We start from the raw sequence: 72,089 nt of genomic DNA on the forward strand, positions 1-72,089 counted from the left end.
AGGCAATGTCAAAGCTACCGGTCCAGTTACAACATTCTCAGAAGCAAGATTCAGGAAGAATTCCTCCACTGGGTGAGAGGGAAAGGAATAATGTTGCCTCTATTGTAAAACAGGTCTATGGTGTGATATTATAAATCTAAGAATGATTATTTTATTGAAGCCACATTGTAACTGAGTAGTCTAGTGCCCATGACCAAACCTGGTCCCTTATTTGATATGTTCTGCAAAGCTCTTTTTAAGAAATGAGACTTTTTACAGCAAAGTCCTCAGATAGAGACTGAACTTCTTCAACCGAGGGCTTCAGCTCCTAATTGGCTAAGCATCTGTTTTAGTTCTCAGCACAGATTCATCTTTATCAAATACTGATTGGCTGCTGGCTCCTGCTGGCTGCTAGATTCTGGTGCAAGAGGAACAAAGCAGGGCAGCTGTGGGAAGTCGGGAAGTCCCAGGAGGAAAACAAGAAAGAGCCAGGAAAGCAGAGAGAGAGAGAGAGAGAGAGAGAGAGAGAGAGAGAGAGAGAGAGAGAGAGAGAGATATTCACAAGTTACTAGCAGGAAAAAGCAATATGAATTTATGGTTTTCATAGCTGGAAAAAAAATTTTTTTTCTGGAACAAAAAATAAACCATGAGAGATATCCTGGATTCTTCTCCTGTTCTTAGAAGTAGTTCGTGTGAGCAGCAATGACTCAGGAAATGGCACAGGAACACAGAGCCTGAATCAGAAACCAGGCCAAATAGCAGCTATCCACGGCTCGCACTCTGAGCCCATGTCTTCCCTCAGCTCCTCCAGGGACACTGCTTGGGCTCTCCATCATGCAGCTTCCTGCTATGGGTATCCGCTGCATTAAGGATGGAGAGAACCATTCTAGAAGGCAGTTTGAGAGAAGAAAACGATTGCTCACTCAGTTCGAGTTCTGAAAGGCATCTCCATATTATTGCCATTTTTCTCTGTTCATATTCTATGAACATATTAAATAGAAACTGTAATACAAATATCCAAGACCTGGACATCATTGGAGCGATTGCACAGCGGGTAGGCCATTTGCCTTGCACTCAGCCAACATGGCCAACCGAGTTTGATTCCTCCACCCCTCTCGGAGAGCCTGGCAAGCTACCGAGAGTATCTCAGCTGCACAGCAAAGCCTGGCAAGCTCCCCGTGACGTATTCGATATGCCAAACACAGTAACAAGTCTCACAATGTTACTGGGCCTGCTCGAGCAAATCAATGAACAATGGGAGGACAGTGACAGTTCATTTTATTTAGGGGGGCAGGATGAGAGACTGGTGGTGGTGAAGAATGCAACCGGCTATGCACAGGGCTTATTCCTGCCTCTGCACTCAGAGGATTATTCCTGGTGGGGGGAGCTGTGGGTGGGCATATGTGGTGCTAGGGATCAAACCTCAAATAGTGAATGCAAACCAAGTGCCTTAACTCATATTCTCTCTGGCTGGACCCCTGAATCCCTTTGGAAGAGCCAAGGACTCAGTCAGAGTTGGGTTCTGGTCCTTAATATGTCTCCTCTGGGGTCGTGTAGGTCTTCTCCCACCTCTCTATCTACCTATGAACTGCCTTCATTTCAGTAAGCATCAGAATTAAAATGGGGATGTACATAATCCCCAGGTCAGACTGACCTGGCAGCATTGGCTAGGAAAAGGAGGAACCTGGAAGGAGGAACCTCTTAACAGCGGGCAGGGCATTTGCCTTGCACGTGGCCAACCCGGGTTTGGTTCCTCCGTTCCTCTCAGATAGCCCAGCAAGCTACAGAGAGCATCCCGCCCACACGGCAAAACCTGGCAAGCTACCTGTGGCATATTCGATATGCCAAAAACAATAACAAAAAGTCTCGCAATGGAGACATTACTAGTGCCTGCTCGAGCAAATCAATGAACAATGGGAGGACAGTGCTACAGTGCTACAGTGCGAGAAGTCACCCAGGTCTTTCCAACACCTATTACGTCATAATAGTTGAGAGCTTAGACATTCTAATAGAGAAGGTGTAGTAATCAACGCTAACATGAAATGATTGGCATCAAGCTTCTGAGAAGCCAGGCAGTAGAGAGGTCTGCACTTAGCTACAAAGCCTCCACTCCAACATGGGAATGGTTGTCCTTTTTGTACGTTCCCTGCTACTCTATGTGGGGATTTTTCCCCATTTTTGACCTCTGACATTCCTGCATATTAGTGTAGAAATAAATTATAATATCTGTATATGACATAATCACCAACTTCTACAATGTAGTTTGATTTATCTCTTTATAAATTTGGGAGGGGGCATTACAAATTTAACCACCCAGCATTTAAACAAAAGACTATTATTTTTTCTATTATTTTTTACCATATATCCATATGAGTTATATATATATATATAAACATATATATCCACAGAAATACTACACATCTTAGCAAACTAATTATCTCCCAACTAATCTGGAGAGATTTATAGGAATCATGCACTTATTCACCAGTACTGCACAGTATTAATGGTCCAATCTACAGTACAGTTAAAACCAGGGATTCTGGTTTTAAGAGGCTGCTGCACAGAGGCAAGGTGACATATGATTATCCCTATTCCTTTGTTTTGGTCATTTTTCATTGTGTCTATAGCACTGAAGGGCTACCATTCTATAAATGCACTCAAGTCTGTGATACTCATGGGTGATTAGAGACATCATATCCAGGCAGCAGGAATAGTTTGAACAGGTGACAAGCTTTGGAAAACCAGAAGGGGTCTCAGATATTTGTGCATTGTTCTTTTCTTTCACTTTTTCCAAGACGTCTCTTTGATGTTGCTTTAGGTTAATGACCATTTTAATGTTTAGACTATTGGATACAAGAAGTGGCAGACAAAATAGTTTATACATTAGAAGCAAGTATGTGAGATATTTGGAAAAGACCTTATTGACAGTACAAGTCTAGCCAGTCTGCAGGACTGTGGATTTCAACCGTTCTTGGCTTCAGTGTATATTTGCAATAATTGGGCTAGGGTCAGAATAAGTCTCTTAACCAAGGAAATAAAGACAGACTTGAGTTATAGAGGTGCACTATTTAAAACTGCAGCTGTCCTCCACAGGCATTCCTATCTAGGATGCAGTTTCCATGGAGGATTTGCTCCCTTTCTTAATCACAAGACAAACCAAGCCTAAGAAAGTGGCAGGAGGAAGGAAGATGGAATAGAAAGATCTCTATGAAATGACCACTATCATTTTGCTTGTAGTGGCAAAATTAGAAGTAATAGCCTTCTTATCCACATTTGCATGCAATTTTCTGAGTTTGCGTAAATGGATATGACATTTCATTAATTCTGATTCATTGTATACTTGAGCCAAAACACACGCAGTTTGGTTCCATTTACTGACCAAAAAAAAAAAGGAAGCTGAAAAATTCTGAGAGAAATAATGGAAGGTGTGTAATTACTCATTATCCAATCAGCAACTAGGTTCCGGGGGCAAGAATAGTTTAGAGATAAATTGCAACTTTTGTGAGTGAATCTGACAGGCTGGGTTAGTAGGTGTGTTTCTTTTGATTAATGACACAAGGAAGAAAGGTTTAGAAACGATGTTTCCACTGCTTCTGCTTCTTACAGGCTGACCCTTAAGTGTTTCTACCAGTTACCAGAGAAAACATAAATTACAGTGAGCGAAGTGTGAATGTTGTAAAAACATACAAAAATATAACATCCATAACTTCTCTATTCTAATTAAAAAGGAACTCAAGATGATAAGTCCTAGTATATGCCAGAGTGGGTCATTTGGCTAAAAATTTCAAGTTCCCAGAAAATGCTTTCATTAAAATAAAGAAAAAACAGACACAGTTGGAACTATTTATCATGGTCAATTAACATGAAGTTTGAATATAGAATAGCTACTGCATGAGTTTTGACATCATTCAGTATTTCTCCAACAGATCATATTTCTAGGTGGGAATAGAAGAGCATTTTCCTAGTTGCTGACGAAATGAGTCTAAGAGAACTGTTCTTAGGTCTTTGATATCTATGAGATTCTTGCTAGAAACAACACACACATATACAGACACACAAACACGCATGAGTTCAACGCTGTTCACACAAGGAAAGGCACAGAGAGTGCTGAGGTATATGAAAATGTATTATTACTTTAATCTCAGTTTTAAATTGCTTGGAAGTATTTCATGAAGGGAATGAGGTTTGCCTAGGCATTCAAGATAAAATGGATTCTACTAATCTTAACTTGGGGGAGAAGAATTTTGTCTGTATGATAAAAAAATAAAAAAAGAAGTATTCTTATCCATGAAGATTAGTTAAGTTCCCATTGTGTGTGGAGGAGAGCCGTGAGGGAATTCTGAATGTGAAGATTATTTGTTTAATATTGAGATAAGGAATGTTGGCTCAAGGTAATTATACTCTCCCCAGTTCTTGAACAATATTGGCTCAAGTGCTCTCCACAGATTATTAGAGGAGAGGGAAATTAGATCTGAGGAGACAAGTGATATGCTTTAGATAGTTGGGAGATGAAAAGTTGAACTGGGAGAGTGGTACAGGTAAGATAAATGGAAGCAAAAAATAATAAAATAAAAGTTAGAAAGATTGTGCAATAGGTATGAAGAAGGGATATGATATTGATAACTGGGTATTTGGGTATAATAAAAGGTCAGGGAAAGAACCAGCTTTTGGACAAGGAGTTATTTGTGAGGAGATGATCGATGGAGAAGAGAAAGAATGTAGAATATTAGCAAGCATGAAAGAAATTCAAAAATCTGTAAATGTGAGACTGAAGTGGCAGAGAACAGCCAGTTCTAGTTCTGGGATATAGACAATTATTATCCCAGCCAGGTAAAAGTCAATTCCAACATTAAAACCATGTCCACAATACTACTGCTGAAAGGAACCTTGCATATATTTTATGTTAGAGAATGCTACCGATTCATGTCCTCAGAAAACATAGAACTGGTAATGAGGATGGAACATAATTATCTCTTCATAAAAGGTGAGAAGTGCTATCTGTAAAAATATGTCTAACTTCATTCTGGTTAGTGTAACAACAACAACAAAATAAGACCAATTCCATTATTCTTCACAATTCTGAAGGTTGAGATGTTGAGTTCGTAGTGTTGGCATATTCAATATTAAGTCAGGGCCCACTTTCTCACAGATAGCTGAGTTCTTTCATATCATCTTATGCACTGGGCAGAAGGAAAGAGGCAGCCTAGAATGGTGGTAATGCCTTATAATCAGGTCCCAAAGACGCCACCTCCTAACATTATCAACATTGGGAGCAGGTTCCATGTAAGAACCAGTGAGGAGGAATAGGGACACAAACATCCCCTCTGCGGCAAAAGTCCCAGAATGTTCTGTGGTGGATATCCAGCAGATTGTCTGGAAGAGCAGAAGAGAATTTTGGAGTCACCACAGTTGATTACAATGAAGATATTTAGTAAAAGTGGCAGTCAGAGGACCTCATAAGAGCATTCAGTAGGGTTTTTAACCTTTGGCGATGGATATCTCTAATACATAGACACTGGCACTGTAATTTATGTCAACTAAAGCCACATCCAAATGTGAGCGACTGGTGGTAAGCACTGGTATCAACATTAAACGAAAAATTTCATGGAAATGTTAACAGTTAAACTGAACCCAGTAGGATTAGCTTGGGATCTGTTGGGGCTACGAGACACTTTGAAGAAGTACTCTCTGCTCTAGTCAAGCTGCCTTACCTTGTATGTGAGAAAACTGAAGTTCATATTGAATATTCTAGAGAACATAGTTAAAGTGAAGCTGGACTCAGGAGACCACAATTCTCAGGCCAGAATTAATACACTACTTTATAGAAAGAGAACCCCCTACAACTGTACTCTACATTGTGCCATACAATATTAATATACACTGTTAAAGTTAAGTCTCCTTAAATCACATTAAGCATATCTACAAATAGTAAATGATAAAAATGATAGATAGATAGATAGATAGATAGATAGATAACTTATCCCAAAGGATTAGTCATAGGTAAGAAGAAGAGGGTGACAGATAAGGTCAGAGGTTCTCAAGTTCAAACCTACCTTCAGTGCATCATTAGAAAACAATCTCCAGGAAATCATCAGTTTCACCGGAGCAAATGCTAAGCATTTTCTTGTTTCCTTAACTCTACCAGCTTGTCCTCGGCCTACAGTTCCCAAAATGCCACAGCACATTTTATAATCAATTCTCCCCTTGCAAAAGCCCAGCTCCAGACTTCATCCCCACAAAATGCTCTGCAGAGCACATGCTAAACCTCTCTCGCTTAGGGGAGAGGTTGCCTGGGGCCCTCTTCCACTTGGAGGGGAAAGTAAGAGTCTAATTTGCTGCAAACTGTCATGAGCAATAAACCGTTCATTAACTTTAATTGTAAACACTTTAAGTCCCAATCATTGTAATGAAAGCATAAATGGAAAAATCAAGAGTTAAGCACCCTTTTACAATTTCATATCTTCTATCTTCACCTGGCCTCTTAAACGAAAGTCATATTAGACAATACACGGAGTGCCTGCGCCTGATTCTATCTGACAAAACCTTATCCATTTTTCTGTTAACTTCTCTGATCTCCATTCATTTGAAAGGAATCTGCCCACTTAATGGTAGCCCAAATCACCGCTCTTGTACTCCCGATAATGGGATTTATGTTTAATACATATTTATACTTATTTACTTGCCAATCAGTATCATGTCTTGAGTATCCCTGTCATTTAAGTCCTAGAAACAGTATCATCTGCCCAGAAATTTTTCTAAAATAAAAGTAAATGGATGATTGAATTCTTAGCCAATAAAATTCATATGGGAAACTCAAAGATTAATTTGTTTAACCTATATCTACAACTGGATTATATATCACACTGAAGAATTATAGTGCCATGTATGTTATTTTCCTAAACAATCTTACACCAAACACTACTTATATATATATTTGTTTGTTAACTGTGATATTTGTATGCTGCAGTGTATGGAGTATCTGGTCAAGATAATACATTTCTACATTAATTTAAATCTTTTGTTGTTGTTGTTGCTACCTAGGATAATTACTGTAGTTCTTTAAGAAGCAAACTTTGAAAGAGGTGGGGTTATAGTACAATGGGTAGGGCATTTGCCTAATATCTGTCAGCCAGAGTTCAATACATGGAACCCTATATGGTCCACCAAGCACTGCCAGCAGTGATTCCTGGGTGCAGAGTCAGGTGTAATCCCTGAGCACTGTCAGGTGTGGCACATACCAAAACCACATACACAAAAAGTAACTTTGTTTGAGAAAAGTCATAGTCTGTATCCCACAACTATCTAAACCAATACCCCGAAATAATCACATTAAAATAATAATAGATAGGTGGTAGATAAGTAGATAAATACATGGCAGGTAGATAGATAGATAATAGATTGGCAGATAATAGATTTCCCACTGGTAATACTGATTATACTTCTCTGAACGAGCCGTAGTTTAGACAGAAACTTGCCTCAGAATTTTCAGAACCCCTTGTTCGTGATGACCACCTGGAAATAAATTATTTCATACACAGGGCATCAATTTCTCTTTCTGTATAAGTTACAAATGAGACTTAATCAAAAAGATAGAAAAATATTTAACTCTACTTTTCTAGTTGGTATCTAAATTATACTTCCTGCAGACTTAGCTGCCAATTCCAGATTCAAGCTCTGATTCTGCAATTGTTTTAAATCCATTCCATTTAATTTTGAATGCTCTTTTTTCTCATCAGTAAAGTGGCCATAATAATTCCCTGCCTTGTAAAGCTAATAAACGAATAAAGGCCATGATGAATGCAAAATTCAAGCACACTGCTACAGAGAGAAGGAGCTCCCTGGCCATCTTTTCCCAGCTTTCAAGCCCCATCTATTTTCCATCTTCTATGTAAAGCCACTTCCAATAAACCCAGCCTTCAATAGCCTTCTTACCCCTTTCCTTCTATTAGACTACAGCACTGATGTTAACATCTTTATGCTAGGTATTCAATACACCCTGTTAGCTAGATTTTATTATTAGATCAAGAAACGAGTGTCATGCTTCTATGTTAATAAAAAAATAAATAACTGTGTTTGATTAGCAATTCTCCATGCACTCTGACATAGTGCTCTTTCTCATGGAATCCCACAGTGATCACAGTGAAAATTTGTAGATAAAAATAAAATAGCTACATTCTGAAATCAAGCTATATTTTCAGAAGTATTCATCTTATTTTATAGCTTGTAATGGAAAAAAATCATGTACAGGTTGGATAAGAAAGACAGGTATGTCAGTCAATTCCTGAATCCATCTAAAGGGAGGTAGAAAAACAACTAAAGGGTATGATGGAGTCCACTATGTGGAAGGATACTTTTGAATTATCATATGATCTGCCCCTGTTAGTGTGAAATTCTGGGGAGCTACAGATTGGACTGTTATCTCTCATTTTCTATATGATCAATATTCAGCCCACTTCCTGACCCAGAATTCATTACCGACTACTGAAGTCACCATTAGCTTTCAAATAAAGATAATATTGTCAGTCCTAGGCAGAGATGCCAACTTTACTGGAGATGAAGCAATATCATTATGCCAAACATGTAGATTTCATCTTGCATGTTAATATTAACCAATTCTGCATTCTAATTTCCCAAAACCCTATGAATCATACAATTTTTAAAACAATTCGCATTTAAGTAATCATCAATATTCATTTAAAAATCATAGTATGTGGCTATACAAGAGGTTTTTGTTTCTTTACCTATAGAAAATGCCAAAAGAACATATGGATTTATAGACGCCTTTATTTTACAAGCCTTTCTGGGACCCTCAGAACCTCCACTGGAAACCAGTGCTCCCAGGCAAATTACCCTGACCTGAGGTGACTAAAAGGGAATGATTGGAAATACATTTTTAAAGCCACTTATGAGTGTTCATAGCAAAGGCCACTGAAAATGGATTAACCCTGGATTTGAAAGAATTGTTTGTCAGGAATCAAGAATTGGTTTTAAGACTAAAACACAGAGAAGGGGCTAGATGGCCAATTCTTTCTTCATGAAGGTATAAAGAGCAACAGCACACAGAGATTTGCACGAGGTGAAAATCTTATTTAACATGATATGCATGCTAATAAAGGATCTTATATTATTCAGTAAGATCCTCCTGTTTCAACTGACTCTAAGTCTCCTGGTGTTAAAGTTAAATTGATAGGGATATTAGAAGGCTTCAATAGTAAACAGTATAGACAGTAGGAAAAAACATTATGTAATGTAGCTGGAAGAACTGTCCATATATGTCTTAATTGTAATGAACTCAGAAGCCTTAACTATGTCTTGTAACAAGAATCTAGGAACTTCCAGAAAATGTTGCCTAAAATCTGTCAGCTTCACAGACAGTTTTAGGGAATATGGCTGCTCTTTTTTTTGGTCATTGTCATACAAGAACCTAGAATAAAACAGAAAATTAACAGTGAGACATCTGAGCATTAACAATATAGTGTTGGTGATTACTGTTGCCAAAAATATTAGGTCAGGTCAGAGAATGGAATAGAAACGTTTCAAGTAAAAGAAGAATTCATATAACATACTCCTCTTCCTTCACTTAAAACATGCCATAACTTCATTATTATGCCAATAATAATGCATAATAATTCATACAAAGGAAACATTTGTCAGACAGCAGCTAAGATCTGAGATGAGAAAATTATTTTCATTTTCATTTTGCAATTTCAATTTAACATATATATATATATATATATATATGCACTCTTTTTTATTTCTTACCTTCCGAGAAGTCTAGACTTTTCACCAAACCTCAAACAAGAAAGGCAGTTCTCAATTCTTTTCCAGAAAAAAAATCTTACAGTGGGAAGATTATTTATAATTCCCCTAAGTCTTAACTTTCTTTGACAAATACCCTTCATCACAAACCATTGTTTGCATGGGAAGTACATTGTGTCTCCTGGCAGACAGAGAACAAGGCCTATTCATATATGGGAAACAATTTGCATTCAAATTTTCATTCAATATAATCAAGTGGACTTGTTTCATATTACAGAATGATGAATCTGAACCAACTCTAAGATTTCTAGAACTTCATCTTATGCCGATTTAAGTTTTATGTAATCTCAAGGGAGCTCATTAGATAACCTAAGTTAACCTTTCAACTTTCTCAGTGAGAACTAAAGCATAACTAAATATGAGATCTCTAGAGTAGTTGTGGTTCTTTGACCCAGATATTAATAGTAATGTAACACTGTGTACTACTGAAGCCTGGCCGTTAAACCTAGGATTAGCAAAATAAATAAATGAAAACATTAAATTATTAAAAAAAAACTTGGGAGGTGATGGGATTTATCCACCATTTGTATATTTAGGACTATTCCAGGGATTACAATTAGATAGAGGAAGTAGGATAAAGAAAGATAAACACAGAACTACTGCACATAAACTTGCTCTACACCATGAACAGGAATGTCCTCTAACTAAATCTTCTTCCCAGATTTAAGTAAATTCCAAGTTGTATTGTTTTATTTGCTTTTGAAGCACATTCAGCAGTTCTCAGGGCTCACTTGCTCCCGGCTCTATGATTAGGGATAATTCCTGGCAGGCTCACAGAATCATACAGGGTTCCAGAATTTGAACCTGGGTCAGCCTTGTACAAGGCAAGCACTCTATCAGCCATACTACTGCTCTGGCCCCAATTCCCCAGTATTGTCTAGGAATAAAGTTTTCTTTTTTATTTTTGCTTTTTTGGGTCACACCCAGCTGATACCCAGGGGTTTATCCTGGCTCTGCACTCAGGAATCACTCCTGGCGGTGCTTGGGGGACCATATGAGATGCTGGAAATCGAACCCAGGTCAACCACATGCAAGACAAACACCCTACCCGCTGTGCTATTGCTCCAGCCCCTAAAGTTTTCTATAGTTCTCTGAGCATATTTGCCAGTAGCATCTATTGGGCACTAGAATGCAAAACTCAGGATTCATTAGTAGAGGGACCTGCTATCTAACTCAATCTCAAAGAATGATGTAAAATCACCATGCAGCAAAGGTGGAACTTATGAAGATCTGGTGATAGAAATTTAAGAGGATGACTTTCAGAGTCTCCAGACCCCGCGCCTGGCTGTCCTTACCCCTTGGAGGGGGGAGGGTTGAGTTTCTCTCCCCCCATCCCCACCCTGAGCAGAGTCCCAGCAGCTGAGGACCTCCGGAGCCAGCCACAGCCATGCTGGGACCACTCTCCACACGTCCAGACAGGCCTCATGTATGAAAGAACTGGCAGAGGAACCCAGGCATGAGGGTCCCGGGGCTGAGGTCTCCAAGCCTTCTCAGATTAGCACTGGTCCTTCTCCACCCAGACACCCCATCTTCCAGTAGGTAGGCGTCACACCCACCAGCTGCCGCCAGCACCAGTTTGGTCCCATCAATGGCCAAGATGCAGAGACTATAAAACCCAGCTCCCGGAAGCACGGCCACATTTGTGGCTGCACGACATCTTATTATCTTATTTTTCCTTTGGAGAACCGGCAGGCTACCAAAAGTATCCTGCCCGCATGGCAGAGCCTGGCAAACTTCCCGTGTCGTACTCAATATGCCAAATACCAGTAACAATGATGGGTCTCATTCTCCTAATCCTGAAAGAGCATTGAATATGGCTCTTTTAAAATCTCAGGGCTGGGAAGTAGGAGACGTTACTGGTGCCTGCTCGAGACTATCAATGAACAACAGGATGATCGTGATTATGACTTTCAACAGCTTATTGGGTCTTTCAGAGGCCTTTGTTTTCTTTTGTAGAAATCATCTAAGATAAAATAAGGGTATGGATAATATATTAACAAGTACACTTGGCCTTTAAAGGTGATTTCAGAATAATGTGAAATTGAAGGCAGAAAGAGGTCAGTGAAATCTGACCAGAAATGGTGGAAAATGGGCAAGGGCTACAAGATTATCTTGCTAATGGTAGAAAGAACTATAAATTTGTATGATTCACTCTCTCTCTGGAAATACAAATTGAGTACTTAACAGAGTGATGAACTATAGAACCACCTGCCAGAATGCAGGCAGAAGATAGAGAAAAACCCACGGGACAGTGCAGTCCACTGAAGCTCATGAGAATGAGCCTCCCCATCTTAGAGCCTGAAGCTATAAGGGGGTAAGAGATTCTCTAATCTGGAAATAGGGAGGTAATGTGAAGGAAGTTGTTGATCATGTTCTGTGACCTTCCCTTCCAATACAATCAGCCCAAAGGGATAATACAGAAGAGCAATGATACCCACAATGCATGCTCTTTCTCCTAAAGAACTCCTTCAAAGCTAACACTGACTGAAACCAACCCAAATCAGAGGGCATGAGAAGCAAGTGGAGGAAGAATATATAGGCTAATCTCTAGAAGTATGCAGCAAGAAGGAAGAGAGAAGAGAATGAACCTGTGGAGTTGGAGATTAAAGAAGGAACACGTACACATGGACACATACAGACACACATACAGACACACAGACCTGCGCACACACCGCACACGCATACACACACACACACACACACACACACAAATCCCCCACATCTTATAATTATCATTGTTTTCACCTGGTTATGATAATGATAATTTGAGATTTGTGCTAAAATCATTTGCTTGCATTGTCTCATTTAATCAAGTCAACTTTTTAGTTTAACTGGCTCAGTTACCACCTTCTCCCTAGCTGACTGATTCCTTTCATGAAGGCACTCAGGGCCATTAAAGCAGGAGGCCACATATTTATCAGACAAAATAACTGCGCAACAAATCAGAGGCAAGCATCACATAGCCATAAATGCCTGCAGAAAATTATAGTTTTCTGCAGCTACCATGGACCGAAGCATTCGTTCCAATGCAGAGAGACAGCTTTAGAAGGTGCAGCCTTCAAAACCTCCAAACAAGAACAGCCACTGAGAGAACGTATTTGTTCACTTTAACATAAGAAAGTATGCTTTTTTTGTCTTTTGCATGGATTTATTATGTTTATGCCATTATGAAATTTAAGGGGAATAGTAAACACATACTCTGTATGTGTAACGGAATCGGTGCACCCACCATCAAAGTTTCAGAAACATCCTATCACCAAGATGATTCCTCTAGTGAATCCTGTCCCTCCCTTTCCTTCAGAAGTCACCATAATTTTAATCTCCGTGTCAGGTATTTTGTTATTTCATGGGTTTTTGGGGTGTGAGTCCTTTTTTTTTCCAAATTCACTCCTCAAATATTGCTCATAAAAGTGAAACCATTCCAAAATGCTCCTTTATTTCACTATGTATTTCTCTTAGCATAATCATCCTATGCTAAGTTTCTTCATGTTGTCCAAAATAGCACAATTTCATCTTTTTAAATGACACAGTATATATACCACTTCTTTATTCAACCAGCTGTCAATGGACATTTAGACTGATTCCATATTTGTCTGTTGTGTATAATGCTGCCATGAATGTAAAGTTACAAATAGTTGAAAGCAGTGGGGTTTTTTGTTTCATTTTTATTTATTTATACACTTTTACATTAAAATTTTTGCAATATGATGACACTATGAATTACATAGGTATTCAAGTTGCTTCAGACAAACAGAGTTCCAAACACCAATCCCACCCCCACTGTCAACTTCCCACCAGTGTCCTCATGTTCCATCTCCCCCACTTCCCAGTCTTCACCTTCACACATACAATTTTAAGTTTTGTTGTTGTAGTCTAGATCTCATGCTTACAGTTTTATTGGCTCTGTAATTTAGATATATGAATAAACTAAACCTGTACATCATCAACCAGCCCGAGACCTCTGAATTCTACCCCTCTTCCCTCCCATCCATCTCTTCTTACTCCCCATCTCGGTTTCTTTCCATCTCTTAACTTTTCAGTTCTATGATCTAGGGTCAAGTGTAGACTGAGTATCTCCCCTTGATATCCTGAATTTTCTCCTCTTGTTATTCTTCTATATACCACAGATAAGTAAGATCACTGATATTTGTCCTACTTATGGCTCACTTCATTTAATATGATATCCCCCAGTTCTATTCAAGTTGCAATGAACTGAATGGTTTAATCATTCCTTGCAGCTACATTGTATTTCACTATGTGCGTGTGTCTGTATATAATACTTTCATTATCCATTCATCCATTGTTGGGCACTGAGGTTGATTCTATATCCTAGTTATTGTGCTAAGAACTATATTAGAAATAATGTGCACAACTCCTTCTGAAAAATTCTTTTGCATCCTTAGGTTTTTATCAGCCTCTCCTTCCTCATCCTTTTTTTCTATGCTTGGAGTATCACGTTTCACTCAAATGAGAGAAAAAATCCAGAGTTCCGACCTCCCTTGAAGGTCAAGAATCAGAGATGCTGTCTCATTTGCCAAGGTGTCGAAAATCAGATGGATTGGACACGTAATGAGATTTGGAGACAACCACTGGACTAGAGCCGTTACTGACTGGGTACCACCGGATGTCAAAAGACCGTGTGGCCGCCCACCTACCAGATGGTCAGACTTCTTCGTCAAGACCCTGAATGATCGGTTTGAGGCTCTTCGTGTTCCTAGAATGAACAGATGCCATTGGGCTACACTAGCACGCGACATGGACAAATGGAGACATTACTGGTGCCCACTCGAGCAAATCGATAATTAACGGGAAGTCAAGTGATCAAGTGACCCTTAGGTTTGTACCAAGAAGTGGGATTACTGGGTAATATGGAAGCTCTGTTCTTACTTTACTAAGATACTTCCATATCATTTTTCATCAGGCAACATGTCACTGGTAGTAGATGAGATTTCCTTTTAACCAAAACCCTGCCAACATAGATTGCTCCCAGTTTTTTTTCTGATATGTGTAATTCTTACTGGTGTGAAGTGATATCTTATCATTGTACAGACTTTGATTTAACTTATAATTACATGATGATAAGCAAATTTTCCATGTGTCTACTGGCCATATACCTGTCTTTTTCAGAGAAGTGTCTATTAATTTCCTCAACCATTTTTGATAAAGTCTGTGGACTATATTTTGATAATCTTTGAGTGTAAAATAGTGGTTGTTCAATCATCAACCGGCTAACTAGTACTGGTATACTTGTGTAAAAAGATTGAAAATCACTGCTATGGAGTATAATCTGGGCTCCCAATTCCCAGAGAGCATAATAGCATGGTGTATCATGTGCATATCTTGGATTCATGGTAAAACACAATAGTTATGATTAGGTTCACCAGGTACACAACATTCTGGAGAAGTTAATCACAGAGATAACTGAAGATTCCTATCATAGATCCTGATTATTTAAAGTGAAGCATGGTATAAACTTCCTAATCCATTTTATTCCATGCTAGTAATACAATAACACAAGGGAAGCAATAATGATCACTAATGCTAACATCTGGAGTCTGGAGTATGATTAGAGATTCTTCCTGATTGAACTTTTTATACAATTTGAAAGGGAAGAATCTTTAATGGATTTAAGTGAGATCATACAAGAAGTTAATTAAATGGATCATATATATTAATAACACTTTGTTTATTCCCTTATTTTGTGATATACTTGGAGGTGACTACACTAGTCCAGAAATAGTACCTATTATTATGACTGTCCAAACACTGTCCTCCCGTTATTCATCGATTTGCTCGAGCGGGCCCAGTAACGTCTCCATTGTGAGACTTCTTGTTACTGTGTTTGGCATACTGAATACTCTTGGTAGCTTGCCAGGCTCTCTGAGAGGGACGGAGGAATCGAACCTGGCTCGGCCAGGCTGGCTGCATGCAAGGCAAACGCCCTGCCGCTTTGCTATGCCGCTAGGGCTGGAGCGATAGCACAGCGGTAGGGCGTTTGCCTTGCACGCAGCCAACATTATTATGACTAGAGACAAAATTCTATTCTGTATGTAGTGGAACCTGTGAAAATAACTAGGATACAATCTTTATTCTCTCAAAAAATTCTGAGACATAGTTTGGTCTAGGTTCACCATTTTGCCCATGTACTCATTAAGTTAAAGAATATTATAGATTTCTTTTCAAGTGAGAAGAATCATAATATTTCCCCAAAGTAAATATTCAGCTCTGAAATTAGACTTACTTGACAATTTAGATGGATTCTTTTCATTACTTTATACTTTCTGTTTCCATTAAAACTTTTAATCTCCAGAGATATCAAGTTTTCACTATATTGGCCCCCAATATTTAACATTTTAATCTTGCTTTAATTAACTCTTTCTCCAATGGGATGAAACTGACAGAATCAAAGTTTGCATTTCAGAAGTGGAAAATCTGGCAGCTCAAAACAACTGTGGATTAAGTGAAACCTTCAAGAAAATATAACCAGAGTGGAGAAGTATGTACACTGTCACTATCTTAACCAGAAGACTTCCCAAATTCTTGTCCTTTACCATAATATATTAGGATCTCCAGAATTTGACAGTAAGAGATTCTCATTGAACATGGAAGGGTATTATAATTCTGAAACTGAAAAATCTAAAATATTCTAAAAATATCATGATTAAATGAATTAATACTCTATCCTACTCCTAGCTTATAATACACCATATACATTTTTTTCCACCTCACCCATTTTTACTCTTAATAACACTTGCTGGGTTTTTTTTTGGGGGGAGGGGGTATTTATTTATGTTTTTTGGGAATTCTTTTTTTTTTTTTGCTGCTGTTTGAAATTCTTAAGACAGGTATTAAGACATGACTGCAATCTCCAAGCTCCATTGGAGTGGGACTGGGCCTCTTTCCCCCCAGCTCTCAAGTTTTCCAGTAGTTTGGCAGTCACACCCACAAACTGCCCCTGGCAGTATGTAATCTGATCCAGAGACTCTGAAATAAAGCTCCCAGAAGAGAGCAACATAGGAATTACCCATGAGTGAATCTGTTCTATAATCGTATCCGAAATTTCAGAATCCCGGGAGCACACAGCTGCATTCACAGGTGAAAGACCCCTTACACTCTACCCCACTGATGTACCAAAAGTAGCACACACTTGTTTGGGTTTAACATACATGCTTGCAATCTCTTATACAAGGGCTTAATTACCCCAGGATGAAATATAATAGTCTTCACTTTCCTCTTATGGTGGTGGGAAGGTACTTGGTAGTGGGATTGGTGTTTGAATATTAAATGTAATGAATTACTGTGAACAACTCTATAAAAATAAAATAAAGACAGTTATTAAGAGTTAAGAAGAGTTAAGACTCTTAATACTTGTGTGTTCTAGGTTAATTCCTTGCTTTTATCATCTCTCTCTGTGATTTTAATAGAATCTTTATATCAGTGACTCTGAAATTTTTTCCTTTAGCCTCGACCTTACTCCTAAACTTCAGGCTCATACATCAAACTATATTCTCAATAATTACATATATCTCAGAATCAAATGGCTAATAGACATTTAATTGCATATACTGGAAACCAAATTCTTGACCACCCCCTCACCCATTTGACTCCCTTGTGGCTTTCCCATCTAAGTTGGTCGTTCTGGCTGCAGAAGCCTGAAAATAATGGTGTCATACTTGATTTCTCAGTTTCCTTTGGAATACATTGTAAACTAGCTTTCACTGTAAAATGTCTCTAGTATCTGAGTATTTCCCTAATTTCACTGTTGCTAAGTGAACCAAGCCATCATCGGCTTTCGCTTGATTTTTATTCACTTCCTCAGGGTTTATCTTTTACCTATCTGCTTTTTATTCTACTATTCACAAACAGTAGCCAGGGTGATCCTTTAGAAAGTTCTCTTGCTCACGGCATTTTTTTCTGCTTAATATCCATTAATAGATTAATGTTTTACTCAGCATAAAATGGCTTCAATAGACTCCTGATCCATTACCCTTCTGACCTCCTTTTCTATCCTCTATCTCCCATTTATTTTATTCTAGCCACCTTCCTGCCTCAGATTTTGTGGACTGGCTGTTTTGTGCTCTATACCTGGAATACTTCCCTCCCAGATAGTTAGCTTCCTTTGTGATTTCTTGATTTCCTTGAAATTATTTTCTTCAAATGATATATTTTTATTGAAGCCTACTCTGACTACTTAATTTAAATTATTATATCCCAGCTTTCCTCCTGCCATCAGAAATAAAACTGTAATATCTAATCTCACTACTTTGAACCAACTTGAATTAGATGTTCTATCCAGAGAATAAAATAGTGCTAAATTTTAGTTGAAAAGAAATGAACAGTTTATATACTGAAAAGTCAAAACATTTATCGAAGAAAAATTAAATAAAACCTAAATAAACATAAACATAACCCATGTTTAGATATTATAAAACTTAATATTGTTAAGGTAGTCAATACACCTCATGCTTATGCAAAATTAGTCCAGCCTTATCAAAATATAAATATTTTTTTCTTTTTGTGTGCCACACTTTTTGGTAGTCAGGGACTACTTATTCCTAGACTTATGGTTGAGAATCTATTCCAGCAGTGTTTGGTGGATCATGCAGTGCCAGAGATGGAACCTGGGTCTCCTACATGCGAACAATGTACTCAGCCTGTTAAGATATCTCTGCTTTAACACTAAAATCAATACACAAATATATAAGGAATACATAACAAATAATACTGTGAAGAAAAAGGAGAAGAAAATAAGAAGAGGAAGAAGAGGAAGAAGAAAGAAGAAAGAAAAAGAAGGAAGGAAAAGTAGGAGGAGGCGGAGGAGGAGGAGGAGGAGGAGGAGGAGGAGAAGGAGAAGAAAAAGAAGAAGAAGAAGAAGAAGAAGAAGAAGAAGAGGAAGAAGAAGAAGAGGAAGAAGAAGAAGAAGAAGAGGAGGAGAGGAGGAGGAGAGGAGGAGAGGAGGAGGAGGAGGAAGAGGAGGAGGTAGAGGAGGAGGTAGAGGAAAGGGAGGAAGAGGAAGAAGAAAGAACAAAAGGAAGAAGAGGAGGAGGAGGAAGAAGAGAGGAAGAGGATGAAGAAAGAAGACTACTTCCCAGTTGAAAACCACATTATAAAGCTATAGTAATAAAACTACCATAATTTTACCATTATGATAAACATACAGATCAATGGAATAAAATTTAAAGTGCAAATATAGGTGCTGAAGAGATAGTACAGAGGGTGGGGTACTTGCCTTGCATGTGGCCCAGCAGTGTTCAGTCCCCAGCATCCTGTATGGTTCCCCAAGCACCACCAGGAATACTTTCTGAGTGTGGAGCCAGAAGTAGTCCCTGAACGTTGCCAGGTGTACCCCCTCCCCCAAAAGAAAGTGAAGAAATAAAGCCATATACCTATTGCGGGTATATTTCATCATCCAAGAAGGCTTCCCAGTGTCATCCTCTCACCCCATCACCTGGTGGCATCAGCGTGACTCACTGTACCTGACATCAGGGTATGCGTGAGGCCATAAGTCCCTGTTTTTCAATAGCATCCCAGTAACCAGCAGCAAGTGGCTGTGACTGAGACGGACAGGTGAAAAGGCATCTGAAGATGGTGATTTGTAAGTTTTCTGTTCAGACAATGTTGGAAATCAATTTTTTGACAGCAAAAGGAAAAAAAGAGGGATGAATCTTCATGGTCTGCATAAAAGTATGTCTATTACAGGTGGCCCAATTCCCAGTTACTTTGTTCTTGACACCAGAGACCCGTTTTTCAATCAAAATCGCAGCCACTGTGGCGCTGTAAGGCTGGGCTGGTACCAGGGTCAGAGGTTCCCCATTAGTGCTGGCAGATTTTTCATAATCAAGACACTTCTGAAACACTGAACCCTACCCAGTGCCAAAGGTTAACGATTCAGTGTGCAGGGACTGAAGCACACAGCCGAGCGGCAGACAGCTCAGAGATGCCACCAGTGGGCCTTTTCCGGCTGCTCTAGTCACTTCGTAAATCTATTGGGCATTTGCCTTCCCGCTGAGGAGTCCGTCGGAAGAGAACATTCATTAAGCAGACTGAATTAATCCTGTTTTTCTAACCTTAGTTCATGTTTACAAGTTTGACGTTTTTGAAGCTATCCCTCCATCCACCATGGAGTCTGGAGATACACAAGCAAAGGGAAATGGAGATTGAAGGGGTCAGCTTCTGAGATCAGTTTAGACAGGCAATCTGGATAACTCTGCATAACAATTACAAACTTGATTTCAGTTGCAAAATATCAGTGGTACATGAGAGACTGCTTTAGTTTCTTCTCCCCCCCCCCCTCGCGTGGGCTGTTTCAATTATTTTTAAGCAAAATAAACCAAAATGCAATCTGATTAAAATCTGCTGACATTCCTTAAGGAAACTGAGGAGAACCTCTGGTGTCAGAAGCAGAGGTAATTGTTTTAAACAACTAGACTATTTAAAATGTATTAGATTTCTATATTTTACTGTGTTTTGGTTGTCGGTGTTGTTGCTGTAATTCAAGAAAAAAAAATTATTCAGGGTCCACTCCCGAGCTCAACTAAGATATGGCATTTTTTTTTCAAACTCAACATATTTTTCAAAAAGGACTGGCCCATCTCCTCTTTCCTCTACCTCGTATTCTTCCTGAGTTTTCTATGTGTTCCCATATCTATCAAAGTTCTCTGCTTTAGCTTTAAAGCCTATGTTTCCTTTATCCGTCATATCAGCTCAGCCTTTTAAGTTTAATCAAAGTCTAAAAATTTTCCCTCTAGTGCATGTATCAGTCAGGGTTCTCTAGAGAGACAGAACCAATAGAATATGTGCACAGATTTAGCTGAACGTGAGAGACACAGTTAAGACCATCAGACTCAGAGACACAGAAACGGAGAGACACGGGGAGACTTAGATTAACTCTAAGTAACGGACTCATGCTGTTTTGGAGGCTGACAAGTTCAAATCTCTCTGTGGAGGTAACACTCCAGTTGGCACACAAAGGTCAAAAGCTACTATCAAAGTAGGAATAGTCACTGTCCTAGTTTGAGGGCAGGATAGTTAATAGAACTGAAATTAATTTTTTACATTATGGGAGGTGGTAATTTAACTTTGCTATTTCTTCTGATACAAAATCATTAGAATCAGCATGATTTTATTCTAATTGTTGAATAAGAAATTTTCCTCAAATATCTGAAATATTATAAATATCATAAGATTCATTTGCAGAGATTCATGAGTGTTTACTTTTTTATAAAATGCTTTTTCATTTTTGCTTTTGTATACTGACATCATTGTCTCATTTTCTTCCTGAAAGGCATCTCTGCATTTTTTCAGTTTTATACATTTTTGTGAATGACATGGAAAATCAAACAGATTTTTTTTTTTGCAAAGTTATTCACTCTCCTTACTTATGATACTAAGTAAACTTCAGGACAATATCCATTTTTGGAGACACAAATGAATCTCGAACAGAGCAGTTTGCTGCAGAGAGGTCTCTGGACATTGTGCAAGGCTGATTTCAATAGGGCGCCTCAGATGGGAGCAGGCGTTGTCTCTCAGCTGCTCCAAATAAACCCTGGCAGCCACAAACCTCCAGAACCCAAATGCCACCACCTTTATAGCTGATCTTCACAGGCTTGCCCTGAGCCTTTCATGCAAGAGAATGAATCTGCTGAAAACCCAGTGACTGAAAACTCCTGGCCTCAAGGAGCCAGGAACGAGTGCTCCTTCCCATCTTCCCTCCCTTCTAGAGTCCTAGTTGTCATACCAGGAACTGCCGCTGGGTGCCATTTAAGCGCATTAACAGCTCTGCTCCAGAGACTCACGAATGAATCTCTCAGTACCCATCAGCTCACTGAACAGATGTCTCCGGACCCCAATTATTTAAAATTTTAGAACTCCAGAAGCACACAGCCAAAAAAGCATCCATGAAAAATTGCATAATTTTTTTTTACTTTTTTATTGAATCACTGTGAGATTAGACCCTTACAAACATTTCATACTACTCATAACAAGCAATACAAAATAATAATGACGGTGGGAAGGTATAATGGTGGGGGGATTAATGTTGAAATATTGAAAGTAATTATTGTGAACAACTTTATGAAAATAAATTTTTTAAAAAATCTATTTTTAATTGCCCCCTTTTTAGAATGCTATGGCTTTATTTGAACATATATCAAAACAATAAGTCAAGGGCTAGAGAGATAGTATAGGGATAATACAGTTACCTTGCATGTGACTAGGCTTAGTTTGATTCAATGAACTGCACATGGGCCCCAAACATGCCAGGAGGGATCACTGAGCACAAATCCAGGAACAATCCTTGAGCACACCCAGTGTGTCTATCCGCCCCAGAAAACACTGTAAATTAATTTGAAGAAAATTGAGGTCACTACAAATCAGCCTTTGCTCTCTATGAGTAAGACCTCTTCTGAGAGGACTGCCCTCATTCCCCCAAATGTTGTCTCCCTAGATTATTTATGTCTGGGTTGATGTTCCCCTAGGTTGAGGGCCCCATAGCTGCAGTTCCCTCAGGTGGAATGTCTTCTTGGGTGGATAGTCTTCCTGCTTACAATGTGCCCTTGATGGGACTGTCTCCTGAGGTGAATTGTCTCCTTCAACAGATTCTTCTTATGAATAAACTTCCCACTGGGTGGACTGACACTCCACATGAATGTTAACCCTAATTGGATTGTCCACCTGGGGTGAATATCCACTTTTCTGGATTATTCCCTTCAGTGAACTGTCCCCTTGGATATATCATCACACTCACCAGATGTCTCCTGGTTGAATTCTTGTACTGGATCAATATTCCCATCACTAACCTGTCCCTTGGATTGACTATCCTTAAGAGTTGACTGTCTCCCCTAATAGCATGTCCCTTTGGTCTGACTTTCACACTCCATGCACTGCCTCTCATTGAGTGAGTGACAGTCAGCAAGGACACTCACCTTGTTTTAGCTGCCCTGTGTAGTAGAATGTCCCCTTAGGTGGATTATCTATTTTGGTAGATTATACTATTTAATGAACTGTCTTCATCAGTAGACTCTCTTCTAAGTAGGTCATTGCTCTTGGTATACTGCACATCCTAAAGACTATCCTCTCGGTGGACTTTTCTCCTGGTTGAGCTATACCTTTGGGTGAGTGGTTTCCTGGTAGACTCTCCAGATAAAGGTCAACTATGGATTGTCACCCTATGCTGATTCTCCCTTTGGGTGGCTGAGTAGACTATTTCCTGAATGGGCTTTCCCGCAGTATAGGCGACTCTATTCAGTGGATTATCCAAATTAGTAGAATGTACTCCTGATGGACTCCCTCCTGTGAGGACTAGCTTCCTAGAATGTGAAAGGGCTATCCCCTGAGTGAGCTGGACTCCTGGCTGGACTGTCTCAATGTAGATATTCCCAGAATGAAGAGTTTCTGGCTAAACTGGTACCCTTATGGACTGTTCCACTAGGTATTATCACCTTAGATGGAATATTCTCTCATGTAGACCATCTAAGTGCAAACGATAACATAATAGTCACCCATGAGATTATTGTCCTAAAGGATAAATTTTTTTCTGGGTACACTGTCCTCTGAGGTAGCTCTGTTTTGGGTTGACTTTTATTGTTCCTTTTTTAAAGAAAAGAAGCTAGTATTTAATCTTTGTGAATGCTAATAAGAGCAAGTTTGTCATGATTTACTTCATAATCTCAGAACTGAAAATTTAATGAATAAGCAAGACGGATGGAGGGATATTTTTTACGCAGCTACTTTAGGGAGTTTCCTCTTACAGTTTAAGTTTACAAAACTATTAATATACACTGCCTCTAGTTCTGTAGTTCTTAATCCAAAAATGCCTTCAATTCATTTGAGGAATGTTTTAAATTGCTGATCCCTAGGGCTTTTTTGCCTGACCCATTAAATGAAAATCTCTAAGAAGAAAGGTTCAGACACAAGATTTTTCTTTAAAGTCTCCAGGTGATTTTTACATGTAACAAGGGTTGCAACACCCCTACATTCATTTTCATTCTCTGCATCACAAAAGGCACCTGGGAAATCTGTTAAAAATTTAGATACCCAAGACCCAACCCTAATTCCAAATATTCTTATTTTGGAATATTTTGGATAATAGTTCATTATCTATATTGTTGACAAATACTGCTTTGATTATCATCTTTCCAAGGTAGACAGTGCGTTTTAAAATGATTTGACTCTATCTCTCATCTAAAGGAAAAATGTATTCCTTGATAACCTGAAACAGTAGACTGAACTCTAGTTACCTATTAGACATACCTGGGGAGCTTCAGAAACCCTCCCACAGGAGCCAGTTTTTCCAGGCTTTTAATAGAAGAACAAAAACTCTAAGACATGGATATTTGAGCAGGATGCTCTGATGTGGAATCACTAACATATGTCCAGCACTACCTAAGGGCAAATCCTAATTTGTTATGATAACAAACATATATTCAGGTCTTTTCTATGCCAGATATAGTGTTGTATCAAATTTAATGCTATTCATGAGCAAAAAGTACTTTATTTTTGCTGACAGGTAAACCAGAAAGCCAAGATTCAGGCCAAGATCGTTCTAGGAGTATAATTGTCACATGCCTCTGTGACTTAGGGCACAGTGTATGAAAGGCCAGGGTCCTGCATCCTGTGATTCAATGGCACATGGGAAATCTTACCTACCTGCTGTGCTAAATGGAGCGAGGAGGAAACCTATATGAGCAATTCAGACAAAGTGGAATTTGTTTGGCTGCAAATGATTCAAATCATTAAATTCAGCAAATACCCATTAAGCCTCTATTATGTGGAAGGCTCCACAACCCTTTGTAAGCGCCAGCTATAAATTAGATTTGGTTTATGTGAAATCCTCCCCTGTTATTGTTAGGATGCAGGGCCATATTTTCATTTTTGCACCACTTGTTCAATACTTCCAAAAAGAGCTAGGCATTCTCTAACTTATGTCAAGACCGAATATCCCTGTTGAACCCACAACTATTTCAGGAAGGAAAAAGACAGGATTGTGAGGGTTTCATGAAGCAGCAGGATGCTTTGCAGTGATGCTTCTGTACTGCCTCCCTCATCCTTCTCTAAACTCTCCTAAGCTGGATCAGGTCCCTCCTGAGCCCTTTGCTATTTGGGAATGCTGATTTCTCATTAGTCTTCAGAGGAACAACCACAGCCCCATCTGTTCAAGCTCAGTGCTCTCCATTCCCAGCTCAATTTAAAGATTTACAAATTCAGACAAAGGCCTCCTCCATCTGTGAGGACAGCACAAGTCCTCCTGGGTTACTGTGTCCTGCCAGACTAAGCCACTATGGAAAATGGTTAAGATAATCTCAAAATATTAAGAATAGAGTTTCCATATGACCCTCAATTTCACTCCTGGGCATCTATGCTAAAGATATGTACACTTTTATGTAGGCAAATTCTACGATGTACAAATTATATCTCAAATATTAAATATTTTAAAATTTTGACACCAAAATATTAAAAAATTAGGAGAACTAAGGGAGAATTTATGGAGTCATTGTTGAAGATAGAAGTCAAAATACTGATTAACCCTAGACTTCAAGTTATATATGCACACTAAAATTTCTATGGTAATCACTAAAAAGAAAAAATTGGATTGCTTAATTTTTTAAATGAGAAAAGCACTAAGAGTGTAAAGTCACTCAAAAATTTGGTAAAAAAAGAAGAAAATATATGTAAAATAGGCATGCAAATAGAAAATTAAACATTATACTTAGAAAGAACTAAGTATTTTTATGTATTATAAAGTATACTTATAGTTGTAATTATAAGTATAGAATTTATGAAAAATTATTCCATTTAAAAGATACAGATTGAAGATGTTAAAAATAAGTCCAGCTTTATGTTGTTCCTAAAGAATATATCTAACATATGAATACAAAAAATTAAAGGTATAAAATTAAAAAGATAACTATTACTATTTCCTTAACATATATATTATTAAGGAAAACAATATCAAAATCAGATGAAATTGACTTTCAGGGAAAAATATAAATTGACAAAGGAAAGAGAAAGGATCACTATTTAATGTTGTAAGGTTCAATTTATGAGAAAGTTATGAGAAATCTTTCTAAATATGGCTAGTAATATGCCCTACAATATTTAAGTAAAAGATTGTAACAATTACAGTTAAAACTAGGCAAAAATGTTTGATTAACATAAACTACTTTCATGTTAGTGGAAGCTTTTTTTCAGATGGTTATCTTGGTAATTGTCATCCCAAACAGGGGAGAAACATTAATGCCAGTTGAAACCATACTATTATCTGCATAGCCTAATGGACATAGAACATTCCATTAAAGACAACGAAGTCTTTCCAACTAAAATTTACAGAAATGGCTGGAGAGATAATACAGTGGGTAAGGTGCTTGCCTAGCATGTGGCTGACTCAGGTTTGATCTCTGGCACCATATATGGTCCCCTGAGCCCTTGCTCCAAAAGTGCATAGCAGAAATTAAGTCCTGAGCACAGTAAGGTTTGATCCCCCCCCAAAAAAATAACAAAGCAAAATTCAACAACATATTTGGCCAGTAAATCTCAACAAATTTTAAATGATTTGGTGTTATACTAAGTTCTCTGAGCACAAAGTAATTAGGGAAGAAATAGTTGATTGATATAATACTAATATATAGTAATAGTTTATTAACTATTAAATAGTTGGTTAATGTTGTACTTAATATAATACTGATAGAAAAATGTGAAAACTCACATTTACATTAGAAAAAAAGGAAGGCAAAAAAGTACTGAAATAAGTATCTGCCTTTAAATGTGTATGTAACCACAGAGACTGGCATACATCAAAAAGAACAAGAATTACCAGTGCTGGTGTGGATGTAGGGAGAAAGAGACTCTCTTTCGTTGTTCATGGGAATGCTGACTGATGCAGCGTTTTTGGAAAACAGTATGGGCATTTCTTCAAAAACTAGAAATTGAGCGTCCAAATGATCCATCAGTATCACTTCTGGGAATATATTCCAAGGGTTAAAAAAAGCACAATAGAAATGACATCCACACCTCTATGTTTATTGCAGTACTGTTCATATTAACCAGAATCTGGAAACAACGCGAGTGCCTGAGAATAGACAATTATTTAAAGGAACTTTGGTACATCTACATAATGAAATACTATGCAGCTGTTAGAAAAGATGAAGTCATAAAATTTGCTTACAAGTGAATGGTCATGGAAAGCATTATGCTATTAGGAAATGAGTCAGAAAGAGAGGGACAAACATAGAATGACTGCACTCATTTGTAGAATATAAAATAACATAATATGAGACTAACACCAAAGGACAGTTGACACAAGGGACAGGAATATTGCTCCATAGTTGGAAGCCTGTCTCATGAGCTGGGAGAGAAGGCAGCTGGAATAGAAAATGGATCACTTAGTCAATGATGGTTGGCGGGATCGTTTGGGATAGGAGATGTGTGCTGAAAGTAGATAAAGAACCAAATGCAATAGCCTCTCAATACCTTTACTGCAAACTATAATGCCCAAAAGTAGAGAGAAAGGGGGAAATTGTCTGCCATAGAATCAGGGGGAGAGTTGGGAAGGGGGGTGCGTACTGGAGACATTGGTGGTGGGAAATGTGCACTGGTGGAGGGGTGGGCATTTGATCATTGTATGACTAAAATTCAAACATAAAAGTTTTGTACAGTATCCTATGGTGATTCAAACTAAAAAAAAGTTTGTGAGAGAGAGAGAGAAGAGAGAGAGAATCCAAAGAAAACAGAGGGAAAAATAATAAATATCAGAGAAAAAGGAATTAATAAACGAGAAAGCTGTCATACAATAGGAAAGATAATGCAAAAGCCAAAATTGAATTTTTGCAGAGTAACAAAATTAACAAACCTCTAGCAAGATTGATCAAGATAAAAATCAAAGAATATTCAAATAAACAATATTAGGAATATAAAAGAAAATGTAATTACCAATGCTGCAAACATTAACAAGATAGAAGGAGATTATGAAGACTTTTGTACCAATGAATGGGGCATCTGAGATTAACTATAACTTGCCAAAATCAGCAAACATTAAAAAGAGAATAGAAGAGCATTCCAAGAAGAAAGCATATTGAGAGAATAGTTCAGGGAAAAACAGTATTTAGCCTATCAGATCCAGTCACGGCTGTGTTCTCCATTTATTGAAAAGAGTTTGCATTTTCCTCTGTTGAAGACCCAGTGAGTTTGTGCATATTCTACTTAAAGAGTTTACAATACAGTGGAAAGTTCAGAGCATTCACTTCAAAGTGTAATGGGAAGTGTAACCCTGGAGGTTTACTGAAGCAATGGTAGGGACAGGGTATCAGTTTGGTGTTGGGATGCATCAGGATGAGGTGGAAGAGCTGAAGAAGTTGGAGGTTGCTAAATGCTAGCCTGCGGAATTTTGACTTAATGCATTAATGGAAAACAGTAAGTTTGGGGGATCTCCCCTTGCTTCTCTCCTCCCTTTTTCTCTGTAATGACATATTACACAGTTGGTGTCATTGCTCACAGATTTGGTTTTAGTGTGTGCACACCTGGCTTTTGTGTTTCTCTTTCTATGGAAGTGAACACACTCTTGGCTGGAATGTTTATATATACTTGACTGCATGGCACCAGAGGTAGCACACTTCATTGTGGTAACAAAGATTACAAGGTTTGCTTGGGACCAAATGGTGGCCCATAGATGAAATAGTGACATTTCCAGAATCAATGTTTATGCCGCCCCCCAATGAGGAAGATAGGACTTATGACCTGTCTGGTGACAGGAAGCCACTAGGCTGCATTCCGTGCTTCTTCAATGTGACCCCCCCACTATAGATAATAGAAGGTCAGACCAGGCATGAAGGGTTCCACTGGTCTCTGTTCCTTTTTCCCTGCCCAAGACAACTTAAAGGTCTCATTTAGTCTCTCCTAGGGCATGGCTCTATTCCAGCTTCAACAGAGTTTCATAGAGTTACGCCTGGGAACGCACCCAATAAGCTTCTCCTGTTTCTTTCACTTTCACTTATCTCTGTCTCTGCTGGCTGAGGTCAGCAATCTATCAAAGATCACAAACAACAGTGTCCCGTGGCTCCTGGAATACGGGATAAAGCTGGAATTAAACTCAAGGCCTCATATCGGCACAGCAGTCTTCCTACCACCCATCCATTATTTCTGGACACAACACCAAAGTTTCTAAATAGGATAATATCATGTACAAGTTTATGATTAAAGTATATAATACATACGTGTTTGATGAGTCGCATTGGAGAGTGTTTAAAGATGAGGCATATTAGCAATTGTGGAGGTTATTTCAATAATAAATAAAAATAAAGGCCCTCCCGTTGTTCATCAATTTGCTCGAGCGGGCCCAGTAATGTCTCCATTGGAGATTTTGTTGTTACTGTGTTTGGCATATCGAATACATCACGGGTGGCTTGCCAGGCTCTGCCGTGTGGGCGAGATACTCTCAGTAGCTTGCCGGGCTCTCCGAGAGGGGCGGAGGAATCGAACTCGGGTCGGCCATGTTGGCTGCGTGCAAGGCAAATGCCCTACCACTGTGCTATCGCTCCAGCCCAATAATCAAAACAAATTTTAATAAAGCCCAAACTTAACATTGGGTAAGAGGGTGGTCACAGAGAAGAACAATCTAGAGAAGCATCAATAAGCTTAATTACTAATTAGATTTTGGAGCAAAGTAAAGAGGAGACTTAAGGGTTCCTAAAATATCTAGTCTCAGAAAATATGAATTCAATCAATTCTGATTCTTTTTTTAATTTTCAAAAGGTGGAGTTTGGAATTACAGTCAGAGGCAGAATCTCAAGGTGGCCGCCTTTCTTTTTTTTTAGGTGGGAAATCTGGATAGATAGGCTGTTCACCAAACAAGGACCCATCTTTTTTATAACATCTTAAGAACTGTGTGCTAGGTATTTACTACCTTATTGGTAAGATGTCAGTGAAGCAGATTTGGCTAAATAGGCTACAGTGGCACAATAGAAGGAAATACTTTTCATCAGGAAGTCAACCCAGGAAGAATCCTCTCGTTTTTCAGATAGAGACCCTGTGATCCTGGAGTAAGTACCCTACCAAAAGCATTTGTCTAAGGCACATGATAGATAGTTAGATCATCCTTTCCCAGGTGGCCTTTTCCACATTACCAGCTGCCTCAGGAGAGGCAAAGATTCTCTTTGAAGCTTTATGACTAGATGTAGAAGTGGGGACAATGCTATAAGATATCATCTTGGTAATTGAGTTGGGAGGTAATTCTGGGGCACTTCTGAACCCTTTCTCTTGATTCTGGTGTGCATTGTACGTTCCCAACTCAAGAGCTAAACCTCAACTTGCATTATGAGCTAAACCTCCTTGGAGAAAGGCCTTGAGTGGCACAGAAGTATTTCCTGAGAGAAAAACAAAAGAAACATCTCTAAAACATACATTAAGGCTCCCAGAGAAACCAGCAAATGGATATCATGAGAATAAGATTGAAAACCACTACCACCATGGGGGCAGATATTAGGTCTTTTTCTCCATCTTACCTGGCATAGAAAAATGACAGATATTCCATTAATTGCATTCTTCACTGACTCTCCAAAAATTGATACATTACAGACATGTCTACCCTCATGTTGTAAAACCACATTTCCACTCTGCACCCCTTCTAGCAGAAAACTTCTCAGAATGCACAACAGCCTCTTTTTCAGCTCTACTAAACCAGCCCGACCTTTCTTTAGTTGTTTCCGTTTGCCTACCTGTGATTTTTTTTAAGTAAGTCCTGGCATACTTAGAAGGAAGACTCAGTTTTCAGGCTGTTTGTTTGTGTAATAGATGTCCTCTATTTGCTGCTATTTAGGGGTTTTTTACATAGGTCTGATGAGTCTGTTCTCTCTTTCACATCTGACTTTCAGCTGTCACTTCTTGGTGTGACACTTCTTGTCATTTCTGTATGTTTGTTTCTTCCCCAAGAATCCCACACATTAAATTCCAAGAAACTGAAATGACATCTCAGCTTGCATACCGCAAGAGCTGTCCAAGTAACTAAGACAAGTTTATAGAATAGAGGAGGGTAACTCCTTGTCTTTGGATGGGAACGACCTAATTCTTTAATAGAAAGCCAATCACACATAATAGTGATGTGATACTGAACTCACCTTGGCGAATAGATGACAGAATCATGAAGAACACAGAATTGTGGGTTTTCTGTACATTCTTGTTTTCAGTGGGAGGAACAACTATTTTATTGTGTTAAGTTATACAGTTAAATTGATGTTTTAGATTCAAAACACACTAACCAGACAAGCATTTTTCCCTGATAAAGACAGTATCTCCCTTTCATATTGCTTAATTAGCACTGCTATAACATAGCTTGGTACTATGCCAGCATATCAATGTTCTAGATCATCTGGTCAATCCAAAAACAATTTGCAAAATCTAACCAAAAAAGATATATGTAGCCTGGATTAGGAAGAAGGGAGGGTTAGCTCTCCCGCAGAAATTATGTGTAATAAGTAAAGCTATCCATTTGTTACCCTATGAAGCTATATCATCTTAGAGAAACCAAAATGTATTGAAAAGTTGACCACTGAGTGTTATATTTTAAGGAGATGCAAGCTAAAGGGATACAGATGTGGCTAAAATATTCGCTGAGGCATCGGTACAGTGGAGAAGGCATTTGCCTTACATGAAGCTGATCCTCATTTGATGTCCAGCACAGTATAAGGTCTGCCTGAGTCCCATCAGGAGTTATTTCTGACAGCAGAGGCAGAAGTAAGCTCTGAGCACTGCCAGGTATGGGCACCAAGCCTAAAGAGATAAATTACTTAATTAACCATTGGTTTAAATCATGATGACTCTTTTTCTCTTCTCACTCCACATTCCAGTGATACACAGAAGGGTAATCTTCCTGAGGTTAAAGAAAGTAACTGAGCATAAAGTGGTGAAGAAACCACAATGGAAAATGCAGTAGGAATGAATAATGGAGCCTGCATCCTACAGCAGCATCGGGACCCAGCGCAGAAGGTACCCTGTGGGAAAGAGGCAGGCAGTTGCAGATAACGGAAGTGTGGGCTTGGCAAGCTAAGGAATAGGCAGTTGGAAGAAAAACAATTCTGTTTTTATTTTTTTCAGTTTGAATTACTTCTTTACAGAGAATTATCAGCGACTTAATTTTAAGTTTAACCACATTCACCTTTGTCCTATGACTTAATTTGGCAATGCAGAAAACTGGTAATGGAAGCTGGAGGAGAAGCAATCACTGTACTTTAGAGATCCTTGTATTTCTTTCTATAACTTGTCAACACCTGGTGTACCAACTTCTGTCCACCGAGGAGGTACTTACTAGGTATTTTTTGTTTTATTTTTGAAGTTATATCCTATTTATCCTTCTCAATGATGAATGAATAGGATATAACTGCAAAAATAAAACAAAAAATAAGAAGTCAACATGACAAATGACTTGGCACCTGAGCTGCGCAGGAGGAAGAGAGCAGCTTGGAACACCTTTAAGAGTGTCTAAGAAATAGCTAAGAGGATGAAGAACCTCAGGCTCTGGGCACATCTCTGATTCCACTGTTCTTCCTGCATTAACATATGCCTCAGAGACCTACTCCCTATGCAAACAGGATGAGAACACTATTAGGGTCTCCCAAAGAGGAATCGAAAGAGCTATGCTTGGAATATCACATTTCACTCAAATGAGAGAAAGAATCCAGAGTTCCGACCTTCATCGACGATCAAGAATCAGGGATACTGTCTCGTTTGCCAGGACGTGGAATGAGATTTGGAGACGACCACTGGACTAGAGCCATTACCCACTGGATTCCACAGGATGTCAAAAGACCGTGTGGCAGCCCACCCACCAGATGGTCAGACTTCTTTGTCAAGACCCTGAACGATCGGTTTGAGGCTCTTCATGTTCCTAGAACAAGCAGACGCCATTGGGCTACACTAGCACGTGACAGGGACAAATGGAGACGTTACTGGCGCCCGCTCGAGCAAATCGATGAGTAATGGGAAGTCAAGTGATCAAGTGATCCTATTCATGAAATTTTATAAACAATATTTAAAACTTAACTATAACACATCAAATATTCAAAGAATGCTCCCACCTATTTGGTTGCTTGATTCTTGCAACATTAGAAAGGTAATTAGTGAGGAGAACCAGCTGAATTTGGCGGCACGCAAGCCAGATATAACTTTACTCTGTCTCACTACTGAGCCTGTAAATCTGCTCTATAGAATTCGTCTTCTTTGTTGCTGGATAACTTCCCAGATAGTTCCTGTAGATTTTCTGGTCACTGAAAGATTTGAAAAGCTTCAGTCTAGTCAACTGTTAAAATTTCAAACCTTCATTCAATGTCAAGTTTTTCTCCTTCCCAAGATTGTAACAGGTTAAAAAACATTTATCTTAGAGTTGGAGGAGCATCAAAAATTAGAATTTGGTGTTGGTTTACTTTGTCGCCTTGATCAACATTTATGACCTCTCTGGAGTCAGGAAAAAGAGAATGAACACAAACAAGAAAGATTCCTTTGTGAGACCTGGCTGTCATTTGGTGCGAATGATGCTATGCATTGCAGTTCTCTGAATGTTGATTTGGTTCTTTCCTTTCTGGGTTGCTTTTTTGGATGTTTACAGGTTCCCTCTACTGTCCCCATGATCTCATTGCATGCTCTCGTTCTGTTAGGGAGAAAAGGAGGAGGGAGAAGGCCAGATAGGGAAGAACTCTGAATGGTTGGCCCAGAAAACCTTGATTGTATAAAGAATATGGTTATATTGGTTATTTGTATCACATATGACTGGTAAACAAAGAGTGTAGCACTGAAAGCATCTGGTTAATGTAAGATTAACCCAGTAGTCTAATCTTACATACTGTCCACAAGAATTCAAAGTTAGTCTGACCTCTGTGATAGTACTATACCCTATAAATACTCTCCCCTAATCCTATTAGAATTTATAAACCAAATGACATGTTTGGGTTCTTTGTGCAGAGTTCATTTCATAACCCAATATGCTGCTTTGCATGTGAGAGGGTTCATGGCCTCCTCTGGAAACCTCTGTTCAATTCTCAAGTTAAGTCATTTCCAACTCTTCTTCCTCCCATGCTCAATAGGCATATATAAAGCTTTCTGGATAATTCTCTGAAATTCCTGCCCTGTTGACACAAGATGAAAAGTCAGGAGTATAATAAATATGCATTTATATTCTATTTTTTTTCAAAAAATGTTTTACTCTCCATTCCCTGGCACGTTTCCTGTGCCCCATAAAATAACTTTGAGAAAGGTGATGGCAAGGGAGACCAATCATTGTGTATGTTCTTCCCCTTTTTAAGAGGAGGAAGAATTGGATATTTTAGAGATACAACATCCAAATCATATCAACAGTAAAAGCCCTGTATTAGCAATTTATTTTAAAAAATAAGCACTAAATTGCCATTAAAATCAAATATGTAGACATTTCTTTTCTGATTTCCTTTTAAAAGGGGAGTGAACTCGACTTTAGTCAAGCTATATGAAATCTAGAAGGTAGGAAGTATTTGGACTCAAATGGAAGTTGGTCTCAAATACCTTTACTATATAACTCCTTCTCTCAGTCACCTATTTCCCAGTGTGACTCCTGCTCATTTTTACCAGTCAGACACAGATCAAAAGATTTCCCCTGACACTGCATAGACCTAAAACTGGTTTTAGCTAGAAGTCCGTAGAGAATGCCTTCAAAGATAAGTCTCCAGCTATTAATAATATGATTACTAGTCCTGCTAATAATTTTTTAAGTTGTATACACTTCCTAAGTACTCATCTAAGTATCTAACATATTTATTTCAAAGAGTAACTGATGGGAGCTCTGTAACTTCCCTGTGAGGTAGACACTGCTTTGCTTTATCATTTTTAGATGAGAAAAAAAAGAGGAACTCTAATATCAAAAGATTATTAAAACGGATGGAAAGGTAGCACAATGTGTAAGGGATGGTGGCCTTGCACCACATTGTCAAGGTGAGTTCAATCTGGGAACTGCATGAGGCATCCCTGGATCCCCTGAACCCTGCCAGGAGTGACCCATGAGTTGCAGAGCCAGAAATGGAATTGAGCACAATTGGGTGAGGTCCAAAACCCAAAACAAAACAAAAACAGTTTCATTCAAGGCCATGCTACTAAGCTAGAAGGCAAGATTCTAGGAAATGTTTGAATGTAGTCATTTTCTTAGTTTTCATTAAGGCCACTTAGTGACTGTGTCAAGATTAATTCCAAATATTTTTTTCATTTAGATACTGCATGCATCTCTGACATAGAATCTGGAATATGCATTTGAGACTACTCTCCAGGAATGGAGATGAAGGTCTATTTGTATTATATATAGTGAAATAGAGTCGAAATTATTCCTGGAACTGTGGGACAGAATGGTAACTAGGCCAAGGAGAAACCAAGCTGTGGGAATGAGTCAACTTGAGAAAGGGCAGTTGGAAACCTCCATTTATTCTCCTATTCTACATTCCAGGGCTGTTTGTTGAATAAGTGAAATGTTTGTTGAATAAATGAAACTGTTCCCAAGATACTGAAGGGTGGTGAAAAGAAGTTTACTTTTAATATAATTCAAAAACGTCATCTGGAAAATAGCTCATAGTATTGAACAACTTCAGCAAATCTTCTGCCTACCTGCCAAGGTCAGAGTCCTGATCTCACCTTCAATTATTGATAGATAGCCTGATAATTTGAGAAGAGAGAAACAGACTTTATTTAAAGCTTTGGAAAAGGAAAGTTCTTTTAATAAGAGATCCCATCCTGATTACATAGCTCTTATCAGGAAATCCCTTGAAAGCTGAATTCCAGAAAGCAACTACTAAAAATGCCATTGAAAAATTGGAAATTTTCTGCTTATACAGCTTAGAACGAAACCAGGAAAGATCACATATTTGGTACATAACAAGAACTACAGATTGTTCCTATGGCCATAACTGGACTAGAATTTTTAAATGACCTTTGCTTCAACAACTAAACCCTTTCAAGTTTCACTAGAAGGAAACAGGAAATTAGGATCCTATTTTTGAGTGAAGTACCAATGTACTGATAATCATGCAATCAGTTTATATGCAACTGGAACAGATCAGATTATACTACTGAGGAAAAAAGATTCTGGTTCCTGGGGCTGGAGAGATAGCACAGCGGGGATGGGTGTTTGCCTTGCATGCGGCTGACCTGGGTTCAATTCCCAGCATCCCATATGGTTCCCTGAGCACCGCCAGGAGTAACTCCTGAGTCAGAGCCAGGAGGAACCCCTGTGAATTGCCAGGTGTGACCCAAAAAGCAATAAATAAATAAATAAATAAATAGAATAAAAAGATTCTGGCTCCTAAGCATTCTACAAAGGGCAGAGTTTGGCTAAAGAACCAGAGAGAGAGAGAAGAAAAAGGAGGAGCCTAGGGTTACTAGACATACTGCTGACCTCAGAGAAAGACTACCTCAAAGTTCACTACTCTAAGACTCAAGAGTTCGAGCAGCAGTCCAGAGGTCTGAAAATTTACTTTCTCATGATAGAAGGGCCTGAGACACCAATAGATATCAACAACATTAACGAGGATTTCAACTGTTACTCAGCTCTGGCCATATCATCCTTGAATGAAAATGTTATAAGGAACTCTTTGCATGGTCAAATTGGTCAAATCCATGGTAAATAAAAATAGATTTGTCTGTAGTCCTGCTGCTTCAAATTCTGCCTATCTCTCTACCAATAGTTGATTGAAATCTCAACCCTTCATTAGCACTTTTCCTTCCTTCCTTCCTTCCTTCCTTCCTTCCTTCCTTCCTTCCTTCTTTCCTTCCTTCTTTCCTTCCTTCTTCCCTTTCTTCTTCCCTTCCTTCCTTCCCTTCCTTCCTCCGCCCCTTACTCTTTCCACTCCTTTCCTCTTTTCCTTCCCTCCTTTCCTACCTATCTCCCTCCCTCCTTCCCTTCCTCCCTCCCTTCCTTTCTTCCTTCCTTCCTCCCCCTCTCATTCTTTCTTCTTCATTTCCTTGTGGGGGCACCACACCTGGAGGTGCTCAAGGACTATCCAGGCTCAGGGCTCAGAGATGGTCCTGGAAGTACTCAGGCGAACATGCTGTGTGAGAGATCAAACCTGGGTCTTTCCATATGGAAACCCTGTGTTCAGCTAATTAAAGTCTCTCATTGTCCCATGCAGTACTTCTGATTACATGATGGATGAACACACTCCCATGCATTCGGGCTGATCTTTGTGAAGTTACTGTCTCACTGAAGCACGCAACAGAAACCGGTAGAAAAAGTGAAATCTAGACAGAGAAATGGCTTTGCGCCTTTCTCTTATCTATTTGGACTGTCACTCAAGCATTGAAATGGGGACAAGAGGCCACATGAAACTTCGCAGAGCTACATTAATATCTCCTGGTAACTCAGGGATCCAAGATGATCAAAAAAATGATGAATGATTGGCCTAATGTTTTTACCAGGCATGAAGATTAAGCTGCAAATCAGGAGCAAATATGATCTCTTGTTTCTTACTCTTTAATACATAGAAAATTCTATTTAGTATTGCCCAAAAGAATATTTTGTGATAAATCTAAATATAAACTTTTATCTAGGACAAATGAACTGAATATTTTCATTGAGTCTGAGAGTAAAATTTCTGCCTATGGGACACTAAAATAAAGAAGTCTTAGTCTGTTTGTCCCTACATAGGATCAACAGTTCAATAAAAGAAAATTCCACATAAATGTATACACATTATTATTTTCTTTCTACTGAAAAACATATATTTATCATATATATGTATTCATCAGTTTTCATGCATGCTGTCAGATGTGGAAAATTAGCTTTGCATTTACTAACTCCTCCATGGGAAAGAGGTCCCTCATGTGCTTAACAAAAGGGAGCTTTATTGTTTATGAGATTGAAAAATAAAGGTTGCCATGGCTTTAAGATCTTGTGATTGGTAATCAGTTTTTATAAATGACCATGAATCACTTTTGTGCTGGCTGGGCTTTGTTTGGAATATGAGATGGCTGTTCTGTCTTACAAGTAAGGGATTATTAATGTACCCTCCCTGGAGGGTTTCAATTTCACCCGTACAAATAGCTGTATATCTACCAAGTGTATGTTCAGCATGCCTATCTATGAAATTTAAAATTATATGCTTTGTATAAAACAGAATATATAATAGACTCTAAAATTGAATAAAACTTATTGGACTCATTTTTTATCCCTTTGTGACATTTTTTGAGTAAAAGAGTTCAGACAAAAGGCATTGCCACCAAGGAGCCAGGAATGCAAACTCCTGTCCAATTTAAATAATCACTCCTTTCTGTCATGTTTTACAAAGAGGTGTATTCAAACACACTTAGAGCATTCTGTTCTTAGTTTTTACAAATATGAGCAGGCAAAGATAGACGTCTCCCCAATACATTCCATTTGTATGTTTTTGCTACTTGAAAATATATGTAATCTTGGCAATTGTCTCATTATAAAAATGAGAGGGCTTTCTTCTGTGACAAATAGGACAGAGGCCTGGAATGCATGAGATTGCAATTTGGTTCAAAACTTTACATTCGTTTCTCTTTTTCTCAACAGGTAAGGCAAGAAATTATGTCAAAAATAAAGTCATGGCAAATCTGATTCTGTCACTTGCCCTTTTAAAACCCTTCATTGCTTACCTCAATCAATGTGGCTAAAAGACTAAAAGTTCATACTATAAGGTCTCTCTCTCTTTCTCTCTCTCTTTCTCTCTCTCTCTCTCTCTCTCTCTCTCTCTCTCTCTCTCTCTCTCTCCCTCTCCCTCTCTCTCTCGACTTAAAAACACACAGCAAAGTAGCAAAAAGGGGCCCAAGTCAACACAACAAGAAAACTGATTCACAATACTGAGGATGTGTGTGTATGTGTGTGTGTGATGTGTGAGTGTGTGTGTGTGTGTATGTGTGTGTGTGTGTGTGGTGAGGGAAAGGGAGAGGTATTAGGAACATCGAGAGGGAGGTAAGTAGACACTGTAGTCACAGGTTTGGTGTTTTTATATGTACATGAAAAAAATCAACATTAATGAGACTGTGAATCATAGCATTTCAATCAAAAAGAAAGTTTTTTAAAATGACCTCCCCAATTTAATCTTCCAACTCCCCTTTGTGAATTCCTCCCATTCCACAATCATCTGAACTCCCTTAAATTCTGAAATAGCAGCAATCAAAACCTTTAACGGTCTCACCTTCTTCTATCCACACACTTTCTCTATTTGTTCCTTCAAGGCATTAAATTGGACTTGTTTGTTCCTGTTCTTTCAGTCTGTTTCCATGTGCCACTGCCCATAAATTCATAGATATTAAACTTTGGGCCATTTCTCTTTTGAAACTAAATGAATAGTCAATTGCAGGATCCAAAGCTTTTACAATTAGCACATTTTTTTTGTCTTTCAAAGAAACCTAAGACTAGAGTAGAGTGGCTATCCATTTTTGTTTGCACTCACATCACAGAACGAGTTGACCTACTTGAAAATCAAGATCAGTCTCTTGTTCCTTCAGACTTTAGCATCGGACTCCCTCACAGTCACAGAAATGTGCTAAAGAAATGTCATTAATACAACCCTAATGGTTAACTTTCTCAGAGAGCCTGGCAAGCTATCCAGAGTATCCCGCCTGCATGGCAGAGCCTGGCATGACGTGTTTAATATGCCAAAAACAGTAACAACAAGTCTCACAATGGAGACGTTACTGGTGCCTGCTCAAGCAAATTGATGAAAAATAGGATGACAGTGACAGTAACAGTAGTTAACTTAGGGTTCTAGGCCTATGCCTTCTCATCCTACTCATGTTCAACCAAAGATATGCTGATTCCATCTTGCAGAGATGGTAGTTGTGAATCTACCAACAATCAACTTGATAGCCTGGCAGGACTCAGCAGATAATATCTAGTTCCAGTTACTCTATTTTGGAGGACTAGTGTCTGGCATTTTGTCTCAACAAGGGGCCAGACAGAAATCAAGAGGGTTTTGTTGTTTGTTTCTTTGTTGATGGTCAAAACATAACTCTCTGCTATAGATAGCAAGGTGGAGCTCCAGACTCCCTTGGGCTCAGCTGTTATTCTTTCAGCTGTGGTTGTATTCTAGTAGAGAGATTTTCATGGCACCTTTTCGACATATATTTCTAACACCATACGAACTATTCAATCATATAACCTAGGTGGCAGGGTTACACAATCTTTTCCTGACCTGTTCCCTTTCAAAGTTGGGGGCCTCTTGCTTATTTATTATAAGGGCCCAATGCAATATCATATCCCCATATTCAAAATGTGCTCATGACTGAACTAAAAAATATTGCCAGGCTTTGTTGGGTTTCAAGACAAAAGGTATAGTGTGCATTCATTACTCTTTTCCTTTTGGACAAAAGCTATGTCCTGACTACAGGGATCCAAAAGTTTCCAAATGGATTCAAAGAGATCATAAAATTTTCATAAATATGCAAGTCATATTTATCAAAATAAATTCTGAATATTTGCAGGAACTATTACCTGCGTCCTAGAAAATGTATCATACCATGGCTTCACAGTGTCTTAGTGACTCTTCTTTCAGTAAAATCAACATATTGTCACTACATAACAGATGAATGATGATGGTCTGCAAGCTGTCTGGAAGGTCCTTATCTATGCCATATATTACAACAGCCACTAATCAATTGTAAGTGACTGTTGACTGTTTTCAATATCACTAGCAAAACAAAGAATCTGGAATTCTCCTTTTAGTAAATTAAAATGTAAAGAGGTACAAATAATAGGGGTTTTTTGTTTGTTTCTAATGATAGTGCCAGAAATCAAGCCCAGAGTCTCACAATAAGAGGCATGAATTCCACTATTAGATACCTAAATAAGGACTGGCTTCTTTTAAAATATAACTCCACAGGCTGAGAGTCTGTACAGAAGATAGGGTGCTTGTCTTGTACATGACCAACTGAATTTGATCCCTAGCATCACGTATGGTTCCCTGAGTTCCACCAGGAGTAAGTCCTAAGAAATGCTTGACATGGCCCAAAAATCAAAAAATAAATAAAAATAAAATAAAACATAACTTCCTTATTTTCGTAGAATCACAAATCTCATTAATCATCTCATGGAATAATGTAATATTATCATACAGTAGTACACACTTCAGGGACCAGCATCATTCCTGGCAAGACACATCATCCCTAATATGACTGCAAAATGGAAGTCAGAGAAATAAGTACAAATGACTCTCTCCAGACATTGGTATAATGTTGTACTTATATGAGTCTTAGCTGTGTAAAATTTCATTGATATTTAAAGCTTTTATTAATACCTTAATTTTAATATGTGTATCTACTGTAGAATGAGGAAATAAATATGATTACAATTTTTAAGTAAAAAATGAAAGCATACTGTTAATTCAGGTTGAAAAGAAATGCAGAAGTCACTGGTTTAACTAGAAAGGCTAAAATTGACTAGAAGAAAGCATATCACAATCTCGACAAATGGCAATCACAATTTACTACAACTAAGGAAATTAAAGAGCTGTGTGGAAAAATATGAAGACAATAAATTAGAAATTGTGAGGGAATTTTAGCCAGAAATCATGAAATTCACAAGGAGATTCCTCTCAGCAGTGAAAAGGGAATAGAAAATTATTCCATCTCAATTAAGAATTGAATATTCAACTTTTCTAAGAACAAGCAATATAATGTCTTCTGTGATCTAGAGATGGCAAAGGAAACTTTTTCAGTTACAGAAAGTTTGTTATAAAAATCTACAAAATTAAGAGTTACAATTATGCAACCATAAATTACCAGTAAATTGCCAGTTACTTCTACTTTTCCTCATGTGTATAAAAAAATCAATCAAACGATTCAAAATTTGAAATACTAAAAGTGCTTTTTGTTATGTTTATATAAGCATTGCAATACTGACAGCCAAATTAAAGCTCACATGAGGTTTTTTTGATCCGGGGCTGAGATCTCCAAGCCTACTCGGATTTGGGCCGAGCATCCTCCACCCAGATCCTCCGAATTCCAGTAGGCGGGGGTCACACCCACCAACTGGCCCCCTGGCGCCGTGTAATCCCATCAACTGCCAAGACTCAGAGACTATAAAAACCAGCTCCCGGAACCACCTGGCCGCATTCGCGGCATCTTATTATGACATCTTATTATCTCATTCCTACTTTGGGCAAACTGGCAGGCTACTGAATGTAGCCTGCCCACACGGCAGAGTCTGGCAAACTCCCTGTGGCATACCCAATATGCCAAATACCAGTAATAATGATGGGTCTCATTCTCCTAAAGAGCCTTGAATATAATCTCAGGGCTAGGATGAAGGAGACGTTACTGGGGCCTGCTCGAGGCAATCGATGAATAACAGGATGATTTGTGATTTGTGATTGTGATGAGGTTTTTTTAATATGACTTGAAAATTTATAAACAAATACTCATTTGAAGCCAAGAAAGGCCTATGGCCTAGATAATCTTTAATATACAATTTTTTCATCAAGATTTGAAAAGGTAGTTTCTATAACCATAGAGGGGACATCCAGCTATATTAAAAGTCAAGCAAAATTTGCTAACATTTTAAAACATTTTCTTATAATTTTTTTTTTGCTACATGAATATATATAAAAGTTATCTGGTGGCTAGAGTGATACCACAGCAGGTAGGGCATTTGCCTTTCACGCAGCCAATCTGGGTTCTATTCCCAGCATTCCCATATGGTTCCCCGAGCACTGCCAGGACTAAGACCTGAATGTGTGAACCAGGAGTAACCCCTATGTATCGCTGTGTGTGACCCAAAAAGAAAAAAGAAAAAAGAAGTTATCTGTGTTCAGGTTCTGAATAAAGCTTAAATAAATCTATCCCTAATATAAATTGGTAAAATCATGCAGAAATAATGTGAAAAAGTAGGAATTCTCATCATCAACAAACTTTGGAGAAAAATAGAAGACTGTGAATGTAATAATAAAATTGCCATCATGTAATAATGGAAGGGTTGTAAAAGATTCACAAAGAGTTTTAGAGAGTTGAAGACATTTCTGAACTTCAAATTATAATTCTAATGAACTAAAAAATCCTGAAACAAAACGACTGTGTGGCAGTATTCAATACGGACAGAAATTATTGCTCAATTTACATTTTCTCACTGAAAAATTTTTCATATAAGTATAATGATTTTGAAGATTGAGGAAAAGTTTATTTGTAACCTACCTATGCTTGTGTGAAAATTTATGTTGAAAGAAACATTTTGCAATATAAATTAATAATAATGATTTTATATTTTCCAACATAAATATCAACATTTTAATAGCAATCAACATACTATGTGAGAGTCTTGACGAATAAGTCTGACCATCTGGTAGGTGGGTAGCCACGTGCCACGTGGTCTTTTGACGTCCCATGGAATCCAATAGGTAATGGCTCAAGTCCAACGGTCATCTCCAAATCTCTTTACCTGTCCAGCCCATCTGATTTTCAATGCCTTGGCAAACGAGACAGCATCCCTGATTCTTGACCTTTGACAGAGGTTGAAACTCTGGATTCTTTCTCTCATTTGAGTGAAACATGAGCATAGCTCTTTCATTCCTCTTTGGGAGACCCTAATAGCATTCTCATCCTGTTTTCCCAGGGCCCAGGTCTCTGAGACATATGTTAATGCAGGAAGAACAGTGGAATTGAAGAGATGTGCCCGGAGCTGGAGGGTCTTCAACGATCTTGAAGGCATTCCAAGCTGTTCTCTTCCTCCTGCACAGCTCAGGTGCTAGGTCATTCGTCATGTTGACTTCTCGACCTAGGTACACATAACTGGTGCATTCGAAGATGTTTGTCCCATTGAGAGTGAATGGAATGTCAGGAATGAGACCGTTTCTCATAAACATTGTCTTCGTGAGATTCAGCTGTAGTCCAACCTTTCCACACTCACGGTCAAAGTCAGCCGGCATTTGTTCTGCTTGGCTAATGTTTGGTGTTATTAGAATGATGTCATCAGCAAAGCAGAGGTGGTGTAGTTGCTTACCGTCTATCTTCACTCTGATTCCTTCCCATTCTAGTCATCGCATGATGTTCTCGAGGGTGGCACTGAAGTGTTTTGGTGAAATGGTATCAACCTGCCAAACCTCTCTCTTGACATCAATGATCACTTCCTTGTAGAATGGTGAGATTCTGGTAGTGAATCATAATACAGCTCACGAAGGATCCTGATGTATTGAGTTTGAATGCCCTGATTTGCTAGGGCTTCAATGACTGTTTCTGTCACAACAGAATCAAAGGCCTTCCTTAAATCAATGAACTTAGACAAAGTGGCATCTTGAACTCCCGAGAAACCTCAATGAGCTTGGTTATCATGTGGATACGGTCAATCGTGATGAATCTTTTTCAAAAACCAGCTTGCTCGCATGGTTGTCCTTCATCTAGTGTTCTGCCAATCAAATTCAGGATGACTCGAGTGAACAGCTTATAGATGACAGACAGAAGGCAGATCAGGCAATAGTTGCCAATGTCATGGATGTCTCCCTTCTTGTACAGTAGTGCAGTCCTGCTGGTTTTCCATTGGGACAGAACCTTGCATTCAGACAGGTAGCGAGTGAAGAGCCGAGCCAGTGTATTGATGAGTACTGACGGCAGGTTCTTCAGGTGTTCAGGTCTGACCTTGTCTGGGCCAGGTGCTGTTAGTTTCTTTACCGACGAAACGGCGTGTCGGATTTCAGAAGGGAGAACTTTGGAAACAACATATCCGTCCTGCAGAAATTAGTATGTGGGCAGGTGGATGTGGCTATCAAAGAGTTCTGAGTAGAAGTTAATGGATAATCTCCATTGCCCTTCTGGAAGATGTGATAGATCTGTCAGGATGTCAGAGGGCAGTCTTCGTGGTCTTGTAGTCTTTGTCAAGACCCTGAACGATTGGTTTGAGGCTCTCCGTGTTCCTAGAATGAACAGATGCCATTGGGCTACACTAGCACACGACAGGGACAAATGGAGACGTTACTGGTGCCCACTCGAGCAAATCAATGATTAACGGGAAGTCAAGTGATCAAGTGATATTATGTAAATTGATTGCAGAAACTATAAAAGTGAGGAGCACTTTTATATTAGAATTGCTTTTCAATTTACATACTATTCTTTTTTTAGGGATTATATATATTATATAGTTTAATTATATTATTTTTTGTTTTTATTTTTTGTAATGGATCTCAGTGAGGTGCAGTTACAGACTTACAAGCTTTCGTGATTATGTTACAGTCATACAATGCTCAGTACTCATCCCTTCACCAGTGCCCATTCTCCACCACCAATGATCAATGATCCCAGTGCGCCTCCCCTAACCCCCACCTCTTCCCCCCACTCTGCCCCGCTTCTGTGGCAGGGCATTCCGTTTCGCTTTCTCTTTCTCATTTGGGGTGTTGTGGTTTGCAATAGAGGTATTGAGTAGCCATCGTGTTCGTTCTATAGTCTATTTTCAGAACGCATCTCCAATCCTGAGCAGACCCTCCAAGCACCCTATACTTGGTGGTCCCTTATTTATCTGAGCTGCATGCAAGATAGTACAATGTGTATTTTACTATGAAAGGAAAAGCATTCTTTTTAGTAGTTTATTTAGTTATTCATCAACCTGTAAGTATATTTGAAACAAACTTTGGACTATGAATATATATTTTTATATATATAAAATTAAAGTTTGAGAGATTTAGCATATCCCATGAAAATTTAAAAACTGAACTGAGATATACCATAATCAAAAAACAAATCACAAATACAGACTTAATAAATATATCACTAATTACTTTTATACATATTAGAGCATTTTAGAAATAATATATTAAAGAAAATATAGCTGCGTTTCCCTTATGTTCAGTGATGCTGAGAATTTTTTTCATATACTTCTTAGCAATTGGTATATCTTCTTAGAAGAAGCTTCTGTTCATCTCTTCTTCCCATTTATTGATAATATTCGTTGTTTTATTTCTGTTAAATTTTACCAGTGTTTTTTTAGATATCTTGGAAATTAACTCTTTGTCAGATGGGAAGTGAGAAAATATTTTCTCCTAGTCTGCACGCTGTCTTTTAATTCTGATGATCATTTCTTTTGCAGTGCAGAAACTTCCTTTTCTGTAGTCCCATTTGTTTTTCTTTGCCTTTGATTCCTTACAGAAAGCATTGAATCCTTGAAGGTATCTCTAGGTTCAATGTATGAAGGTTGTTGCCCATGTTTTCCAGAATACAATTTAAAAATTCGGCTCTGATAGCCAGATTTTTAACCCACTTTAAATAAGTTTTTAAGCATGATTTGAAACAGGAGTCTGAATTCATGTTTTTTTTTACATCTGATTGAACACTTCTGGGCATCAAAGGCCCCAAACATCTATTCAGAAAAGACATTTGCACTACGATGTTTACGGCAGAACTATTCTGTCAAAACAGAATTAAAAGACAGCCTGCAAACTGAGAGAAAATATTTTCCCATCACCCATTGACAAAGAGTTAATTTCCAAGATATATAAAACACTGGTAAAATTTAAGAGTCGTCAAAATCTGGAAACAACCCAAATGTCCAAGAACAGATGACTGGATAAGTAAATTAAGGAATATATACACAATGGAATAGTGCTTGGCTATAGTAGTAGATGATAGGTCACTGAGTGATGAGATCCAGAGTGCAATTTTCAGAGGGTAAGAGCAAACTTCCATGATGGAGAGAGTGAATGGGAACAGGTGAAGAGGTTCAGAACTGGATGCATGATTCAGTGAATACAATGTTGGGTAGATGTCCATCTGGGCTATGAGCTTTTGGTGGAGAGGAGAGTAATTATATCAGTTGCTCCCCGTGGCGTACTCGATATGCCAAACACAATAACAACAAGTCTCACCATGGAGACATTACCGGTGCCCACTCGAGCAAATCAATGAACAATGGGAGGACAGTGCTACAGTGCTATTGCCATTAGTGACTAAGACATGGCCTGACTTAAAAATGGTGAGATAATAGTGGGGATGGGTGTACAAATGGTCCATAAGAATAATTCTAGTAGAGAAAAAGAAATCTGGAGAAATAATTCAGCTTTAAGTAGCTTAAGGGAAGTATAGGGAGTCTTCTCAAACTGAGAGGCAAGCAGTTATGATCTTTTAAGAGAAGTTCACATTTTACATAGATCAAGATGCTAAAAGAAACACATCCCCGCTTCTCTTCCACCCCCTGTAAAGATCTAGATGTTAACAGGTCTTCAGGAGAACGCAGATTTGGGAATTAAATGAGGAAGGAACACCCAAAAGGTATCTAAATTTAAACTGGAAGTGTATATGTGTGTTCAGATTACTGTGAATTTTCCAAAGTGGCTGGAATGAGAGGATTACTCAAGTTTTCAGAGAAAATTGGCATTCTTTTGTACAATCTTCTATTAAATGTGAGGATAAGAAACTCAGTTCCCCTATACAGAACTTTCATATTCATAAGTGGAGCCACAGCTTTGAGATGCTTCCTGTTTGCTGGCCTTGTGTCTGAACACAGCTCAAAGATGCAAACTGATAAGGCATCCCTGGAGTTCTGCATCCTGGGCACAAGCTGTTGTCTGTATTTCTAATCTCTTGAATTGGTGATTATTGACAAGATCTTGAGATAGGATATTGCAGTAGCCAGGGAAACTAACCCCCCAAAAGATTTTATTTTATGACTTTTTTTCAGAGACTTCCTTAGGAAAGATACATTCCTTTTTGTGTGTACTTAGAGAAATAAGCTCTAATCTTGAGGGAAGGCATAAAAAAATTCAAAGATCTGCCAACAACATTTATTATAAATAATAAATGAAAAACATTAAAAAATTAATTGGGAAAAATGAAGTATCAGTGTAGTACTTGTGCAAGTTGGCTCCTGGGGTATGTGGTAGATTTGCCTCACTGAGAAGCCAATGAGATTATATGACATTCTCCTCCCAGGCATTCTCCAGGCAAGGCTTAGCTTCTCCTCCTCCTCTCCCTGTGTTTTCCTCCACTGGTCCGTGAATGACTTTTCTCAGACATTAATGTGTAAGCATTGGAATGATTCCAAAGTTTGATCCTTAAGGACTTGACTATATATCTCTGAATCTAATCATATGACCCTATTGTAATGGTAAGGATATATGTGGTACTCTATATTACCTGGCAGCCATTTTCATGTCTTCAAATAAGCAGGTGACATACTTGACTGTTGTTGAAATCACCTTATCAAGTCCCAAATCTGTGAGTTCAGAGCTACTGCAGAGAAAATCAAAGTACCCCTCACTGCTCTCTATACCACTGTGGTCAAAATCATGGATCCAAAGCAAGGGGGAGTTTTGGCAGTACCCTTCTACCTCCTACAAAAATATAAAAGATGCAAATGATTCTCCTCATGTTTCCTTTAAATTCATGAACCTAACCCTTCTGAAAACTATATGGAGCCTAGATAAAAGTGTGTGATGCTAAGCACAACAGAAAAGTAAGTTGCAACTGTAGTTGTCTTGCCAAGTGTACCATTTTCGCTAAAGAAGATTAAGGTTAATATAGCCTTGGGGCTGGAGCAATAGCACAGCAGGTAGGGCATTTGCCTTGCATGCGGCTGACCCAGGTTTGATTCCCAGTATCCCATATGGTCCCTCAAGCACCGCCAGGAGTGATTCCTGAGTGCAAAGCCAGGAGTAACCCCTGAGCATGGCCGGGTATAACCAAAAAAAGCAAAAAAAAAGATTAATATAGCCTTAAATTATATATATATGGATATTAATTTGGTGATCGGGTTACTTTTTCATCTAATTTATTTTGATTTGTGGTCAAATCTAGTAGTTTTCAGGGCAAACTTTTTGTTCTTACTTGAGGATCACTTATTATGCTGCTTGGGAGATCATACATGATGTTGGAGATTGAACTGGATTCTGATGAATGCAAATCTTAACCTCTAAACTATCTCTCCAGCCCAAACAGGTTATTTTTTGTTGTAATCACAAAGTACATAAACAACTCACATAATACAGATTATATGACTATGTGTATCTATAATTGTGCTTGAGAGCATGCTAACTTTCCAAATCTCCATCACAGTCATCTGACAAGTTGTAGACCAGAGCCATTAATATCAAATAAAATGAGATTTATACATGTAATCCTGTTAACCACATTTAAAAAGGAAAGAGGTACAGTGATTTTAATAATATATTTTTTCTTTCTTTTTAAATTTTATTTTAGTCACTGTGAGTTACAATTTTCCAGTACTGTCAATGTTAAGTTTTCATACATATCACATTCAAACACCATACCTATCAGAGTATCTGTTTGCCTCCACCATTGTCTCATAATCCTCCCTCAATCCTCTCTCCCACCCTCTGCCTCAACATCTGCCCCTGACCCACTACATCACACTTCCATGGTAAACTACATACTGTAGACCAATTATTAGTTTCCACTGCTGTTGGCCATCTGTTGTTCTTTTAATATGAGTTTTTATATCTGACATACGAAAGAGATCTTTCTGCATGTCTCTGTCTTTTTCTTGCTGCACTCACTTAGCATTATACCTTCAGTTCCATGCATAGAGTGAAAAATTGCATGATTTTGTCTTTTTGACTACGACACTCCTGACCCCAGAACTCAGTGACCTACCATCTTGACTTACTCTCCATCTTGCTGGTAGGCTGCACTGTTCATATGTTCATGACGTCACCTCTCCTCTCTAGTTGGAACATACAACTCAGCGTTCAGTATACCAAACTCAGTATACCAAACTCTTTGATATCTTCATGTCTACATTTTTGCCTTTGTTTGTGTACTTGATTTTTTCTTCTTTTGAAAGCCTGTGCCCTACTTTCTATCTGGTGGGTAACTCTGTTTCGGTGTTCTAACTCGGTTCAGAGGTTAGCGCTTCAGTCTGCTGGACTTTTCACCCCTCTGCTCAAAATGCTCTCGTTCATTAAGAACTATAATGCCATTGTTTATGTGTGTGTCTCACTGAGATAATGGGGTTTGTCTGCAACCAACATCTTATTTAACTTGTGTCTCTTAGACTTTGTGATTCACGAAGAAAAGGAAGCCTCAATAATCATTAGACCTAATGGCACTTTTTTTTTAATCCTCAAGTACTACAATTTTTATTATTTCCCCAAATTCAGCTACATTTTTCAAGCAATCTAAGTTGTCTTTGCATCAACCATTAAAATGTATGCAGCATATATTTTGATTCTAACTGGTCAGTTTTTGTGAGCAAAATAGTCCAAACTGCATTGTTTATATTTTTATGAGTCTACAGATTTTGCTAAAGGCAACACTGGTTGTTTTGACCCTATACTTCTATATTTCATAAGTAGATGATGATACAATTTCATTCTGGAATAAGCTGCAAGCCTAAATAAGAATTTATTAGAAGAAAATAGCTTTTTTTGCATGTGTGTTTATTATTTCTTCTCATCCCACCAAATCTACCATCATCTAAATGAATAGTGTGAAAACAATAAGGAAACAGAAAAAATATTTTGCTTTTATTCTAGAATTTAATCAATGGTTCTAACTTTCTTGAAAATGGTGTTATTTCACTAAAGTATTAAAGCCCTTGAGTTGTTATTTTACTAAGCCCCCAGATAACACATTTTTAAGTTTTGTTTGTTTTCTGTCTCACAGACATTTGAAGTAAAAATAAATTTCCTGAAATCACACCTCGTACCAGGTAGAAGACAGGTATACATTCTCCGTGGATCTAATCTTATCTTTGCCCTTTAAGTTTACTGAGTCCATAAAATACTAGGAAGTCAAGGAAGATGAAATCAGTATCATTAGAGAAATCTTATTTATGTTTATTGTAACTGATCAGAAGTTCAAGATATTAGAGAATTTTTTAATCAACAAATATTTATTGGGTACTTTCTAAGTATTTTTAAATGTTTGTAAACTTTAGGAATAAAGCAATAAAAAAAGGCTCATATTCACATTGCACTCAGAGTTTTCTGTCTAGCAGGGATAATGATGGGGAATTAGATAAGATGCCACAATAAAGCAATGGTAAGTTCTATTATAAGGGAGGCACAAGTTGCCATAATAATAATTGTTAAGGGGTGTGAGAGAACTAAACATTCTAGTTCAAAAATCAATATATGCCAGTAGATATGTTAATTTCCAGTTTATCCATAAATGGGAAATTTTAGATCTTTCAGGCCTCAGAGTTTGGCATACAGTATGTGCTCAAAAATATTTTCTAGATTTTTTTTGAATGAATGCAGAGACAGTCTAGTGATATAGTCGCCCAGAAAAGATAATCTTGTGATATAAGATATCTTGGCCCAGAAGACATCTGATCTGAGAATGTTAAGCACAAGCACAGGCAAAGCTTGGCCTCCAAGTTACTATCTTTGGGTAAATACCTTAGGAGAGCTGATGGAAAGTTGATATCAGTCTTGGTCCTTCTTTGGAAACAGGATTTGACAGAGATGCCCCCTCTGGGTCTCCTACGACTTTCAATTTATGGTGTAAGCACCAATGGCATTCACTGTGATCCCAAACAATGCAGTGTCTGACTTGCATTTGACTGAACTTTCACTCACATTAGATTTCCCTAAAACAATGATGCCCTGCAATTTTAAAAATGATTTGTTTAAATCTCCAGATCAGTTAGGTCCTGAGAATCAAGCTATTCTATAACAGCTTTGAGATTTGTAGTTTTCAGACATTACTTGGCAGAGAAATCTGTGTCTTTGCCAAGCCACTTAGCAAGTATTTGCAACACTTCAATCTGTCATGGGTTATGTTTAATAAAGCATGTGCTCCACAGCTACCCCTACTAGGCTGATTGGAGCTTGTCACCTGCTGGGTGGCCACCATCACTATTTTTCAATGAAAAAGAAGTGAATTGATAATGACAGGAGAAATACAGAGTACTGTGCACTAGCACTGACATCCTACCTCTTTGGGAATGTTACAAACCAACTTCCTTGAGGTATCAACCTGGAGTTTTAGAGCATTAAGACACTCAATTGAAATGAACTACACCCAAAATGTTATGGGGGTGGGAGGGATACTGGGATCCATGGTGGTGGGAAATGGGCACTGGTGGAGGGATGGGTATTTGATCATTGTATAATTGAAATCCAAGCACAAAAATCTGTAAGTCTACAACTGTACCTCATGGTGTCTCACTAATAAAAATTTTTAAAAAATGTTATCAGTGCTTATGCCTTCTTTTAAGAACAGTGAAAATTAGAAAGCCAATAGACGTTGGCTTTCATAGATGTTCAGGAAATCATAAGGTTCCATTTGAAGCTTCTAGATTAATAAAAGTTTAGTTTTATAGCTGAAGAGGTACAATGATAATAGGTGCATTGCTCATTGTCAGATAGCAAATAAAGTGTTTGAATTTATAAATGGAGTTTCTTAACTTCCTATATAAGTGCTCTCAAACCTGTCAACATAAGTCTCTGTAGTTACAAAAGAGAGTAAACACATATCTCTGGGAAGAGAATAAATCCCACAGTTGTTGGCTATAAGCAAGATTTCTTTGAATTCATCACTGTCACTGTCCTCCCGTTGTTCATCGATTTGCTCGAGCGGGCCTAATAACGTCTCCCTTTTGAGAGTTGTTACTGTGTTTGGCATACTGAATACATCACGGGTAGCTTGCCAGGCTTTGCCATGCAGGCAAGATACTCTTGGTAGTTTGGCGGACTCTCCGAGAGGGGCAGAGGAATCGAACCAGCTTGACCAGGCTGGCTGTATGCAAGGTAAATGCCCTGCCGCTGTGCTATCGCTGGAGCAATAGCACAGTGGGTAGGGTGTTTGCCTTGTATGCAACCAACCCGGATTCAATTCCCAGCATCCCATATGGTCCCCCAAGCACTGCCAGGAGGAATTCCTGAGTACATGAGCCAGGAGTAATCCCTGTGCATCACCTTGAATTTGTATGTTACAATTTTTCAAGTTTTTATGTACTTTATATTGGTGCTTCAACACAATGCCACTTTTGTACAGTACCTTTGCATATCTCCAGGGCTACTGGCACCCAAGTTTAAGGAACATTCACTGTTTCGTGAGAATATAATTTGGGTGTTCTGACTTATTTCATTCCATTTTAGAAGTCATTACATAAATTTTGTCACCTATATAACCCTATAATGAGATGTATTTATGATAGAACAAGATTAGGAATAATCACTCTATACAATTATATTAACTCTAAAATCTATAAAGTTATTTCCAGGCCATAACACCTCTGGTGTGATGGAGAATGATGACAAATGATGAATTTGTCATAATTCTCTTCATAATCTATCAAAATAAATCTATTTCTCCTTATCTAAATATGAACATAAGAAGTAAAGTAACATAGAGGACTTCATGAGTAGATCATGAACATAAAATTCAGTGATTAGGAGATACTTGGTTCATTTTGCTGAGTCTCTCTTCCAGGAATAAAGCAACATTCTCTAGCAGAAATGAAATTCCTTCTTCCAATATTAATTCATTTACCACTTCTAATGTAATCTCATATAAAGCATATCCAGGTATCTAGAATAAGAATTTTGTAAAAGCAAACTATTAGGTAAGGAAAAAATATATATACATACATATATATGTATATATGTTTACATATATATTACATATGTAAAGTGATGCCATGAATTCCAAGAGTTGTTGAGTCTTAAAAACTATTATTCTAACTTTTCAAAATTGTTCTATTTTACAATTATCATTTATCTCCACTATAAAATATGTTGTTCTTACTCTACTGGAACAGTCTGGGACACAACTAGTAATGGTCCATTTGATATGTCAGCTTGGCTCCAGGCACAGAATATTGGGATAGCACAGCGGTAGGGCATTTGCCTTGCACACAGCCAGCCTGGCCAAGCTGGGTTCGATTCCTCCGCCCCTCTTGGAGAGTCTGGCAAGCTACCGATAGTATTCAATATGCCAAACACAGTAACAAGAAGTCTCACAATGGAGACGTTACTGGGCCCGCTTGAGCAAATCGATGAACAACGGGAGGGCAGTGTTTGGTTAAATAGTGTCTCTATATATGACTATAAAGATATAGAAATATATCTTCTATATCTTTATAGTCATATATATTTTCTATATAATGATACTACCCTTTGAATGGATAAACTAAGTACAGTATATTGACCATCTCAATATGGTGGGTCTTGTCCTTTCTTTTGAGAATCTGCATAAATTAAAATGTGTTATAAGAAAGAATGATCTCTTTCAGCCTCATTAGCCAAGCTGGTATATTAGTTTTCTTCTATCTTAGACTCAAACTCAACTGAAACTTATACCGTAAGATTTTCTGAGTCTCTGACTGACTAGCTGCAATCTTAAGATTTGTCAGCCTGACACCTAAGGATAGTAGATACACGGGACAGATAGATTGCTCCATAGCTGGATGCCTGCCTCATGAGCAAAGGGGAGAAGGCAGATGGAATAGAGAAGGGATCACTAAGAAAAAGATGGCTGGAGGAATTGGTCGGGATGGGAGATGTGTGCAGAAAGTAGATAAAGGACCAAACATGATAACCTCTAAGTGTCTGTATTGCAAACCATAATGCCCAAAAGTGAGAGAGATTATGGGGAATAATGTCCGCCATGGAGGTAGGGGGAGGGTGGGAAAGGGAGGGTATACCGGTAATACTGGTGGTGGAGGGATGGGTGTTTGATTATTGTGTGATTGTAACCCAAACATGAAAGTTTGTAACTATCTCATGGTTATTCAATAAATTAAAAAAAAGATTTTTCAGCCTTCATAGTTATGTGACACAATTCTTTACAATTAATATACATGTTTATATATAATTTACTACTTACAATAAATTATACATATATATTTTAATTTCCTATTCAATCATACACACACAATGCACTGTACATACACATGCACACGGAAACACATCATTGGTTTTGTTTCTCTAGAAAATCCTGATTTACACAATATCCCATTGCTGCCACACAGAAATGAATTGTGACCACTGAGTACATCACTGCCATTTTTCCAATTGCAATTTTATGGCAAATGTCTTTTTTTCCCTCACATTTTGAAAGGGTTCCTTTAGAGTGGCAGCATTTCCTAGGTCTGTACTATCTTTTATAACTGTTGAATAACTGAGTTTTATGGTATGCCTATTACTAATATACTTGGATCCCACAGAGGAATTTATGTATGTTTCTTAAGTTTAATAAAATATTATGCATATGCTTTTTATGTTTTTGGCAAGATTTCCATCACATTGGCTTGGTGCAGTTTATGCATTTTTTATTTTCTACTTTAATATAGACTTCACTCCTTGGGATTTCTATTAGTGATGCTGGAGGACTTGGAGCAGGCTTTTAAAAGTAAAAGTTGTTATTTAAAGCTTTCCACAATACATAATTAAATGCACTGCAGTGAAGGATGATATAGTACATTTAATAGACGATGCCAATTATAGAGACAATTCTGAAGGAAAATCTTGGAATTTTAACCTGGTGTTTGGAGCCTTATTCTTACAGAAAAACCCAGGAGACCATGTAAGCAATAAAGGAGACAATGGCCTGTCTCTCCAAGGACTCATTGCAACTTTAAGGATAAAAGAGATATAAGGATGACTAGAGCATTAGTAAAGCAAGTAGGGTGCTTGCCTTACAAGCAACTGAGCTGGGTTCAATCCCCAGCACCCCATATGGTACCCTGAACCCCACAAGGATGGATCCCTGAGTGCAAAGGCAGAAGTAAGCCTGAGCTTCACTGAATCTGCCCTCCCACCACCACCACAACAAAAATAGGTATCTTCGTAAACTAGAGCGAGAGCACAAGATTTTTATTTGCATATGGTGGAGCCAAGTTTGATTCCAAGGACCAGGTATGATCCCGTGAGTACTGCTAGAAGTGACCCCTGAGCAGAGAGTCATAAGTGACCACACAGCTAGATGTGATCCTAAGAACAAAACAAAGCAAGATGTTCCAAATAATTTAGGATAAAACAACTCTGCGGATTACAAAGGGATCATCAACATATCCAAATATTCTAGGACCAGAAGTTTCTCAGTCACCAAAACAGAGGGCTTAGTTTGGGCTCCCATCACCAGTCTGCCTTCCCCCACCTCCATCCAAGAGTCCTTTCTCCTGCCTTGAGCCCAGTGCTGAGTCCTGGTGGTGCTCTGGCTACCCACCCAACCTGACTGCCAGCAGGCTGGGATCAGATTCCAAGATGATAACTCCCTCTTCTCTTTCACAATCCATACAAAAGGAGGAAGTATCACTAAAATGGCCATCAAGGGGCCAAGGAGAGAATTTATAGAGATTAAGGCACTTGCCTTGCCTGTGACAATTCCCTGTTTGATCCTGATGCATTTGGTCATCTAGGATATGACCCCTGAAAAGTGAGCCAGAAGTAAACCCTGAGCACAAACAGATATGGTGCTCAAAAGGAAATAAATAATCAGAGCCATAAGAGTCAATACTATTATGAGCATGTGACACAAACATAATACTTATAGTTTTTTTAATTTGGGGGTTTCACACCTGGTGGTGCTGACAGCTTACTTCTGGTGCTATGCTCAGGGATCTATCCTGGCATGGTACAGGGGACCATGAGAGGTCTGAGAACTGAACTTGCGTTGGCTACCTGCAAGACAAGCGTCCTACCACCGTACTCTTGCAGAAGCACCAATAATACCATTTTAAAGTAATATTAATAAAGTAAAGTAATAAAATAATTCAATTTTTTTTGAATTATGAATTTTCTAAGATAGGGTAAGGGGGAGGAGAGAACCTTGGGATATAAGTGAAGGATGTCAACAGTGATGCTAGGTTTGGAGTTCGAACAGTCTCTGCCTAAGTTTGTTTTTGTTTTGTCTTTTGGTTTGCTGTTTTGCTTGGAGGTCATACTCAGCAGTGCTCAGGAATTAATTCTGGCCCTTCACTCAAGGATAATTCCTGGCAGGGCTCAGGGGACCATATCATGTGTCAGGGGTCAAACTGGGTAGGTCACATAAAAGATAAACACCCTCTCCACTGTACTATCTTCCCAGCCCTGAAACAGTCTTTGTTTAAAATTGTAATATTAACTATTGCAAATCACAGTGTCTAAATTAAATATATAATATGTGTATTATATATAATCATATATAATTTTTTATATATATGTCAAATGCCCTTTCACATAATATAGGCCATCTCTCTGATTACAAAAACCTCAGTGCACTCCTACTCAGATGATGGCTTTGCATTCTACACCTTAGCCTATGTTGGATTCCACTGCTAGTTAAGAGTTCTACCTAAGTACATTAGGTTCTGGCTATGCACCATTTACAGGGAAGGTAAAGACAGAGTCAATGTGTTAGAATGGAAAACACACATAATCAGATTGTTCTATTGTATTCAGAGGTGCCAAGGAAGCTTAGGAAGCTTACAGTGCCCACAGTTTAGATCAGGCTGGGAATGAACTCTTGAAGTTAGAAAGGTCAATGATTTAAGTGGAAGACTTAAAGCTTTCCACAGAACACCATTTCTAGTTTATAATTTCTATTTCCAAAACTGGTCTGAGGATATAAAATATTGGTCCCATGGAACATTGTGTCTTAGTTCCTGGAGCCCTTGGTGCTGAGATTCACCTGGAGAAATGATGGAGGCAATCGCCTGTTCAGGGAAATTCATGCCTGCGCTCTTCCTCCTGCTCTTCACCCACACATCCCTGAGGCTCCAGCATCTCAGTGTCACACAGTGACAGTCAGCATCTCATTGGAAGCACACAGTGTTCTCTCGGTGCCCTATATGATGAAGCTTTATGAATGGCTTCTTGGGTCTGGGAGACAGGATAGCAGGGTTAAGGCATTTGCCTCATAGGCAGCCAACTCTGGTTGAATTTTCCCCACCATCCTGAGCACTTCAAAAGTGATCCCTGAGCATAAAGCAAACCTTTAACACTGTTGGGTGTAGCCCTCAAATAAAAACGAAAACAAATGGCATCTCCCTTTTGAGGGGGAGGCAGAGCTATTGGGCAAAGATGTGATTGCCTCAAAGAAATTACTTGCAAGAGAAAACAAATGATGATTCTGTGCCCTGACTGAATGGGGAATATTTTCCAATTTTTATACAATGGTTACTGCATCCAATTTAAAGTCTTACCCTGCTTGGGAAGACAGAAAATGCCTCAATTTCCAAGTTTATAAATGTCAAAAATGGGATACTCTCACTAAAATTGTGGTGAGCATCTATGTGTTCATTAAATGTGATAGCTGTAATAATAATATACACCTAAAACTCCTTTAACCATTGAAGATTAAACTTAGGCTCCCAGAAAGCCCTCACACAGCATTAAGACCCAGGAGGTTTTGCTTTTCGTCCTTTTTAGCAAACCAATTACAGTGCTAGAGTGGGTAAAACACCCCCAAGGAACAGTCTATAAGATCATATAGTAATTGGACCAATTTACTGTAGGTAACTGAGAAATGCTTGAAATTGTCATTTCTCCCGGTTAGGGCTGAATAAGAAAGAATGCGATTAATAAATAGCTTAAGCAGCAAACAGAAGGTTCTTCCAATGCATGAATGCTCTGGGGAGATGAGGTATTGAGAAAATCATCACAATAAATTACAGGCAGGCATTAAGCTTAAAGTGGCTGAAACAACTTTTCAAAACATCATATTAAGGGGATATTTGAGCCAGCATGGCTTATTGAAATTTTCCTTAAATAGTAATTCATTTGTTAGGCCAAACTCTGGTTGTATTAAGGTGAACCAAGATCAAGGAGAATTGTGTCGGATGGGTGAATATCAAGGTTCCTCAGCCATGACCAAATCATTAGCCATATATTCTAAAATATTATATAAACTCGATGGTCCTAAGTATGGAACAAAGGCTACAGATGCCTCCATAGCGAAGGCAGAAAACAGTAGGCAACCATTGCTCCAAAGGAACATTCTAGACCTCTGTGGTGCCTCTCCGTGTATTCTGAGTCTCCTGGAGGTACAGACATGCTGGATCTAAGTGTTCTTAGTGAAACAGGAGGCAAGAGCACCTAGATATCAGACTCTGAGTCAGAGTCATGAAATAACTTGTGAACAAATAACTAAGGCAAGCAGTAATACTTTGTCATTAAGGTCTCTGAAAGACCTGCCATGTGCCAGTGCTCTTGAAATTTTACCAATAAGACTTACCATTTACCACAGAGCTGTGATGATGTTTGAAAGACAGAGAGGATAGCTGAATCCTAGACTGGAATCACAAACACCTCAGTTGATTGGAAGAAGTGCAGAGCATAAACACCTGTGTCAAGGTGGAAGTAGCTAGCACCTCTCCCCCTCCATGCCATTGCTTAAATACCCAGTGTCTCTTAACATTTCTGACTCTGCTTCTTAAACTAATCCCTCAGAATCTTTCAAATCCAGCCTCCAGATGGCCACCAGAGTGATCTTTCAGAAATGACAACCTGACCATCCTACTCATGACCGTTTAAAATTCTCTAACATCTACTCATTGACTGTAGAATGAAACTGATGATTTTAGGACTACCCAGGAAGTTGTGAGCTATAATTTGACTCTGAGTTCATCTTTAGTAGGAGACTCTTCTTCCTCACATTGATTCCCCAATGACTTCCCTGTAGATGCCTGTTACTTCCCCATCAGTCCCTTATGTTCATTTCAGTATTTGTTCCTACCTGTCTAATCATCTTTTTATGAATAATTTTTATTCAATATTCAGTTAAGATACAATAATCTTGTCATTTTCTTACTTCATTGCTTTTCCCTATCCCTCCCAACCAAAAGGTAAGTGGGAGCACCAAAGTGACAAATACACAGAATCAGGGAGAAAGAATGTCAGGGAAGGGTGTTACTAATTATTGATTTTTCTTATTCACTGAGCACATTCTAGGACCTCTATATTTATATTTTGCTAGTAACACAACCCAAACCCAAGGCCTTCTCAGGCCATATCCCAAACTAAGGACCATTTAGAACTGAGCTCTATTAAGAGCGAGGCTTAAAATTTGAGAAACTGTTTTATTCTACAGAAGAAACTTCCTATCAAAGACCAAAGGCCATCACATAGAGTGGTAGAATCTTGGTACTATAGTCCAACTGACTGCTGCCAAAGGAGCCAGCTGCCCTGAGAACTGAGGGCCTGAGCTCTTGTCTCCCAGAAGCTTTGGGCTGCATCCTGTTCCATTGGTTCTTGCCAATACGGCAATTTCCTGGATGGGACAGTTCCAGTGATGAAATTTACCACAACTCAATGTTTCTCTGCATCAGCTTAAATAGACAACAAAAATCCAACAGGTTATAAAACTTAATTTAAAAATAAAGTTTTTCTTTTAATGTGCCACAAGAGTTATTGAATATCCATGTGCTTAGAGCTGGAGTTTGGAGGTTGGAATGGACACTTTAAAAGCTCAGGGTATACAAGAGTGTCAGTATATTTGAGCACCAACTGTGGAGACAGAGACGGTATTGTTCTTGCTGTTTTACTGAGTCTCTAAGATAAGGAACAAAAGATTTTAAGGACAGATCTTTCTCCATTGCCTCTCTCAGGCATGTGGTTCTTGACTTTACCTATGAAGAAGTACTAGGGAAGGGTCTAGTACTGGCCATATAATCTGACACACTCCCCCAGAGTGACCAAAATTGAAAAATTAGGACCTGAAAAAAATGCGGGAACAATGGAAACATGAAACATAAAATAAAAAAGATTTATTCTGGTAATATCTGAAGGTTAATTATTTTATTTGACAGAGGAAAAAAAGAGACATCTCCATCACAGATTTTTGAGGATCAGAATCCACCACCTGCCTGCCTCCTGTAGAAGCTGAAATGGATCCAGTATTAAATGTGGATTGTTTATTGAGACATTTTCACTATGCCTTAACTACACGTATATTTTAAGGAAAGCTTTCTATAAAATTCAGTAAATGTAATGCTTAAAAATGGAAGGCCTTTCATAAACTGAACTCAGGTTAAATCAGGTTCTTAAAGTCATTACAATCACTGTCATAAGATGAATTAAGAAGGTTGTTCTGGTCTACAATTTAATAATACTTTTGACTGCCTTGTAAATTGTGTGATATATGGTAATTTGGCATCCAGTATTTGATTGGCTTCCTTCTCCAACCCTTCCTCATAAATTAATGTCATCATGAACATAGATAAGTTCTCTCCTACTTTCCCTGTATCTTTTTTAAATAGCTATTAACTCTTAGTTGCCACCAAACCATTATCAATTTCATAACAACCAAGAACAAAATACTTTGCCAATTATTCAGAATATCTCTAACAAGCTATATGATTGATTACAGACACATAAAACCAGAAATGCCTGTTTTTCTCGCAAATAAACAAAATGACAGAATCCTTGTTTGCTTTTCCAACATTAAGCTTTCTCTGCGTTTATAATTATGTGAGTCCCAAAATATCATGCAATAAAGACTTCTGTAGCTATTCTGGCTGTAATGAATACTCTCTTATCAGTACCATGAAAGTGATAAACCATTAGCCACAGTTCTAACACTGGGCTGTGACAGAGGTAGTACAGAAAGGGACAGGAGGACGCTGAAGCACAAGTCTTTGTGAGAACTGAGAGAGATAAATAGACAGAGAAGTAATACAGCTAAGATATATACATTAGGGAACAGGAAGAACAGAATACTCTTGGATATAGAGGAAGTCTGAAGGAATGAGCACTGCATTAACTAGAGTCAAATGAGACACAGAAAGGCATAGAGAAGAAGGGGAAGACAGTGTTGTACAAAACATGACTGGAGAAGAAAGTAGAAAAGAGTCACTCAAAAGAGATTCTGGCAAAGCATCTGTTTCTATTCATCTTAAGAGCACTGTCCGAGCAAGAGACTTACAGGCCCACAGGTGCACTTTTAAAGACTCACTCTAACTTTCAAGTGATGAGGAGAACCTCCCAGTTTGGGAGTCAATTTAAAGGGAGCCTGCAGAGGGGATCCAGATTATAAATAATGTTCATTCGAACATTGGAAAAGTGACAGTGAACCAAAGAAAAATTATGAGATTTGAGAAGCATGTAGGCAGCCAGTGCAATAAGACAAAATGATTAACAGGATGTGACCACTAATGGCGAAAAAGGGGTCAGTGATGGTATTCATATTTCTGGATTTAAAAAATGGGCACAGGAGGGTCAATTGGTGAAAAGAGGATGAGGATGGTGGGGGACAGATCCCAAGAGGTGTGCAGTTCCCAAGAGTGAAGATTTAATGGCAAGAGGATACATGGATCCAAAATGGATCCAAAATGCAAGGAAGACTTGGGTTTCTGGGATATCTTACTTTCAGAGACACCGAGTCTGTAAGAAAACAGAGACACAAAGCAGTGTCAGGTCACTACCTCATATTCTATCACTTAACTTAATCACTTAACTTCCCGTTAGTCGTCGATTTGCTCGAGCGGGCGCCAGTAACATCTCCATTTGTCCCTGTCGCGTGCTAGAGTAGCCCAATGGCATCTGTTCGCTCCGGGAACATGAAGGGCCTCAAACCGATCGTTCATGATCTTGACGAAGAAGTCTGACCATCTGGTAGGTGGGCGGCCACGCGGTCTTTTGACATCCCGTGGAATCCAATCAGTAACAGCTCTAGTCCAACGGTCGTCTTTAAATCTCATTACGTGACCAGCCCATCTGATTTTCGACACCTTGGCAAATGAGACAGCGTCCCTGATCCTACAACTGGTCTCATATTCTATAAAACTAGAATTCTCACATCAAACAGGAAGGCCACATGCAGTTTGGGGTACCAGGAAAGACATCTGGAACTAGTAAATAATTTAAAACTTTAAAGATAAAGTAAGTTATTAAAGGGGGAAAAAAAGTGGGCTGGAGCGATAGCACAGCGGTAGGGCGTTTACCTTGCATTCCTCCATCCCTCTTCGAGAGTCCAGCAATCTACCAAGAGTATCTATCTCGCCCGCACAGCAAAGCCTGGCAAGCTACCCGTGATGTATTCTATATGCCAAACACAATAACAAGTTTCACAATGGAGACATTACTGGGCCCGCTCAAGCAAATCAATGAACAATGGGAGGACTGTGACAGTGACAGTGACGGAGAAAATATGGCTGAATCAGGATGGGGGATGCATTGCCTGAGCAAGAGCAGAGAAAAAGAAAACACTACAAGGAATGAAGAATCTGTGCTTTTGGATAAGGTCTAAATTACATTTGTGGGGTGAATCATTAACAATACAGCTGGAAAGCAAAGCTGGCAAAGAGGGAGGTGAACTAAACTTCATTTTGTTATTTTTCAAGTGGTATGAATTCTTCAGAGATATCTGAACTGAAAAATGGCATTATGAATTTCAAAGACCACATCTCATATTGTGGAGTCATTATAAGGAAGCAGAATTCAAGAGGTATCACCCATTATGGAAAGGTTTGGAGCTCAACTCTTTCTGGGTTAAGTCCTAACTCTGGTACTCAGAAGTCAAGTGGTTTTGTTGAATTTGTTCCCATTTCCTGGAATAAAGTGTAGTTTGAAGCCCACTTTTGACAGTTGTTGAGAGATTTAAGGATCATAAATTAAAGGTTCTCAAGATTTAGAAGACTTCCATTAGAAGAACTATTGGTATGATCATGGGAGAAACAGTTTAGTTCTGTTTGTTGTCTATGATCTGCTTCTTAGATCATAGGAGGCAGGACATAGTGATTCCAGGAACCATTAGAGTAGGAAGGATGAATCCAACTACGTTTCTTCTTAAAACTACTATGATATTGCTATTTTCTTCAGGTCGAGAAAAAAATCAAAACTAGGAAGGAAAGCTGGACTTTCTCAGCATTTCATGCCTAGGTATTTTCACATGCACTTATAAAATAGCAGAAATGACCTACAGATTAGCACTGGGCTTACAAAATTCCAACATCCAAGAACTTCCACAGATAACTTGAATTTGAACTTGGGGACAGAACCCAGATGTGGGAACTTAAATAATACACCTGAACCATTCCTTGCAAACACTTGCCATACAACTGAAGGTATAAGATTCAGGCAGAAACTAGTTGCCACATATCTAATTTTGTATACCCTGTCCACAAGGGGTTAATCATGATAACCAAGTACTTTGATGGAAAACAGGTGTTGCAAAAGGAATTTCTGCCTGGAATTTCATTTCTTAGATGTTAGTTACAGGTCACGCATCTTATGTCATTAAAAAAAGCTTCTATTCAGATACAGGCCTAGATATGAGGACTGTGCAGTAGAAAAAGATATTTCAACTAGAGGGTCTATATCTTTGTAATAGTTGGGGGAAGAATAGTTATTACACTGTCAACAAACTCTCTACAAAAATGTTTGAGATGTCACCCTTCTTGCAGGCTGAAAGGTAAACTTCCCACAATTTCACAGATGCTGTCTTGAGTCTGAGTCAAAAGACTATTCCTCACAACAAAAGCAGGACCCAAATTATCAGAATCATTCTGTTCCCTGAGCCCCAGTTCTCTCTGGGCAGAGCAGGTAGGCTCAGATGTATGTACAGGAAGAGGAGAGCATCATAAGAGAACACTGAGCCAGAGGAACTCACTGCCTCATGATGGAGCATATAAAAAGCTCTGTTCTCGGTCTTTGACTTGATTGCTTGCTTGAGTTACACCCAGCTACCAATGGTCAGGGATTATTCCAGGATCTTTGCTTAGAGATCGCTCCTGGTGGTGCTCAGGGAACCATATTTGGTTCCAGAGATTGAACTCAGGTCAGTTATATGCAAGGAAAGTGCCATGACCCCCATATTATCTCAAATCCCCTTCTGTCTATCTCTCTGGGGACAGTAAAATACCCCTTAAGATCTTACTACAAAAACTAATAATAATAAAATAGTAACTTGAAAAATAGTCAAAATAGGTATGGTCAGTGCTTTGCTGTCATGGCACACGTAGTTGTATAAAAGAAGCAAAGCCCCATAAAAGAGTCTCTCCCCACAGTAAGACCTATCTTAAGGGGACCGCGGGACCCTAATACTCACAGGAGGACATCCTTTAGACGCTGCTTTGATTTAATCAGCCTCTTTAATGACACCTTTGTGACTCTGATAGGACAACCTAGACGCCGGATGGAGCGAAAGAGAGAAATCATTTAGCGCCGTTTCAAAGCTGTCTCTGGCTTTCTATGCAGAAACCAGACTATTTCAGCCCTGTGCAAGAAACCTGGGTTAATTCTCAAGGAGCTTGCAATCTGCCACATAAATCAGAGTAATACGGTAAGCTGTGATAAGCACAGCAACACATGGGGAGTTCGATTAAGTCTTTTGTTCTCCCTGGGGAAAGAAAGAAAGGCTTCTTTACATGATATAGCAATATCAAATTATCTGCTATTTTTTAATATTGCACATCTTAAAGTCATATCTGGAGTTGTTTTGTGAAAAGTGAACTGATGAATAATTTAGGATGGTATCTTAGCACCTCTTCCTGCATATAAAAATATGTAATCTGGCTTAATTGTATGTTGCCATGATAACATTAAGAATGTCCCTGAGGGGTGACTGGGACATGCCCAGCTTAATGAAAAGTCAAAGGACATTACTTGAATTTATATGAACTCCGTTTTCATGCTTGCACGGCATGTTTCTCGGGATGTGGTGCTGGCCTCTCTCTCCTGAGAGCAGTCAGTGCACGGCCGCGTCTGTGGTGGCTCGCCTTCACTTAAAGAGCTAATTAACTGCTTATCATGATTTTCTCATTTGGAAATCAAGAGGCTTATGGAAATCCTTTGGAACCATGAGTTGGAATTCATGCAACTTCATTACTCATTGAAGTCGGAACTCGTTTGATTGTGGCAGTTTCTGTTGATTTTTTTTTCCTGGTGCATGCAGAACACTGAAAACCATTCCAGGCATTGAAATTGTATGCCTAAAGAACAACAAAGTAAGTGCCTGGAGGGGAAAACATGCAGCAGAAACAAGGATTACCAAGGCAAAATATGTCTGTATTTAAATGAAGACAAAATCTGCTCAGGGTTGGCCAGAATGTGGAGGTCCCCACTTAGATGGCAGAGAACCAGACGCCTTAACACTGATCACAGTCAATCTCCTAGAAGAGGATTTGGATATGGGAAGGGTCAAATGGTTCTGATATCACCAGGGTTCCACAATGTAGGAAAAACTGAGAACAATCAGAATGCCAAGAGAAAGAAATATCACAGAGGGAAAGCCAGGGAAAGTCTGTGAGCAGTTCCAGGATCACTTAAAACTCTAAAAGCAGCTCCTGGATTTGAGTAAATTCTCTTTCCTGGCCATGCAGAGACGTTTTGTACCCATCCTTCATTCTGCAAAAACTAATCCTGCATTTTACATAACCATTGGCATTTCTTTAATAAACCTTAAACTTGAGGGCAATTCCACCTATTTTTGATGACTCACTTCACCTTTCCCTCTGTCCCTAGAGCATGGATCCCAAACATCTATTCTCTGCATCAGCATTTCCTAAGCAGATGCTTCATGATGCTGGTGGGGCCCCAGAATAGTCCTAGGGGTTTTCAGGTGAAAATTATGTAACTGGAGATCCACCACACAAAACTCAAGAGTCAACCAGTAGAAAAGAGTGGGGGGTATGAAAAGGAAAGGTCAGAATGGGCAAAAGTCACAAAAACTTCGAGAAACAATGCTCTGCATGCCTGTTTTGTCCCCAGGTTCCTGCCCACAGCTCCCTCCCTCCAACTTCTTTTCTTACTCTGTTCTCTTTAACTTGCCTTTCTTCATATACATGTCCTTCCCAGCATAGTGCAAATATACGAGATCTTCTGAAAAGCATTGCTCAATCTTTCTCTGCCTCTACCTTTATCAGAATTCCTTAGGTCTTTACCTGTGTTCAAATGAGTTTTTGCTACTGTGAAAAGTGTAAAATTTATAAAACTCTTCATTATTTATAGTGGTGGACCCATTACTCACTTAAGGACAGGATAAATATTTTTATATAGATACATGCTTGAGCACAGAACTTTGAATTTGGTATAGACTTTGTAAATGGGAGTTAATTATTAAGCAGAACTTAAGTGAATACTGGTCATCTTGGAATGGGGGCATCACCATTACTTTCCCTCAATTGCCTGTGCTATGAGAATTCATAAGGAAAGTCATGCCATAGGCTAGCTTGGATATCCAGAATTGCTGAAGATAGCTCAACAAAAGACCCACAGTCCTTTTTGCCACACTGTAAAGATTTTATGTTGTGCGATCAGAAGGGAGAAATCATGAGGTTGGATAAGTTCAAATACCAAGCTCTAAAGCTCCAGGAAACAGTCTGCACTCTCATGGCTGTATACGCTCACCACCTGGGACTTTGCAGTGGGCACAGAACAGTCCATTAAGGTGATATGTAGTGGCACAACTAGTCCAAAATAAATGCTCTTTTTACTTCTTAACTGTCACAATGTTTATTTCACTAGAGCTGCCTCGTTCAGAATTAGGGCACTTAAATCGCTCTACCTTTCCAGATGACAATCACAGTAAATCCCTGCTTAGAATTTCCACAAACAATGGTTATATCTTGGATTGGATAGATTGGAAGACAAAACACTCAGACATGTCAAGTTTTAGTATCCAGTTGTTTATATTGACTTCCCAAATCCATCTTTCTTTGATATGAGGGTCTGCTTGCTTCTGAATCCTTAGTTGGTTTCATAAGGTTGAGAGTTTTCAAGGGATCAATGGACACGGCAGAGTCAAAGAAAGATAAGGTTGAATCAGGAATATTGATCTGAGAATCTTGGATATGATGGTGAAGGAATTTGGACAATGTACACATTCAGAAAAATTGAAAGTGGAATCAACTTGACTTGAAGAGTAGAATCTATTCACAAGTTTGGTAAAGGCAGAGAAAATTTCCATTGGGCATGGAAGTACAGAAGAAAGGAAAGATAGATCGGTTGTGGTTGGAAAATCTTGAGTTCAAGGTTTTAGGTTTGTCTAGTGATAGCGAAGATCTGGATACCAAGGTATATTTTAGGGATTAGAAACAAAATATCCCATCCCAATATTAGGATTTTAGTTATTGACCCAAAGGGGAAAAGTGAAAATTGAGATGGCCAGATAGATGAATCAAAGAGGCAGAGTGTGAGCCTGGCATATGGCGGTCCCAGATTTCTTTTCTAATAACACATGGTCCCCAGTGGGATCATCATGGTGTATCCCTGAGTACTTTTTGAGAGATCATCCCCCAACTCCAACAAAAGATGAAAATCAAAGACAAAAATGATTCAAATGAGGGACAGAGTGATAATGCAGCATGTTGGGTGATTGCCTTCCATGCAGCCAACCTGAGTTCATTCCCCAGCATCCCATATAATCCCCTGAGTACAGAGTCAGAACAAACCCCTGAGTACTACCAGATGTGGCCCACCCCCCATAGAAAGGATTCAGGAAATTAATTATGAAATATCGGCAATCAGTTTTATAGGCAGTAGACAATAGAGATGTGATCAGAGAAATAAGGTAAAAGAAAGCATGGAAGAAGGCATATAAAAGAGTAAAGACATATTGATCTTTTAGAGACACTGTCACCCTATTCAATTGCAAATAAAATTGAGAAAAGGTCATGTTTTTAAATGTCAGTCATTTCCCTTCATAAAGGAGATATTTGTATTGATTGTTGATTGTAAGGCTGTCTAGGAACTTGAGAAATGGGATTAGGTATGAGTTCTGAAATCTGCAGTGGAAATGAAGGCAGAAGATGCTAGAATAGGGAGGCAACATGGAGAAAACTTGAAATCAGACCTTTAATAAGGGTATGCTGTGAAGGAAGAGAGAACTGGGTGAAAAGATGTAATGAATATCACTGTAGCACTGTCCTCCCACTGTTCATCGATTTGCTCGAGCAGGCACCAGCAACATCTCCATTGTGAGACTTGTTGTTATTGTTTTTGGCATATCAAATATGCCACGGGGAGCTTACCAGGCTCTGCTGTGCAGGCAGGATACTCTCGTTAGCCTGTTGGGCTCTCTGAGAGAGACAAAAGAATTGAACCCGGGTCAGTCATGTGCAAAGCAAACATCCTGCCCGCTATGCTATTGCTCCATGAATGAATAGGGGATAGGAATCTACTTTGGTCTCAATGTATTATGTAATATAGGGGAATGGAGAATTGGTTTCCTAAAACCAGCATATCACTTTAGAAACCAGTCAATGCCTACAGATGCCCCATGGCAAAGGAAGGCCCCAAAGGAACAGGCAGAGTATAAAATCATAAGATAATTCATTTTATATCTTTTATTTCATGGACATAAAAATATAACCAGCATCCAGGAATATCCACTCTCTCCTGAGAAGTGACAGAGTGCTTTTTCATTAGGGTCCATGACCTCAAGGAAAGATCAAGGAATTGATCCAGCCCTTGGGTACCATTTTCCTTCCAGTAACCAAGTAGCATTTGTATCAAGAAAAAACTTTTGGGCAGCGTGTTGTCCTCCTAGGGACTATATTCTTCAGATGAGTCAGTGTGAAGGAAATATTCTGAGCTTACTGCTCCCAGGATATTTCATGAGACATCAGTTGCAGACAAAGCACATTCTAATTTGGTGCCTGATTCTGATTTGTGGTTTGATGCCACACTCAGAAATAATGCTCCACCATACCTCTCCACCAAAAACATTCACCTCTGACATTTTTTCTTCCAATATGTGGAAGACAAGTGTCTTAACTAGCATCTTCCCAAATTTGACCCTCTCACAAGTAAGGAGTCTCAGATGACACAACTCTCTAGTCCTTTCTTCTGATGGAAAATGCAATAGAGAGAAATGCAGGGAGCACAACCTCATGGGAACCTGGGCTGGATACCTGCTCTCTCTCTTTACTGCCCAGGTAAATTCTTCTGTTCCTCCTGAAATTCATTTCTAATCTGTCTAGTTCCGGTGCAAAAACTTCTCTGAGACTTTCAGATTGCACATTGGGAGGCATCCTTAACTCTGACTTGGTCATTTCAAAGGTGTTTGTTTGGCAGGACATGTCTGAAAGTGCACTGACTCTCTCTAGTTGAACTGAGTTTGTTGAATTCTTTTGTTCTCACCATTAAGTTAAAAGCCACAATATTCCTCTTTTCCTGGATAAAAGAATGGAAAAGAGACTGAGGCAAATTGAAATCTGAATAGCCTTTGACTTCAGGGAAAGATCTAATTTCTCTTCAAGGCCTCCATATTTTCAAAGTAGACCCCTTTTTAGTAACATAAACCACTGAAGAATTGGGTACCTTTGAGAGGCAAATGGTGATCTTGTGTACTTCCGCCAGGCAGGCAATGATGAAAATAATCTCCCCCTGGGTGAGGACACAAAGGCTTCTCTCTGACCAACTGGTACCTGAAATTCGACATGAATAAAATGCTGAGTGTTAGAAACAGTAAAGCTGAATGCTTTGAATGACAAATATTAAAAACAGAGAAGTCATGTAATAATATTACTATGTGTTTCACTAAGATAACCCTCATACAAAAATCTCTCTAAAAAAATAGAATTCAACTCACTTTCAAGTTAAGGAAACCGTTCTGAGGATTCAGTACTCACTATAAAACTGCTCAACAGTAGAGCAGCCCAGGCTACTTCGGAAGTCTCCACTCTGATGTTCAAAGTTCATCTTTCCTCCCACATTACCAGCCTCTCTTATTTTACCTACAACCAAATCCTTTGGCCAAACAGCCTCCACCAAGAAGTCAGTCTTTTAGCAGTCTACTGTATATTGTTCTTTGGAAGAACAGAGTACTTTTGGTCCCAAGTGAATATGAAAATTCATAGACTTTTTTGCTTGAAAATCTCTGACATCACTAGCCTGATGGTAAATTCAATTTTATTCTAAGTAAGACTGGGAAATAAGGTCTACTGCCTAGGAAATATTTAGTGATGTAATTTCAATAATAACAACAAAACATGTTGATTCTGCTGCTTTTAGGCTATCTCTGAACACAGAGCAAACAACAGACCCCTTAAAGATATGTAAAAAAACAATTATTAGGGTATTTTGTGATTGCTGACTTAGTAAAGTTAGAGCCCAGAAGGTGTCAGAGTCTAGGTAAAATGTGTGTGTGTGTGTGGTGGGGGGGGGGGGGGGCTGACTTTACCTCTAGATGAAAGGAACCTGTCTAGAAATAGTGGTCTCCTCAATAAAAGTTGTTTAGACGTAGATATCTTTGATGCCTCTGCATCTCTACATTCTTGTCAGTAAAATAATAACAATAGCTCCCCATGAGGGTGACACTGAAGATTAACTAAGGTAACATGGCATCCCGAGCATATATCAAGCCTCCATAAATATGAACACCCTTTCCTGGTACTCCTTTTCTAAAACAAAAGCAAAGATGATAATTGTAGTATGAAAGTTCACCTTGACTAACCTGTTTTCTATTCCATTCATAATACTCAAGCAAAATGCTGCTCTATCCAAGTGTTGTAATGGACTTCAATTGTACAATATTTGTCAGATGCCATTCAATACAATAGGGACTGTCACAGGAGGCTGGCTCCTTCTAAGTGTTCAGGTAGCTGACATCCTTGAAGACATGATCTTAAGAAATCCCTTTTTGACACCGACACCTGGTATTCTAGATGAGTATCAGCACTGCCAAATTAATTTAGAGTGTTAATAATTATTTTCTATATAATTAAATATAATAAAGAATGCCAATGTGTCCTATATTGTGAGAAAAAACCATGATTCATGAAATATTTGTTTCACTTATACTTGTTCATACTTGATGATCCCTATATATGTGCACTCATTGGCATCATTATATATGTATATATATACATACATATATGTATATTTACTATGGGTCCCGATCAAACATGTTTGAATACCCTCATTGTATATATTATTTAGAGCTCCCAGGAATCAGGCCTTTTCCAATAAAGGGTACAGCGATTTGAGGATGCTTAGGGTGGAATTTTCTGGTAACACCAGGCAACAGAATTGGATTTAGTTTTTCACTTCTATTATCTGGTTTTTAACTTTCACCACACTGGTCTACCCACAGACAAAGATGAACTTTTAAAGAATGGAAATGTGGACTTTACAAAGCACATAAGGTATAATTATGCCTGTAAACACCTGCACTACAGGTACAGTCTGCATCACCTATAACAGACATTGTGCTCACTTTACTTTGGAAGTCCCTGTTATAAACTCAGCCAAACTTATGGCCCTCCACAGATCCCCAAGCAGCATAGAGCAGGAACAGGAAGAAGAGACAGAAAATAATCTGTGTTCAATGCTGATTACTTGACTCATTTTATCAGCTAATGTTCTATCTTCATTTTATTTCCTGTTCTTACAGCATAAAGGAAATGGACTAAGCTACATTTTACTCTCAGATACTCACTGATACTCCATTTTTTATAACAGTTCCTATTTCTTTCCTGTTCCTGTTTGCCATCTTCTATCATCCTTCCTTTAATTTCTAAAGCTCGAGGATTAATCCAG

This window comes from Sorex fumeus, unplaced genomic scaffold, assembly GCF_029834395.1.
Source record: "Sorex fumeus unplaced genomic scaffold, SorFum_2.1 ptg000006l, whole genome shotgun sequence".
NCBI classification, from domain to species: domain Eukaryota; kingdom Metazoa; phylum Chordata; class Mammalia; order Eulipotyphla; family Soricidae; genus Sorex; species Sorex fumeus.